We start from the raw sequence: 72,089 nt of genomic DNA, 5'->3' as shown, positions 1-72,089 counted from the left end.
TCGTCGAATGTGATTTATTGAAAACGCAACACGATCTACAGCGTGGATGTGTGCCCATTCATGTGATCTCGATGAAAAATGTGGATTCAGGAGCATTTTGGCAAAGTATTGTAGTAGTTCACTGTAGCAAAGTATTGTAGCAAATCACTGTAGCAGTTATTGTTCACAGCGCGCTGGAAATTCGATTCTCGGAGATTTACACAGATGTGTACAAATTCCACACACCCATGTGGATGCCCAATTCCAGCCCTATTTAAGTCGCGACTTAAGGCATTTTGAGGGATCTTTTTCCAATCTTTTTCCCATCTTCTCCCCAACTTTGGAGACGCTCACGACTAGGATTTGGAGAGGCTTTGGCAAAGTTGTTGGAGTAGTTCTACGGCCTTCAACACCGTGTTCCTTCAGAAGATAGTTATTAGGGAAGCTTTCATCGGCATTGATTAGGCGAGGTGTGCCTTAGGCTTGACGAGAGAACCTTTGGAGAAGACGAGGTTACTCCACAAGACCATCGATACGGACTACAAGGGGGTTTTACTTATGGATTGCATGTTTTTAATTACGATTTTATTATTGATTGTATCTTGCTCCATGGAGAACTAAACCCCTAGTGGGTGCTTGGACTTGTAAACCCTAGGATGATTTTGTTTCATTGACCTTTCATTATGTTTTCTTTAATTGATGTTCTAATTGAGTTCTAATCTTGAATGCATGTTGAAGTGATTTTCCCTTAGAGTGATACTAGGGTTGAGAATCCATCTTGGTAATCCTTGTGGATGAGTGACACGCCATGAGGGTTAGACAAAGCTAGATTGGAGAGGGTTGAGAGGGTGAGTTGAGAGGTAGCGGAACACCCCCTTTCCCATCCGGTGTGATTTATCCTACCTCCGTATTCCGAGAGTTCTTTGCGGTCACAATAGAGTGAAGTGCTAAGAGAGGAACTTTGTTGGGGCTTAGTTGCGCAAGCCAGAGAGTGAAGCGTTGAAGTAATCCTTAGTGCTGGGGCTTAATTGTGACTAGGGGTCTTTCGCTTGGACCAAAGGGTTAGATCTAGATTAGGGAATATGGTTTATCACTTGGAGTCCCTAGAGCTTTTTGCAACCTTGGACAGTGTGAGGCGTTGAGAGCATTCCTTTCTGCCGAGGCATAGTGTAGGGTTAGTCACGGTTAACCGTATGTTTGGGATCGTGTGTTTAAGGATTTTCACGACTCATTAAACATCAATTAGGAGATATAATGATCCGTCTTGTACTTGAAGCAATAGTCCTAGGGTGAGCAATGTCTGGGTGCCCCACTTTCTATCGATTGTCTCTCCTATCATCTTATTGCGTTTCCTTCTTATTTTTTTATTATTTCTATTTGCATTGATATTATTCACACCACTTTGGATCATCTTCACCATAGTTAAATAGCAATTTTTGTGTTTCTAATAAATATTCCTGTGGATACAATTACCCACTCATCAGGGTACTTTATTACTTCGACAACCCGTGCACTTGAGGTACGCACTCGCAAAGGGTGTGTCAAGTTTTTGGCACCGTTGCCGGGGAATAGGCGTTTTGGAAACACTTTGCACTTTGCTATTTTAGGGGTCGTTTGTCATTGTTTTTGTTTTTTTTTTGTTTTTTGTTTTTGTTTCGCTTTTGTTTTGTTTTTGTTTTATTTTCAATTTTTTGAAAACAAAAAAAATGTTTGGATACACTAATTGTTTTGTATTTTAAAAGCTGAAAACAAAAATATGTTTGATTAACACAAAGTTATTATATTATTATGATGTTTTTTTATCATTTTTTCAAATTCATATTTTTAAATTTTTTTATAAAAATTTATTTTTTATAGTAGTTTACTTGATTGTATTATTAAATAAAATTAATAACATATACTGGCATTGTATGGTAAAAATATCTTATAAAAATTGTACCATTTGAAACTAAAAAATATTTTGGGGTTTGTTTTACAAAATTTAATATATATATATATATATATATATATATAAATTTTTATACTATATAAACTAATTTGTAAAATATCAAGCCCAAATAATAATTTTTTATAAATATTTTCTTAAAAATATATTTTTGTAAATCATTTGTATTAATTTGTAAAAAAATTTGATATTTTTAAAAAATAATATATATATATATATATATATATATATAGTATATGTTTTATCCTAGTTTATAAAAATCAAGGGTAAAACAATAATTTTCATAAATACATTATAAAAAATATTTTTTTTATACTATATAAACTAATTTGTAAAATATCAAGCCCAAATAATAAATTTTTATAAATATTTTTCTTAAATATATATTTTTTAAATTATTAGTATTAATTTGTGAAAAAAATTGATATTTTTTAAAAATAAAAAATAAAAAATAAAAGGAATTACAAATTAAAAGAGAGAGAGTGGAGTAGAAGAGGAAAGGTTTCATAGTGGGAGGGAGAGTTTTGAAAATGTTTCCCAAAAAGTTGAAAATATAAAAAGTTTGTTTTCATTTTTTTTGGAAACAAAAACACCCTACCAAACCTATTTTTCTTATTTTGTTTCCAAAATTTGGAATTGGCAACAAAAACAAAGATTTGGCAACAATGCCAAACGAGTTCTTAGCTATTCATCACTTGTTCTATTTCACACTTTCTTATTCTTCCATCGTTTTGATTTGTTTTCCTTTCTTTGGTTGCAGCTCCAGGTTATGACCCGAGGAAACCCTTCGACATTGGTTGAAGGAGATCCTAATATTGGACGAAGAATTTATAGAAAGGGAAAAAAACCTGTGCAAAAACAGTCTAATCAAGCTGAAATAGAAGTTGAAGGGTCTGATAATATGGTAGGACAGAATGAGCATCAGAGGACACTCTCAGATTATGCCAGACCCGCAGTTCTTGGCACGCAGTCTAGTATTGTGCGGCCACCGATTACAGCTCAAAATTTTGAGATCAAGCCAGGCTTCATCTAGATATTACAGCAGTCGGTAATTTTTAATAGTTTGGCCGATGAGGATTTAAACAATCTCATAGAGAATTTCTTGGAAGTGTGCGACATGCTCAAGATTAATGGTGTTACGGATGAAGCTATCAAGTTGAAGGCCTTCCCATTTTCCTTGAAAGGGAGAGCGAAGCAATGGCTACATTCATTACCTAGAGCATCGATCACTACATGGGAGGAGATGGTAGAAGCTTTTCTTCCCTGATATTTTCCTCTCTGAAAATCTGAATGAAATATCCTTTTTTGTGCAAACGGAATTGGAGTCTCTTTTTGAAACATGGGATAGGTTTAAGGAGCTCCTGCAGAAATGTCCTCAACATGGGTTCCCCGAGTGGATGATTATTCAGACTTTCTATAGTAGGTTGAACCCAAGCACGAAGAAGCTACTTGATGCTGTAGCAGGAGGTACCTTAGGGAGCAAGACCCCTGCAAAAACCCGACATCTCATCGAAGAAATAGCTATGAACAGTTATTAGTGGAACATAAGGGACAGAAAGAAGATAGCCGGACTTCATGAGATTGATGCAGTTACCTCATTGGTGGCCCAAGTTGAGTCATTGAGCAAGAAGTTAGATACTCTAACTTCTCTTAGAGTGACGGCCGTGACGATTTGCACTGGGTGTGGGGAGGACATGCTTCATCCGATTGCCCGATTTCTATTGGTGGTACATCCTCGGTAGAACAAATGGATTTTGTAGGGAATGCAATGAGAGGCCAAGGGAATCCATATAGCAATACCTACAATCTGGGTTGGAGGAGCTACCCAAACCTTTCTTGGAGTAATTAAGGGCAATAGAAGACGATGACACCACCCGGTTTCCAACAACAACAACAAGCCCCGAATATGAAAAATAGAGTTTCAGGGTTGGAAAACCAGATAACCGACCTAGAAAAAGCTTTGACCAAGTTCATTTCATCATCAGATATAAGATTTCAATTGGTTGAAGCCACACTTTGCAACCACACTGCATCATTGCACAACTTAGAGAATCAAGTGGGACAAATTGCGAAGTCATTATCAAAGAGACCTCAAGGGAGTTTGCCTAGAAACATAGAGACAAACCCAAGAGAACATGTGAAGGTGATCACTTTGAGAAGTGGTCGTGAAGTCGAGGGTAAGCTCCCGAGTGAGAAGACCAATGTTGAAGCACCCGAGGTCGTGGAGGTTGAGGAGAGAGCCAACAAAGAGAAAGAGGTGGCACCCCCCATCTTACAAACCAAGAATCCCTTACCCTTCAAGGTTGAAGAATGACTAAAATGATGAGCAATACAAGAAGTTATTGGTTCTATTTAAGCAGTTGCACATCAACATTCCATTTGTTAAGGCATTGTCCCAAATGCCTCGTTATGCAAAATTTCTAAAGGACCTCTTGACCAATAAAAAGAAGTTGGAGGAGAGTGCATCTATGATTCTAGATGCTTCATGTTCGGCGGTATTGCAAAATAATATGCCGAACAAGAAGAAGGATCCTAGAAGCTTTACCATTCCATGCAATATTGGTAATTTGGGTGAAGACAAAGCATTGGTAGATTTAGGGGCTAGCATCGACGTCATGCCTTATACTTTCTTTCAGAAACTAGGCTTGGGAGAGCCTAGGCCCACTCGGATGACACTTCAATTGGCGGATCGAACAGTTAGGCATCCCAACGACATCATTGAATGTACTTGTGAAAGTTGACAAGTACATATTTCCTGTAGACTTTGTAGTGTTGGATGTTGATGAGGATGTAGACATTCCGCTGATACTTGGGAGGCCGTTCTTGCACACTTCCAAGGCTCTCATTGACATGGATGATGGGGAGTTGACTTTACGAGTTGGTGTTGACAAGTTGATATACCGCCTAGCCGAAGCCATGCGACATTCTCTTAATTTTGATGATACTCTTTACTTTCTTGCCACTACTTATGAGTTAATTGATGAATATGTACAGGAAATGATGTGTCCGGACCTATATGAAGGGGTGCTAGATGAAGAAGCGGAGAACGAAGAAGTCTTATCACTTGGTCTAGAGGACAAGATGCAACCTACTTCGGGGATCATGAAGAGGATGATCGAAAAGATGAAGCGAGCAAAGAGACATCACAAGAAGCGCCCCAAGGCTAATGGGAATGTGCAAGCACTGAGTAAGGGTGACGAGCCCTTGTGTGGTAACAAGCTCAATAACTCTCCCTCTACCCTGAAAAGATTATGTTCATCATGCTTTCAGGTTATTGATAAGAGGGAAACCTTTATTTATGAGCCCCCGTTAGGTAAGAAGAGGTATGTCAAGCTTAGTGACGTTAAACAAGCACTTCTTAGAGGGCAACCCAAGTTTTTACTGTTTTTGTAGGTTTTAGTTTAGTACTTGCATAAATAAGAGCTTTAGTGTTGATGTCTTAATCTTTTACATGCTTTTGCTGTGTTTTTCTCGTAGATTATTGGTATTTTCGTGTGTTTAAATGTGGTTGGCGAAGTTTGTTGGTCGTTTGAGCATGTTTTCCATGTTTCTCTGGTCAGTTTTTCATAGTATAGGCAGGCTGTGAGTGTAAGTGTGCAAAAAGTTTTTGTAGAGTTTGTGATTTTTTTCAAAGTCATCCAGAGAAGACACACGGTCGTGTAGAATTTCCACATGGGCGTGTGTTTTCATTCAGAGCTCATCCCGAGAGGACACAGGGGCATGTGTTTGCCCTTGTGAACGACGTTATGACGGTCACACGCCCGTGGATAATTTCCACACGGGTGTGTGTTTCTCTATAAAGTTCTTAAACTCTATCTCGAGAAGACATAGGGGCGTGTGAATGCCCCTATGGATAACCCTGTGAACGACACATGGTCGTGGGTAATTTTCACACGCTGTGTGAAACTCTGCAGAAGAGTTCTCCTCCATCCCGTGAAGACACAAGGGTGTGTAAGTGCCCCTGTGAGTATCCACATGCCCTTGTGGAATTTCCACAGGGGCGTGTGGAACACTTAGCCAAATTTTTTGGGTGGACAGAGAAGCCAAAGGGGCGTATGGGTACCCCTGTGGGTAAGGCACACGGACGTGGAGAATTTTCACACGCCCATGTGAATGCGTTTAGAGATAGCCATAGGCTATCCCGAGAGCACACAGGGGCGTGTGTCTACCCCTGTGAGCGGTCCTTTGGGAGTCACACAGGCATGGGTAATTTCCACACGCCCGTGTGAATGTACAGAACTTCAAAGGCAACAACTTCTCTTTATAACCCACTCGTGCCCCTTCATTCTTTAACTCCTAAACACTTAAACGACGCCTCTCCTCGCTTCCCTGACCCCTCACCGTCTATTTATAGAGTTCTAGGGTTGTTTTCCGACCACATTCGAAGTTTTTCATCTTTATTTCATCGGTAAGCCCTCATTCTCTTTTTCTTTCACCAATCTTGATTTAAATTGGTTAAACTAGTGAATGTTGCTTCGCTTCCATATTTTTTGTGATTTTAGTATTGTGGCCATGCAGCATTCACGCCTTGTGAATCCACACGAGCGTGTTTAATTTCCACACGACCATGTGGATTTCTGTAGTATTGAATCTTGAAATTAGTTGATCGATTTTCTTTTCAATTATTACAGATATGGCTCCCAGAACAAAGAAAGTGGTCGGCAAACGTCCTAGAGAGCACTTCCTTGAGCAAGAGCATATGGAGTTTGAGGGACTGTCGAAACTTTAGTTCGGTTAGACACGATTCCCGGACTTGAGTGCGCTCAGGGAGGTTCAGTTAGCTGATGACATGGAAATGAGGTCGAGAAGTTGTTGTCTATCGGTAGCTGGACGCACTTATTGTCGATCAGAGATCCTACTATCTACATGTTGATGCTTGAGGTCTTAGCATCATTTGAGTTCGATCGATCGTACAACAACTTTGACACTATAGATGTTCTCCAGTTCCATGCATTAGGTCAGTACCACAGCATGAGCGTCACGCAATTTTTTTCAATCCGACTGGGTTTATACGACGAGGCCTACATTGACACTAAAAAGTATGAGTAGTTACCGACCGATTATCTGGGAAGTCTGATTCCTCAGCGCGCATACAGAGCTTTATGTAGCCAGGGACAGTATGAACCGGGGGTGTCCAAGGCCATGTGTCTTTATCGACCTGCATATCATTATCTTCACGCTGTTTTGAGCAGGTCGGTGAATGGCTGTGGTGATAACACCGGTGTACTTAGTCAGCAGGAGTTGTTGTACCTTTATTCGATGGTTCAGAGTGTGCCACTCCACTTGGGACATATCCTGGTAGACTATCTGAGACATCAGATACAGTATGAAAGAGTGGGGGGGAGGTGATATTCTCAGGCCCATACATTACTAGTCTCATCACCGGGATGGGTCTACTAGATGCGATCAGGGGAGCCGAGAAGACTATCGTCCCAACACCCCTTGGCTTGGAGACTATGCGACTGATAGGTATGATCAGGAGGTATAGATACGGGGTGTATGTGATGAACATGCCCCCACCAGAGCCAGTAACGGCCGAGGGAGATACAGCCGAGGGTTCACATCCTACGCTCAAGCCCTAGGCTGAGCAGATGGAGAACGAGGCACCACCTGCAACATAGGAGCCATCTCTAGTGCGTATGTTTTCCCCATCTCAAGCCTATGATCGCTTTGAGAGGCTCGAGAGTGCTGTAGGGGTGCTACGGGCCGAGATTGCTGAGGTTCGCGCGACTCAGGCTGCGAACCACATAGAGGTGATGGCGCTTCTCGACAAACTATAGCAGTTACTAGAGCGGGACACGACCTCACCTTTTGTGATGAGACCGAGGACTCCACCGGCATTCCTAGCACCATCACCAGTTATAGCAGCACTAGTTGATCCAGCAGCACCGGTAGTAATAGCAGTAGAGCTAGCATATGACATCGTCGCTTGATGTGTCTTTACTTTATTTGTTTTTATGTCTTTAGTTTTTTATTTCTTTATTTCATTTTTGACTTGTATTACTCAGAAAGGATCTTCCTTCTGAGTTTATCTTTTATTTTCAGTCTTTCAAGTTGTAGTTCATTGCTTTATCTTTATAGACTTGAGTTTATTTTATTTTTGATTGAGCTTCACTGAACCCCCTTGTGTATAGGTGTAGATGGTCTTGCGAGTATGAAAATTGAGGAATAGTTATGGACATGGTCAATGTGATATTCACATGGCCGTGTGTGCTTCACAACCCATTGGAACTCAACTCTCAATGAATATAGCTCCATCAAACGTACCATTAGGAGTTCAGGGGAGTATTGTTTCAATTGCCCACCTCCACATATGTTTCTTTTGATTTCTTTATAGTTCACCTTAGTTGCAATGGTTGTACTCTTAAGTTTAGGAGAATTTTTAACATTGAATGTTTTCATGCTCTAGTTTTTACTTAAATTTTAGGAATTTTTGCCCGATTGACACTTGTTGCACTACTCTCACTCATTAAACCTTGTGGAAACCCAAGTTTGACATTTAAGGGACTAGTTAGTTGTTTCCTGTTTTAATTTCTTTGAAATTTTTTTTTTTTGTTGAATGAAAAGAAAAAGAAAAAGTTATGTTTGTTTTGTTTGTGCATTAGGGGTGGAGAGCTACCACCTATGAAGTATGAAGCTACTCTCATAAGTTGGATATTAGTTATGCCCTAATGACAGAAAGAGCTATCTCATGGGATGAGTGAAAGCTACTACCCTGGTAGAAAGAGCTGCCACCTCAAAAGTGTGAAAGACACATTAACGGCTGCTTCGGAAAGGGCTACCTTAGAGGATGTGTGAAGCTACTACCGTCTCTTTTCTTTCTTTTGTACATAAATAAGTCCCTTTTACTTAGAGCTTTGAGGAGTATATGTTGGGTTGACTTGAGTGAGTTTACACACACTTACACGATATTGGGTTTTTGTCCTTTTTTATTCAAGTTTTTAGCTAGAGCATTGATTTTTCGTATTCGGTGTTGAAATTTTTCCTTACTTCTAGAATGCTTCCTTTGCATCCTTTTGGTGAACCTAAGGCCAAGCACTTTCAATATTTCCTTCTTCTTTGTTTCAATGTTTTATTTTTGCTTGAGGACAAGCAAAAGCTTAAGTGTGGGAGAGTTTGATAAGTGCTTGTGTATTAGTAATATGAAGTATTCTTCTCTTACATTGAGCATTACTTTTCTCAGATTTTATTGCTTATGCATGTGTATTTGTGTTCTTCTGTGCATGTAGGGTTGTGGAGACAATTATAAAAAAAAAAAAAACTAAAAGTACATCGTGGATGCAAATTGTTGATAAAATCTTAAAGTGAACAAACGTGAAGACACAAGTTGTGCTCAAAGACATGTGAGTGTGTGCCAACTTCCACTGTGCTCGAGTGAACATGCAAATTGGAGGGGCACAAAGGCAGTCACGCTCATGTGTTCGAACTTGTGCAACACTAGCAAGATCTTCGTCGAATGTGATTTATTGAAAATGCAACGCGATCTACAGCATGGATGTGTGCCCATTCATGTGGCCTCGATAAAAAGTGTGGATTCTGGAGCATTTTGGTAAAGTACTGTAGCAAATCGACGTAGTAGTTACTGTTCACAACGCGTTTAAAATTTGATTCCTGGAGATTCACACGGGCGTGTGGAAATTTCACACGCTTGTGTGGATGCCTAATTCCAGCCCTATTTAAGTCGCAAATTAAGGCATTTTGAGGGATTTTTTTTCCAATATTTTTCCCATCTTCTCCCCAACTTAGGAGGCGCTCGCAGCTATGGTTTGGAGAGACTTTGACAAGGTTTTTGGAGTAGTTCTATGGCCTTCAACACCGTGTTCCTTCGGAAGATAGTTATTGGGGGAGCTTTCGTCGGCATCGATTATGTGAGGTGTGCCCTATCCTTGACGAGGGAACCTTTGGAGAAGACGAGACTACTCCACAAGACCATTGATACAGACTACAAGGGGGTTTTACTTATGTATTTCATGTTTTTACTTACGATTTCATTATTAATTGTATCTTGCTCCATAGAGAGCTAAACCCCTAGTGGGTGCTTGGATTTGTAAACCCTAGGATGATTTTGTTTCATTGACCTTTCATTATGTTTTCTTTAATTGATGTTCTCATTGAGTTCCAATCTTGAATGCATGTTGAAGTGATTTTCCCTCAGAGTGATTCTAGGGTTAAGACTCCATCTTGGTAATCCTTGTGGATGAGTGACACGCCATGAGGGTTAGACAAAGCTAGATTAGAGAGGGTTGAGAGGGTGAGTCGAGAGGTAGCGGAACACCCCCTTTCCCATCCGATGTGATTTATCCTACCTCTGTATTCCAAGAGTTCTTTGCGGTCACAATAGAGTGAAGTGCTAAGAGAGGAACTTTGCTGGGGCTAAGTTGCGTAAGCCACAGAGTGAAGCGTTGAAGTAATCCTTAGTGTTGGGGCTTAATTGTGGCTAGGGGTCTTTCGCTTGGACTAAAGGGTTAGATCTAGATTAGGGAATATGGTTTATCACTTGGAGTCCCTGGAGCTTTTTGCAACCTTGCACAGTGTGAGGCGTCGAGAGCTTTCCTTTCCGCCGGGGCATAGTGTAGGGTTAGTCACGGTTGACCGTAGGTTTGGGACCGTGTGTTTAAGAATTTTCATGACTTATTAAACATCAATTAGGAGATATAATGATCGGTTTTTCACTTGAAGCAATAGTCCTAGGGTGAGCAATGTCCGGGTGCCCCACTTTCTTCGATTGCCTCTCCTATCATCTTACTGCGTCTCCTTCTTGTTTTTTTTTATTTCTATTTGCATAGATATTATTCACACCACTTTGGATCATCTTCACCATAGTTAAATATCAATTCTTATGTTTCTGATCACTATTCCTTGTAGATACGACTACCCACTCATCAGGGTACTTTATTACTTAGACAACCCGTGTACTTGCGGTACGCACTCACAAGGGATTTGTCAAGGTGACCGAAACCAAGAAGAGGGGATATTTTGATAGGACACTGTGAATCCTACGTTACGAGGAGAACAACTTTAGAAAATAAGCATATGTCAATCTCCTTTTAACATGTATTACCGGTAAAGAATTAAGCCCTTGTTATTCAAGTGTTATAATATGTCAGGTTTGTGATTCAACTGTTTTTATTTGTAACTAAGGGTGTTTCCCTTTATTATTAAATGTTTCCCTTTATTAGAAAGGGTTTTTGTTTATTATCTAGCATTTATGTTTATTATACACATAATTTGTTTAGTTTTTGAAGGTTTCGTTTAACATATGACACTTGTGCTGCTTGAGGTTTTTCAAGCTGGTCCTCATCAATCAAGAAAACGAGACATTGTAAAAGCCCCATGGAGGGAACTCAATCTTTCAAGATTGGAAACCTACCACCACACCCCCTTCCTATGGTGAACAAAGAGGGATCCCGCAAGGAGGTGGGAACAACTCACTCCCCATCCAATAGCCCCTAGTTAACCATTGACCAGAGTTTTTCAATGGATAATCCTCCAAAGAGGATAATAGATGACAACACAACATCATGGCTACTAGAAAGGTTAAAGTTGTTATGGAAAAGGTTGACAATATGTGCTCCTGGTTGGATACACTTAATGCGTGGGTTGGAACAGGCGAAGAAAATGACCTGCCGAGAATCATTTATGAGACTGGACTAATCGTTAATGAGAATTTATCAAACATCATTATGGCAAATGAAGAATTATAGCTTGGGAAGACTTATATCATCCTAAAAAGGAAATGCACAGTCTGTATCATACGGATGAAGAAACTAGAGTAAGCAACTATTAGCTTAGGCATGAACTATACAATAGACAAGTACGATTCCTCCCTATCAATGCATCTTGACTTGAAAACCTATTTATATAGTAAATTAAAATATATTATATCCTCGTTATATTTATTATATAACTATTACCATTTATTATTAGTTGTTTCACTTATTATTGAAGATTTCAACCTATTATTGATTGTTATTGAAAATGGTACTAGGTATTAAAACTTTTATGTTTGTCATTGCCTTTAACAAATTGATGTAGCTTACCTAGAGGTTGAGGCTTTCTACGACAGTTTCCTCAAGTTTTTGTCTATATTAAGATAAAGGTAAATTTTCTATTGACAAGAATGCTCATGACGCTCACATATCATATTCAATAACTTGAACCTTAGTTAAGAGGGAAAGGTACATGCTAGATGGAAAATCAAGATAATAATGAAAAACATCATACAATATATAAAAACACACTATACTAATAAAAAAAGATGAAACACATTATGATAAGCATTAACACAATATAATAAGTATTAAACTACTATAGTAAATATGGCCATTCAACTTCTGAATCATATGGGTATTGACCTATTTTTCATAAGCTTGTTGGGATGGGAATGTGTATTAGTTGAAGGATATGTTCTTTGATAATGAATTCCTTTAGTGGTGTATCATAAATGAGGTGTGAACAAATAAAATAAGCAAGAATAGAAGGTAATAATCGAAAACACTAAATTTTAAATGGAAGCCTATAATTTTATTGAAAACATCATATAACATACAAAAACTTAAGATTTTAAGTGGAAGCATTGTATACTAAGTGGAAACTTATAAATAAAGGGACAATTTTTACACAAGGAGAAATATTAGAATAAAATTAGATAGTGATTGGGAGTTGGTTAATTTTGATTACTCGGGATATAAATCTGGCTGAATAAAATTCCACATAGTATAAGAACGTAGAGACACGTTAATTACAATGGGAGCGAAGAGCCCTAGAGAATGTCCACCATCTCTTTAACTACATCAACAATGAAGTTGACGGGATTGTACCATTTGTTGTACATCTGATATGACAAACTTCATCCTTATGTGGGAAATTGTGAGGGCCATTGTTCATATATCTCTCCTAGTACTGGCTCCTAAGAAGTTAACATGGTAAACCGATTTTCTTGTATCTCGCACAACATCACACAAAAAAAAAACCTCTATTTATAACCTCCCGCAAAAACATCTTATACCGAAAACTACACAAGATATGAGAAACCTTTTAAAAAAAAGAAGACTCACACTGAATATGGATGTTTTTCTTTGGTCTTCCTTCTATGGACAAGGATGGCGAGTCAATATAGAAAAAGAGATGGTCATATATTGGAAGACAAAATGGATAACACCGAAAAAAAATAAAGAAACAAAGAAAAAAAAATGACAAAATTATCACAGAGAAATGAGAACAAAAAGGCTTAAGTGAGGAAGAAGAATTGGAAAAAGTATGTTATTTCGATTAAAAGCTAAATAATGGTAAAAAAAAATAAATTAAAATATGAATAAATTGGTGGAGTGAAGTGATGTGATTGGGAGGACTTTTTCCTTTTATGAGACAATAGTGTAAAATGCTGAAATGTAAAAGCTCAAAAAGTACATATAATACAAAAAGTAAATGTGATTGGGAGATTTTCTCACATAGCACAGGTGTAAAAATGAAAAACTATAAATTTTACTAGCAGTGTGAAGTTGAGGAACTAAAATGTAAATGAACTAAAAAAGCATGGACTGCCTAGGATATTCAAATATTAGAGGGTTTATTTGGGAAGTTTTAAAACTTACAATGATCTATAATTAATTTTATTTTAAAAAAAAAAATTTATTTAGATCTTGTAGTGTCCGTTAATAAGCCATCAACAAATCAAAAAATTTCTTATGGAGTTAAAATAAAAATGGGTAATTGACTACTTAGAATTAATGAGAATATTATTTAAACTTTTATTTGTGAAAATTTATATCATAATAGTGATTTGTTTATTTTTCCCAAGTAAATTTTTAAACCCCACAAAACACAATAGAATTGAAAAATTAAATTATATTTTGGGGAATTTATAGGTATATCCCTGAAAATATCAAAATTATGATTACAATCATGAAAAAAAATCAAATTGTATAAAAGCCCTTCAATTTATGGTTTCTTTGGAATTATATGTTGTGTTTAAGAAGTTTGGATGTTAAATTAAAGCGAGTATTGAAGTAACAACTATTAGAATCTTGTATGTAGATCCTTATAAGTGTTTTAATGAAAATTCTAACTATATATATATATACACTTGTAAAAGTGTTTTCACATGAGGTATGGTTACTTCACATTTGGGTCCTCATTTCTCGAGTGGATTGATGAGAGAGTTACCGATACAAAACAATTGTAAATTGAGAGGTATGCAAAAAATTCATTTTTCTTTTTCAAAGATATAACCAATTTTGGGTTTATTTCATGAATATATATATATGAAAAATATATTTAGTAATATGAAGTAGTTGATATTGTTGTAGTCTATCTTGGTTTTGATAAAGCTACAAGCACTACCCCATTAAGGAGACATGTATTATTGACCACCTAGGAATTTATTAACCTGGTCAGAAGTGACATGGGGCGGTGAAAGTCCTACCATGTGCACGCCTATAAGATTTTCAGAAACCAAACCAAGTTAATAAATCCTTCTGCCATGCAAATTTGGAGGAAGGGATCAATACCTCCCAAAGAGGATCCATCAAGGGCACGAGAATAGTAATAGAGAGTACCACTACAGTACTACAATATCACTATAGAACTTCAACATAGGGTTAATAAATTGGGCCGGTGTAATACTACAACACTACAATAATGTTACATTATGATGGTGTCGTTAAAGTTGATATTGCTGAAAATGATGCTAAAGCAATGCACTAGAAATCACACTTGGAAGCAAAGAAGGTTAAGGAGAATGAATGTAAATCAAATATGCTCAAATTTTAAGATACGGAATTGAGCTTTATTTCAAGTCCATGCAGTAAAACAAATTCTATTTATTATCTCATAACAAATTTTAAGCTAAATACTGACATAACTTACTTTTGCTTGTTTTGAGATAGTTTCATTAGAATTTCTACTTTATTTTTGGCTTCAAACAATCCAAAATAAAACTAATAAATAATGAGTATGGCCAAGAAAAAGTGTCTACATAAAGCAAATTGGAAGATTAATATTGAAATAGGGTTGAGCTGATTTACTTGTGTCAAAACCAAAGAGAAGGCCACCAATTACAGTAGTAAAAGCAAATGCAAAAACATAATGGTTACTCCAAGCAAGAGACAAACCCTTCCTGAAATCAAGTTCAACAACATAAGGATCATCTTTAACAACACTAGCATAAGCTACAACAAATATCTGCTTCAATCTTATCTCTTCTCAATGTCCATTGAACAAATAAACTAAGAGAGGATTGATCAAGGAAGTGGGAGAGGGGGGAGTGATGCTTACATGTACTTAAAGATGGGACCTGGTCTATATATAAATAGTATTAATTTTGTTTTAAATTTTGAACTGTATCATTGATTTGTATAGATTCTAAACACAAGATTTAATTTGAATTAGATTTAATTTGAATTAGATTTAATTTGAATACAAATTTAAATTAATATTATCATAAAATTAATTTGAATAGAATTTTAATTAACAATTGCTTCTTAATTTTTTTATCTTTTTTTTAAAAAAGTGGATAAGCCTTATTTCTTAAGATAAAAGAGATATAAATCTACAACAACATGAAGAGAGAGTAAAGGAAGAAATAGAAAGGAGAGATATGGAAAAACATAACTGAGGAGCGTGATAGAGAGTTACAAGTGAGAGGGAGGAAACAATTAAGAAGATCCACTACCAGTGAAATACATCAACAACAGAAGAAAAGAACCACAACAACTACCCTGGGTGAAAATGAGTCGCGTTATAGGTTACTAACAGATTTCCTTAACATATTTCTTGAATGAATCATTCTTCTAAACATTCTTTTTGAATGAATCATTCTTATGCATGTTTTTTAAATGAAGCATTCGTATGATTAACTATTTTTTTTCTACAAGCATCCATCTCATTCTTATTATTTACCATTCCTACAATAATACTCAATTCCAGAAATAACCCTTCTTTTTTGTCAACACAATCTTCTAGCCTTTTCCACTTATCTTCATCGCCCTTCCCTCACTTTCACTCTCCTATATCATTACTCAACTACAACAATAAACTCTTTTTTAATTAAACATGGTCTTGTTTGTTGGCTATGTTCAGAGTTTGCATGAAAATAAAGTGACAACATGTATGTGACTATAGTGCATTAGTGTTGGAGCCACTCAAAGGGCTCTATTATGAAGTCAAAGCAAGTTACATTTATTATTGATAGCTTAGTCTTTATCTTTTTAGCTGTCAAGTTGGTCTAGCTAGTTTACTTTATCTGCTATCATGTTATAGTTTGCTAGTTGTCATGTTGCGTTTGGTTAAGCATTTAAGCCTTACATTTGAATAGTAGAACAAGATGCATTGTTATGAGTGAAAAGTGAACCTGGTTGTCCAACCATTATAAAACTTCAATGAGTGTTACTTCATCAATATTATTCTCTTCCTGAGTTTTATTATATTTGCATCTTCTCAGAAGAAAACCAACGCCTTGTAAAATTTTAACAGTGGTATCAGAGACAGTGTTAACGATCCACTTCTCTCCTCAAGATGTCCGACAGTAGTGGGAGTTCCTCGTAGACACCACTTCCCTTCTTCAATGGTGAAAGTTATAATATTTGGAGCTTGAAGATGGAAACTATCTTGGTTTTCAAAGACCTTTGGGGTCTTGTTGACAAGGATACGATGAAGACGAGATAAATCAGCATCATCTGAATGAAAGTATTAAGAGAAATGCCAAAGCTTTGGCACTCATACAACAGTCTTTGGATGAGAAGATCCTCATCAGGATTTCTCAAACCAAAAATGCAAAGAAGTCATGGGACGTTTTGAAGAAGGAGTATCAAGGTTGTGTCAAGAGTTCAGAATCCAAGTTGTATGCTTACCAGCAAGAGTTTGAAACCATTCGCATGAAGAATGGTGAATCTGTCTATGATTATGTGAGCAGAATTCTCACAGTTGTGTTTCATATTTGAGCACTTGCTAAAGTGCTCACTGAACAAGTTGTGGTGAGGAAGATATTGAGAAGTCTCTCTCCAAAATTTTTCCATGTATTTTCCTCAATAATAGAAGCCAAGAATGTCTCCAAACTTAGTGTTGAAGAGCTGAGCAGTTCTTTGGCAATGAAGGGAGGCTAGACTTGGGTCTTAATTTAGCTGAAGCTAAAGCCTTTCATGGCAAGGCTGAGAGTGCACCATCACCATCCAACCTACAATTTTCTAGAAGAGGGAGAGGTCACACTAGTTTCATAGGTAGATCAAGAGGAATGAGGAGAGGAAGAAGTCAAGATGCAAGAATTCCAAATGATTCAAGCAATGAGCTTACATTCAACTAAGATTATAAATCAAACAAGTCTCATTTACAATGCTATAATTGTAAAAAATATGGGCATTATAAGTCATAATGTTGGTAAAACAAAGAGAAGAAGAAGAAGGCGACCAATATGGTTGAATCAGGCGAGCAAAGTCACCCATTCAGACAGCAAAGCCATCTCTTCATGGCTATTGGAGAGACACTTGCAAGAGCCAAAGATGTATGGTTGGTCGACAGTGGTTGTTCAAACCACATGATGAGTGTTAGAAGGCTGTTTCAAGATCTTAAAGAATCCTTGCAGCGAACTGTTCATCTTGGTGATAATAGGGAGCTTGAACTGGCCGGTGTTGGGATGATTGTTTTTGCACAAGTTTTAGGAAGGCTGGAACACTAAGAGATGTGCAATATGTTCCACTACTTGCTCACAATTTACTGAGTGTTACACATCTTCCTAGGACCACATTTAATGTTAATTTTGCTGTTGATGAATGTGTAATAAGAGAGAGCAACATCAACACTCTTGTGGCTTGAGTGAAGATGATGACAAATGGACTGTTCCCTTTACCAATCAATGAGGTGGGAGAGGCCCAAGTAGTACATGGGGGAGATGAAAATTCCATGCTCTAGAATAGGAGGTATGGCCATCTAAATTCTCAAAGTTTGCAACTTCTGTCACAATGAAATTATGTTCTAGAATTGTCTTCCATCTCCCTAACAACCTCATGTGAAGCTTGTGCACTTGGGAAGCATATGAAGTTGCCCTTCTCCAACAAAGGAGCAAGACGTGCTTCTTTACCTCTTCAACTACTCCATGCGGATCTTTTGTGGTCCAATGCAGACCCCAACACCAGGTGGAAGTATGTATTTTTTTTCATGTTAATAGATGATTGCACCCGCTATAGTTGGATATATTTTCTCTAATCCAAAGATCAAACCTTGGATCGATTTTGAATCTTCAAACAACTGGTTGAAAACCAGTATAATCTCAAGATCAAAGCATTGCGCACTGACAGAGGGGGAAAGTTCAATGGAGTGGCCGAAAGCAAGAATATGACTATTGTTGAAATGAATAGGTGTTTGATGCATGGAATGAAGGTTCCCACATTCATGTGGGCCGAGGCAGTGTCCAAAGTTGTGTACCTACTCAATAGAGCTCCAACTAGAGCTATTTGAGATATAACTCTAAACAAGGCTCTCACAGGTATGAAGCCTTCTATTTCACACTTGTGCACCTTTGGTTGTGTTGCCTTTGCTTTCACTAATCCATAGCTTCAAAGAAAACTCGATCCTAAGTCAGAAAGACTTCTCTTCATCGGCTACAGTGATGCGTCAAAGGGTTACAAGCTGTACAATCCGCTTACATGCAAGGTAACTATTAGCTGAGATGTTGTTTTTCATGAAAAGATGGAATGGGGTTGGACTAATTTCTTAGGAACTTCATCAAACACTGAAGCTTGTGGTCCAAAAACACTTCCATCAGCTTCTACATTTGAGTTTGAACTAGGCGTATCCATTGAATTTGAAGAACATGCACAACCTCAGGCGCCCAAATACAAGACCCTGAAAAAGCTATACAATACATGTTCCTTAGCATTAACAGCTTCAAATCCTCACTCATATGTTGATGCAACAAAGGAGAGTGAGTGGAAGTTGGCAATGGATCATAAAATGGAATGTATCCAAAAGAATAGTACTTGGACACTCACCCATCTACCAGTTGGGAAACTTCCCATAGGCTTGAAATGGGTTTATAAATCCAAGTATCAAGATGACGGGTCTCTTCTCAAAATATAAGCACGTTTAGTGGCCAAGGGATATTTGAAGAAGCCTAGAATAGATTTTGAGGAGGTGTTCTCAACGGTAGTGAGAATGGAGTCAGTCTGAGTCCTCCTTGTAATTATAGTACAGAACAAGTGGCCTCTTCTTCAACTTGATGTGAAGTCAGCTTTCTCAATGGCTACTTAACTGAAGAGGTATATATTTGTCAACCTATAGGTTATATTATTCCAGGGAAAGAAAAGCTAGTTTACAAGCTCAATAAGGCTCTTTATGGGTTGCGCCAAGCTCTAAGGGCTTGGTATGCAAGAATAGATCATCATTTCTTAAGCCTAGGATTCCAAAAAAGCAATTGTGAACCAATTGTCTATACAAAGAAGTCAGGAGATGATACCTCATTATTGTGTTATTATGTAGATGATATTATTTACACAAGCACAAGTCATGTTTTATTGTCAGAGTTTAAGAAGGATATGATGTTCACTTTTGAGATGACAGACTTGGGAGTTCTCAGGTATTTTCCCTGGCTAGAGGTAAAGTAAGAACAAGGCAAGATTCATGTATGCCAACAACACTATGCTTTGGAGCTATTGAAAAGAGCTGGCATATTGAATTCTAAGAGTCTCTCCATACTAATAAATTATCAATGAAAAGCTTTCAGCTTGAAGATGGCTCAAGGAAATCAGAAGAAATGAGATTCAAAAAAGCTATTGGAGGGTTACTTTACCTCACTCACACAAGGCCAGACTTGGTCTTTGCTATTAGCTTAGTATCCAGGTATCTTCACAACCCATCAAAGCATCATATGGGTGTTATGAAGAGGATTCTCCATTATGCTGCAAGAACAATAGACTTTGGACTTCCATACCATCATGTTGATGAATTCAAACTCGTTGACCATGTGGATAACGACTGTGATGGGTCCTTAGATGATAGAAAGAGTACAAGTGGATGGGTTTTCAGTTTGGGCTTGGGAGCCATTACCTGGAGTTTGAAGAAGCAGGAGATAATGACCTTATTAAGCACCAAAGCTGAATACGTGTCTGTTACCTCAGAGGCAGGCCAAGGAGCTTGGATACGCAGGCTATTGGAAGACTTGGGAGTTCATTAAAGCTCTGAAACTATCTTGTTTTGTGACAACAAATCTACTATCTCCATTATCAAAAACCCAGCCATGCATGGGCGCACCAAACATATTGAACTATGTTACCATTTCATCTGAAATCTAATCACTAATGAAGTGATTCAGCTGGTTCATTGCAATAGTGAAGAGCAAACAACTAATATTTTAACAAAGGGATTGTCAGTTGGCAAGCATGAATTCTTCAGGGCAAAGCTTGGTATTGTGAAGCTTTGAACAAGGGGGAGTGTTAGCTATGTTCAGAGTTTGCATGAAAATAAAGTGACAACGTGTAACTATAGTGCACTAGTGTTGGAGCCACTCAAAGGCTCTGTTATGAAGTCAAAGCAAGTTATTTTTATTGTTGATAGCTTAGCCTTTATCTTTTTAGTTGTCAAATTGGTCTAGCTAGTTTACTTTATTTGCTGTCATGTTATAGTTTGCTAGTTGTCATGTTGTGTTTGGTTAAGCATTTAAGCCTTGCATTTGAATAATAGAAGAAATTGCATTGTTGTGAGTGAAGAGCGAATCTGGTTGTCAACCATTATAAAACTTCAATGAGTGTTACTTCATCAATATTATTCTCTTCCTGAGTTTTATTATATTTGCACCTTCTCAGAAGAAAACCACCACCTTGTCCAATTTTAACATTCTTGCCTCCACTATCTTTTTTCACATTAAAGCTTTCACTCTTGCTATCTTCTCTACCTGGGCGTTGCCAAAGAATATGACAATAAGCAACCTTTCCCTTATGCCTAATTTATTGACACCAACAAAATGATTGTGGTTGTTTAAGAGATGTGGTTATGTTTTATTTCGTGTTTGAAAATAACTTAGCATTTATGCTGAAATTCCTTGTTTATATTGTTTATTCAAAGGCTTTAGCCGCACTTAGTGCTTATATATATGTCATACTTTTTTTGTTGCTTATTACGTCTTTAAAATTGTTTTCAATTTATACCACGTTAAAAAAAAATTGACCATAAGACAACAAACATTTATTTTTACTAATAGGTGGCAAACGCTCCCCATTTAATAGATTGTTAAAGGGACATATATGTACGGATGTGTACTAGTTACGGTGATAACAAACAATTTTACCCATCATACTTTTTTTTTTTTAATTTTTTAATTTGGTTTTCAATATATACATATACCATAATAAAATCTAATTCTCCACAAATATAATTAATTATGTCTCAATTTTATATATGCCTTATAAAAATGTAATCAGATATATATACACACACACACTCGAACTATGATTTAAACCCCTGCAAAGATATAAACAAAATATTATTTTTATGCATGCTGGATATATATATATATAGCTTTATATGCATATAAATGTAATATTTTAGTTTTACATATATTTTTTTGTTTAATGGTCTGTTTTGCATGTATATATATGTATATATATATATATATATGCCTTTACCATCGAGGGATTAGTCTAAGTGGTAAAAATATAACTTATTTAAGCAAGTGGTTTAAAATTTAAATCTTTATATATGAAAAAACTTTTTAAGAGAGTTCTATCCTTTTATAGGGCTTTTGGTACTTTACCCCTCCGACTGTGGATAAAAGACCTTATATATAACAGAAAAGGACTATATAGACCTCCTAATAGTTGTAGTTGGTCATTCATTACCTGTAACTTTGTAGGTGACCTTAAGGTGCCAGCTTTTTAAAATGTTTTTAGAGAGGGGCGGCAGCTAATAAATTCTATAGGAAATGACATTGTTACCCATGTCTTTTTATGTTTTAAAAAAGTTAAATGCATTAAATATTGAGTTATCAATCTATTCATCTTCTTCATCACTACCACCATCGTCTTCTTATTCTTTAATTTCTCTTTTGTATAATTTTTTTTTCTTGTTGTTGTTATTATTCTTTTTTCCTTCTTAATTACATCTTCGTGGTGCTAGAAATGTAGGAGGAGGAGGAGGAGGAGGAAGAAGAAGAAGAAGAAGAAGAAGAAGAAGAAGAAGAAGAAACAAAAGTGATGATGATGATGATGAATAATGAGAGAATTATAGAAGAAAATGAAGCACCTACTAAATTCGGAAGAAGAGCAAGAACAATAACAAGAACAAGATAATGATGATAATGATGATAATGAAAAAATGAGGGTAAATAATAGAATAAAATCAACAACTACTTAGCAAATTAGAGCCACTAGTTAGAGAGCCATTTTAGCAAGTTGGAGAAATTGTCTTATATTTCTTCCTCATATTAAAGCAATTACTTAGTGAATACACACCATTGTCTAGCTATTCAACACACTCTTATGGTTTATTACAATGCAAATTAGCACCACAAACTAGCAAGTTGGTGCACAACCCACCAGTTCAGGGAACTATAGTGGTCTCTTAACCAAAAGAATGTGCGAGTGGTTAGTAGTTTGGCGCCGTGATGCCCGTCCCGCAATACAGGCTCATGATAACTGCCGTGGTAACTTGAGATGGGATGAGTCACACCCTACTCTCAAGTTAAGGTAAGGCATCGTGACATCTGTCAACACCAAAATAAATAAATAGATCCACATAACACAATCTCATAACCATGGATTTATATACATATAACACTCCCCTAGTACCCAGTGTCCCTACAACACAAACATATTCAGTACACACAACCAAAGATAAAACATACAACACGATAAATAGATTGGTCTAAACTTGATAAGTGCTTGTGTATTAGTAATACGAAGTAATCCTTGTGGATGAGTGACACACCATGAGGGTTAGACAAAGCTAGGTTGGAGAGGGTCGAGAGGGTGAGTCGAGAGATAGCAAAATGTCCCCTTTCCCATCCGATGTAATTTATCCTACCTCCACATTCCAAGAGTTTTTTGCAGTCACAATAAAGTGAAGTGCTAAGAGACAAACTCCACTGGGGCTTAGTTGAGCAAGCAATAAAGTGAAGTGTTGAAGTAATCCTTAGTGCTAGGACTTAATTGTGACTAGGGGTGTTTCGCCTGGACAAAAGGGTTAGATCTATATTAGGGAATAGTATTTATCACTTGGAGTCCCCAAATCTTCATGCAACCCAACACAGTGTGAGGCGTTAAGAGTATCCCTTTCTGGCGGGGCATAGTGTGAGGGTTAGTCACGGTTGACCTTAGGTTAGGGACCATGTGTCTTAGAATTTTCACAACTCATTAAACATCAGTTAGGAGACATAATGATTGGTCTTGTACTTGAAACAATAGTCCTGGGATGAGCAATGTCCGGGTGCCCCACTTTTAATCGATTGTCTCTCCTATTATTCTATTGCGTCTCTTTCTTCTTTACTTTGTTTCTATTTGCAGTGATATTGTTCATGCCACACTTAAATCATTTTTACTATAGCTAAATAACAATACTTGTGTTTCTGAGCACTATTCTCTATGGATACGGCTACTCACTCACCAGGGTACTTTATTACTTCGACAACCAGTGCACTTGCGGTACGCACTCACAAAGGGTGTGTCAGAAATATACAAATTGGAGGGGCACAAAGGTAGTCATACTCATGTGTTCCAACTTGTGTGATACTAGCAAAATCTTTGACAATGTGATTTCATTGAAGATGCAACGCGATTTACCCCATGGATGTGTGCCCATTCATGTGGCCTCGATGAAAAGTATGGATTTGACAGTATTTTGGCAAAGCACTATAGCAGTTTACTATAGCAAATCACTATAGTGAAAGTACTGTAGTAGTTACTGTTCACAGCTCGTAGGAAATCAACTTCTGGAAATTCCGTGTGGATGCCCAATTCCAACCTCTATAAAAGCCGCGATTTGGGATTCTTTTCCAATCTTTTTCTCATCTTTTCCCCATCCTTGGAGGCTCTTGCGGCTAGGATTTGGAGAGGCTTTGGCTAGGCCTTTGGAGCGGTTCTACGGCCTTCGACACCACGTTTCTTCAGAAGATAGTTATTGGGGAAGCTTTTGTCGGCATCGATTCGGGAAGGTGTGCCCTCGGATTGACGAGGGAACTCTTGGAGAAGACGAGGCAACTTCACAAGACCATCGATACCGACTACGAGGGGGTTTTACTTATGGATTGCTTGCTTTTACCTTTGATTTTATTATTGATTGTATCTTGCTCCATGGAGAGCTAAACCCTTAGTGGGTGCTTGGGCTTGTAAACCTTAGGATGATTTTGTTTCATTGATCTTTAATTATGTTTCTTTAATTGATGGTTTTAATTGAGTTCCAACCTTGAATGCTTGTTGAATTGATTTTCCCTTAAAGTGACACTAGGGTTGAGAATTTATCTTGGTAATCCTTGTGGATGAGTGACACACCATGAGGGTTAGACAAAGCTAGGTTGGAGAGGGTCGAGAGGTAGCAGAACGTCTTCTTTCCCTTCCGATGTGATTTGTCCTACCTCTACGTTCCAAGAGTTTTTTGCGGTCATAATAGAGTGAAGTGTTAAGAGACAAACTCCACTGGGGCTTAGTTGCATGAGCAACAGAGTGACGTGTTGAAGTAATCCTTAGTGCTGGGGCTTAATTGTGACTAGAGATCTTTCGCCTGGACCAAAGGGTTAAATCTGCATTAGGGAATAAGGTTTATCACTTGGAGTCCCCAAATCTTCATGCAACGCCACACAGTGTGAGGAGTCGAGAGTATTCTTTTCCGCAGGGGCATAGTGTGAGGGTTAGTCACGATTGACCATAGGTTTGTGACTGTGTGTTTTAGGATTTCCATGACTCATTAGACATCAGTTAGGAGACATAATGATTGGTCTTGCACTTGAAACAATAGTCCTAGTGTGAGCAATGTCTGGGTGCCCCATTTTCAATAGATTGCCTCTCCTTATATCCCTATTGCGCTTTCCTTTATTCTCTTTACTTTTATTTGCATTGATATTGTTCACATCACTCTTGAATCATCTTCACTATAGTTAAATAGCAATTCTTGTGTTTCTGAGCACTATTCCCTGTGGATACGACTACCCACTCACTAGGGTACTTTATTACTTTGACAATGCGCGCATTTACGGTACGCACAGAGCAAGGGGTGTGTCAAAACCCCAAAATGCAGATAAACCTAGGCTAAAGGATGCTAAACTCAACACTAGACCCTCACAACATGACGATCGATCACACTATGGCCTGCCAAGATGAAAGAGGGAGAAGGTGAGTAACAAGAATACTTAGTGAGGGGTGACTGCATAAATAAATAGAGTCCTAAAGCATTTCACCACGATAAACAATTTAAATGTAGTTGCTTAGCATCAAGTAAAATATTTTAAAAACATCCATATGTAAATAGATAAATACCAGAAGTACAAAAATAGGTTTTCTGCTGGCCATAAAAACTTTCCCAGTTTAGTTGCAGCCTCAACTAGTCCTAGAACTACCAAAGATTTAAAAACAGGATAAGAAAACCCCTTGGCATTGGCCTTTGATCAACCTGGGCGGTGGCCCCGAGTATCTCAACATCACACCCATCAAGAGCTCTGCAATGCCTCTTGAATAGGAAAACCAAGGGTTAACCCTCGCCACCTCTACATAGACTAGATCGAGGAGACCCTTACACTATAGTGCAAGACCCTGTCCACAAATTTGGGCTAATACCCACGGGCCGCACCCCGCTATCACCATCAAATTCCAATAAAATACATGAGACTATTTTCAGGATGCAGGTTCGCTTTTCATTTCCAAGTCTTAGTCCAAACATACATACTTTGAAAGCATTTTACTCATAAAAAGCAAAAATAAAATTGCCATATAATCACCTATGAAACATGATGCATACCTGAACATAATACGAGTTTCAAATTCTATAATAAAACCATTCAATACTTTTGAGAGAAAGAGCAAGATAATATATATAAACCATACCATGTTATAAAATACTCAAGCACTCATATAAAGCTATGCATTTAACCAAATCACCACTCATAGTACAATACAAAATCTTCTTGGCAGGGTTTACTCTCTCACCACTTCCTTCCCTGCCTCAAAGAATTCACCACCTATCGAACACAACCACACAAGAGTCAAACAACAAAGAAGAATGAGAAAAAAAGCATGTAAAGAGAAAATCCTAAATTTATGTGCAATGCAACCTTAAAAGAGGCCTAGGGTAGACTCACACTTGGGTTCAAGGGCTTCCAAAGAGTTTCTATAGAGGTTGGCTTCATTCCAAACCAAGGAAACCAGAGAAAGAAGCACGGTTCGCCTGTGCTACATTAAAGCTACATTACCATGATTTCTAGCAAAGTGAATGTTCATGGATTCAACAAGATTGAAGGAAAAAGGAAGTGTACATTTTCCACTCATTCTCCTATCATCTATTCCACAAGAATGGCACATGAAAAGCTCATCAATCGTAATAATTGCAACCCTGGATCTATCTTTAATGAGTAAGAAGGCATGGAGAAACAAGGAGAATAAACATGACATACCTTGCCAAGCTCGAAAGGGAAAAATAGGGTAGATGATTGAGCTTCTTCAAAGGATGAAGATGAAGAAATTCAAGATGGAGTTCTTCTCATCCAAGGGAAAAATGAAGAAGAAGATGAAATGATGAAGAGTAAAGGAAAGGGGAAAGAAAAAAAAGGTTTAAGGATTGACAAAAGGCCAAAATACCTTTGTTTCTTGACATGGAAAAGCCTTACACAAGCGTGTATCATATCTACAAGAGCATGTATCACCCGTGTAATTACTATAGTAACATGCTACAGTGTACAGGATCAAATGTTACAGTACGGCTCCTACAGTATAACCATTCATAATTCCGTAGAGTTACATGGCCATGTGGTTCTCTGACTTTTTCTAGAGAGTTACACAGATAGGTACACGCCCATGACACGTTCGTGTACCCTTTTGACCAATTTCTGAGTTTTTCCAGAGTTACACGGGGAGGTTCACGGTAACATGCTTGTGTAATTCTCAATCTATGATCTGAGTATTTATAGAGTTATATGGTTGCTATAGTACACTACCATAGTACTATGGCTACAGTACAATTGCTACGGTATATTTCCATCCTTTTCCTTGTGCTATAATGATACAGAACAATTGCTATAATATGTTTCCCTGAGTTTTTCATAGAGTTACACGGGCAAGTACATGCCCGTGTAATTCTCTGGCCATTCATTCTGCATAAAAAATGTCAAAATGACTATTCTATAACCATGTACTCTTTAGACCGAACAAAACACTACATAACACACGCTTAGAATGGAAGACAAAGCGAAAGAAAAAGGTCCTTAAAATCACAGGCGCACTCTTGCTGTTAATTATATTACAAATTTGCACAGCAAGTTTATAATGGTCATTTAACAAAAAAAATAAAATAAAGTGCAATGTGGGGATTTGAACATGGCCACTTGGTTAAAAAACCAACACATTAACCACCAAGCTATACTATATGATTTACATGTTTTAGAATATATATATATATATATATATTTGGACCTACAGTTTTGCAAATTGAGTGCAAGTGTGGGGATTTGAACCATGGCCATTGGGTTAAAAACCCAATATCTTAACAACCTAGCTATGCTATATAATTTGTACATTTTTAAATTTATATATATGCACCTTTACTTTTGCAGATTAACATCAATGTCAAGCATGTTCGGCTCAGTTTTGCAGTTTATTACATTGCAAATTTACATAGCAGGTTCGAGGGCAACCCATTAGCAACTGTGGGTATTTGAACATGGCCACTTGGTTAAAAACCCAACACATTAACTTCCAAGTTTTGCTATATGAACTAGATATTTTTGAATTTATATAAATTTAGACCAATACTTTTGCAAAATTAACACTATTCTCTAATAGTTCGAGCCACTCTTATGATTTATTACATTGTAATAAAGCACCACAAACTAGCAGGTTGGTGCATAACTTAGAAGTTTAGCAAACTGTAGTAGAAGTGAAAGATATGGAGAAAAAGAAGATTAGATGGGAATATTGGAGAAGATGAAAAGACATTACTTAATAATTCCTATACCACTAAGCTTCCATTTCTCTTCATTTTTTTTCCTTATCTTGTCATGGATCTCTAAACCATAGAAGAAATATAAAACCCAATCTCTCCAACCTCCTTCCATGGTATCACTCTCTTCTAGTATTTTAACTTATACAAGAAAAAAAAACGTTTTAATGAGATTTTACAAAAAAAAATATATAAAAGAAAAAGAAAGCCCATAAACAACAATAATGATGAAATAATTAAATACAAAAAAATAATATCAAAATAGAGAAGAAGAAGAAGAAGAAGAAGAAGAAGAAGAAGAAAGAAGTATTTGCAAAGAAGAAAAAAATGAAGAAGAAGAAGAAGAAAAGGGAGGTGGAGAAAAATAAAAGAGAAAAAGGAAAAAACCAAGTGTAATTTAGTCTTTGTGTTAAAAAAAAAAATAATTAAAATCTTGATTTGATGTCTACAGGGATTACAGAATCAACTATGAAAAAATCATGGTCTTCTAAGTCATTATCTAAACTATAAACGTTTTTGACCAATTTGGAATTAATCAGGGACTGTGCGATAACTTTCCCTATTAAAAAAGTATAGAGAACTATTTATTCAATAGCCTTTTATATATAAAAAAAAAAGGTAGGAGCAGTTCGGCAAGCCATTTGTTGAAAAATCCTCTTGTTAAAAAAAAGGATAATACTTTCTTTATTTTTTGCTTTGTTTCATGGACACTACATCACTAGCATACATGCATAGTGTGTGACATTACCACCATTGCTAATATACATATGCACTCTTTCTATGATAATAGAGGACTATTAATGATTCTAGTAATATGCCAAATAGGGTCTGTCATACTCTATCTTTAGCATTAGCATGACAAATTTACTTATATCAACTACAGTAGCTTTAACTTCAACTGCAACAGTCTTGTGAACCTATAGAATTTCTCAAAAGAAATCTAAAATGAAACTTATCTATACTCTATATATATATATATATATATATATATATATTGAAGATAAAAATTACAGTCTATGTTTATTAGTTGATACCGTTGAAAAAAAGATAAGAGAATTAAGAGTTGTTGAATTAAGTTGCTGATGCGTACCACAAGCGCACATATTTTTTAAGTAGTAAATCAATTTTGTTCCTACAAGGACTTTGGTGTTGATTGTTAGTTTCTTATTATTGGAGTTATCAAGGCGAATTGGTGTGTATGGAAAAACTAAATAAAGTAATATGTAATAAAAACTAAACTAGCAAAAGTGAAGCAGTTGATGGCTTAGGGCGACTAACTCAAATTCAATGGCTTCTAGGATTAGGGTTCACTACAATGTTGGATAAAAAGACTTCATATTAATTTCTCTAAAGATCCTAGTATACTCACTATTTTTTTTTTCATAGTATAGAGAGACATTGAACTTAGATAACTCCTGCTTTCATGGTAATTGAATCTAATTAGATCTATTAAGTTCTATGATATCCAATAACCCTCAAGAAACCTAATCTAAGTTTTAGGTTCAATTCTAGGGTTTCTAATACTTTAGTTCACTTTTCGGTCCTTCCCTTGTATTTAAGATCATGCAACTACAGGATTGAAGACATACACAAGCAATAAGAATTATAGAATCGAATCAAGAGCAAATAAACATTACTACGAGAATAAAAGTTAATACATCGTCTACTATCTCAATATTGGGCTAGTCCCAACCTTAGAATAAAAAAATCTACTCACTCATATTTGATATACAAGTGGCCATAATATTCAATTTAAAGATAAATCTAAACATGAGACAGTCTAAGAAAAGGCAAAGCAATAGTGAAATATTGATTCTTTGATGGATCTCCACTTGATCTTCACTTTCTCTCTCCTTTTGATGGTTCTTGAGCATTGCCAAATCTTGGAGAAGTCCCACTCTAGCCCTTCCAAAAGATCTCTGCTTTTTTATGACATGATGGCCTTTTTATATGAAGAAAGCAAGTTAGGGTTTGCTAAGTAGACCAAGGAGCATGGCCATGTCAAGTTCCATGGTTAGGCCATGGAGCTTTCTGTTAAAACTCTTCTAAAAATTCTACAAATTTGATCCAGTGAGAAAGATGGTCATGTCATAGTGCATGGGCAGGCTATGTTTCTTGCTATCAGAGAGTTTATGTTTTATTCTTGCTCCAAATTTGGCCTTCATGGTTCTCCTTCATGAATCTTTAGATATCCATGAGATTGATGTTGATTTTCACTCATTTGCACAAAAAAACATTGGGGAGCAGTAACCCGAACTTAAAAGAGAAATATTCATATCTAAATGAATGAGAATGCATAAAAAATTAACAAATAAAATCTAATGCATATTGAAATATTATGTCATTTTAACACTTAACAGTTACTGAATTACTGTATTGCTGGCCATTTTCTTCAGCTAAAAGAAGTTCCATTTGTCATTCTAACAACTTTTTTGACGGTTGAGGAGTTAGTTAATCTATTACAATGGTTAGCAGACCTGTTAGTTATTATTTAGACATGTCAGCATATTTGTTACCCTAATCAACAACGCAGTTGAGAGTGTTTACATAAAAAAGCAATTGTATTTCATTCCATTGTACTGATTTTACACAATCAATTGAATTTGTAAAAGATCTCTTGTAAAAAAGCAATTGTATTTCATTCCATTCTACTGATTTTACACAATCAATTGAATGAAGTGGGATTGATATTATCATCTTCTACTTTTCCTCTCTTGTTCCTTTGCATCTTGAATGGTTGTAAAGGATCTCTTGTAGTTGATTTGTGTCATTTAAAGAAGAGTTCCATCTTTCAAGGCTTGATCTCTATTCTGCAAAAAATGGTAGTCACCAACTGTTTAGAGGTTGTCGGTTAAATGAGTTGACACCAAGGTGAAGATATTGGTCTTGAAATAAGTTAGCAAGCTATATGTATACAATATTTTTTGATAATATTCATTAGGTATTAAGGGGGCATTTGGTTCTCGTATTGGGAATAGGGAGGAGTTGAATAAGAATAGAAATAAGGGAGGGTAAAGTAGGAATGTAAATAAAGAATGTGTTTGGTTGATAAAATATGAGAAAGTAATTCATTGGGAATATGAAAGTAAAAGAAGAAAACATAGTAAAACCCTTAATCTAGATTAATAAAAATAATTATCAGGTTAGATAAATATTTTGACTATTGTTATTTATATTTAACTAAATATTTCACTTCAATTATTATTTATTATTAAAATTATCTATTTAATTATTATTTGAACTAGATTATTATCTTTAATTATTAGTTATTATTATTCCACATTTATTATTTTATTCAAATGATCTAATTAATTATTATTTAAATTAAATTATTATTTTATTTTATTAGTTATTATTTCACTTTAATCATTACTTATGATTAAAATTATATATTTAATTATAGTTGAATTAAATTATTATTTTAATTATTAAATAAGAGGGATAAATTTGACATTTCAAGACCAATAAGTGAGCAAGGAATGAGAAATCTTCCTATTCTCCCATTTTTGAGAGGATTGCTCATTTCTCACTCATTACTCACTTCTCTCTCACTCCCATAATTGGTCATCCAGACAAAATATTGGAAGTACAAATTAATGATTTTTAGTCCATGCCTTAATACCAAACGCCCCTAAAGATTTAGATCTCATCCCTCTAAAAGATGGAAAACTACTTGATGATGCGTACTTCTCATCATGAACTTTATCACAACCCATTTGGCAAACAATCTCTACATGGAGATGAGCTCCAATCTGGTTATGAACTCACTAAAATAAAGATATTCATTTCAAGATGTCTGTGCAATTATAGCAGGACAATGACAACTTAAACCAGTTGTCCATATGATACAATGGCATTTCTCACAGCTTTAATTAAGACCAACCCATTGTTAACCATAGCTTAGTGATTCTAACAGAAGACAAAAAGTGTTTTTGCATAATATGTGGGAATGTAATTACAAGTTAAGGAATTTCTCATAAAATTTCGGCAAAGTCAAGACTTAACTTTTAATATAAAATTGAGTGAAAAAATGGTAACTCATTTCTTTCCGAATAAGAGGTTGAGGGTTCAACTCACTCTCAACTCATTGTGGATTGTGCCTAGTCCATATTTATTAAAAAAAAAAAATTAATAAAAATTAATTATTTTACATAATTCGGCTTTAATTAAAATTTTTTGGCTCTTTTAACATGTCTTGGCAAACCACCCTTTTAACAACCATGTTTTCTTTTTTAAATACATTTTTATTTATCTACTTTTTACTACATTCAAAATAATATATATATATATATATATATATATATATATATGAAGAAAGATTTCAATACCAACTTCAGTGACCAGGGAGACTTCTGATGGGCTTCTGGTACAATATCATCTGCTCCGGATGCAGTTTATGAAATTCCTCTCCTGATGCCTCAATACCTGATGAAATGAAGAAAAACAGAAGCATTTTCTTTACACGCAACCAAACACAAAAATTATTAAAAAAAAAAAAAAGGGAAATCTTCTTTTTCTATTATCCCTTCATTTTCTTTCAATCCAAACACGCCGAGAATGAACTAATTCTCTTCATGAGATGCTGAAAGTTGAACTTCAGGACAACATCAAACACCATTGCACCAAATTTAAGGAAAATTTGGTAAATAAGTTTGTATTGACCGCTGTCACATGAACACCACGCATCTCAAATCATAATGAAAGACAGCAGCAACAACATTCACAGGATAGAAAGAAAAGATCAAAAGATAAAGAGAAGCACAGAAGACACAGCACAACATAAACAAATTCAAATAATAAATATTCTCATGATCTAGTTTGAGGGTTAATCTCCAATTCAGACTAATGATTGGTTCCGTGAGTAAATCATTAATTAGTAAAAATAAAACAATAAAAACAGGGCCTATAAACTAGTCAAACAAAAATTAAAAACAAAAACTTGCCCCTAAACTGTCAGTTTCAAAAAAATAGTTCAGGGTTGCGAAGCAACAGCTATGTCAGATGTCCTAGCGAAGTGCTATGTGAAGTGGGAAAAAGACTCAGCAGCAAAGGTAATTTGTGTCCAAGAACTAAAGAATGTTTTTTTCGAGGAAAAAAAAAAAAAAAAATTCCTCCCTCAATTGACGGCAACCTCAGCTGACAAGCTGAAGTGTTGCATATTCTCTTGACCTCCACCTAATTTAGATTTAGAGGCCTCAAGCACGTCAACTGCTTCTTGCACCTTTATTGCCAATGCTTCTGGTGATTCCAATAACAGTAACAATTCAGAGTTGTCCATCTCCAGCAGCATTCCAGTGATTTTAGCTGCCAGGTCAAACTGCAGAATTGCCGGAAAAAGGAAAGAGAATCAGATATTGTAAAGCTAGAAAGGAGGATTTACAGTTTGAATTGAAGAACTACTTCACCTTATGTTTCATAACCAAAGGGTAGAGACGATCACCAAGCATCTGCTTTTGCTGCTCTGGAGAAGCAGCAGCAAGCATACTGCTGAGCATTTCTGTACCTTGAGGGTTAGAAGCAGCAGGCGGAACCGACCCATTCCTCAAGTCACGCTGCCGAACATTAGGCACATACTTCATCTGTCCAGGCCTCTGCTGTTATCGAAGGCACTAAATTATTACTTAGAGACATAAAAAATATAGAGATGTACTGTTTACAAACTAAATACAAAGACTCGCGTATACATTTTCTTTCGGCCAAAAGAAAATGTTACACAGTGCGTTTAGATAATTCCTTTTATAGATGATTAAACACATCAAAGCCCACAGCCTCTTTCAATTTAAAGTGTTTGAAATTCATTAACACAGCAAATGATGTTACATGTACATCAATATGAGCGAAGAAAAAGAAGGCAGATATTTAACAAGCTAGCTGAGTAAATAAATCCAGTAAACAAGTCCTGCAAAATTATACTTTCTTGAGAAAGTAGCATTTCCCTAAGGTTATCATGTAACCCAGATACAATTGAAGTTCACAAGAAATTGTAGAATTAAATGGGATCCAATGTGGTAAGATATGGAACATGTGGGGCATTTATTTGGTTAAAGGTGTAACTTTCTTGTAAGGGGTTTTTTTAAAAAAAATTTTATTATTATTATTATTATTATTATTATTATTTATTTATTTATAATGTTTATACCCTAAAAGTTAATTCATTTGTCCAGATACACAAACCATGGTTGGGATGATAACTAATGTTGAGGTCTACCTCTTTATGGCCATATTGGGCCAAATTGGGGGATGAGTTCAACCTTAAAATTATAGAGGCTATCCGCCACTTAAAGCTAAGCTAGTGCTGAAAAAGCTTACCAAAGTTCCAAAACAAACAAATGTGAAGCATCTAGTTAATAAGTGAAAAAAAGGGCATCACCTAAATTTTATTAGATGATTAAGTAAAATTTTCATTAGATGAAAATAAAAAATTCAGAAAGAATGGATTGTCATACATAAAAATAAGAACTGATGAGCTTTATAATTTGTAGAAAAGAAACAGCAAAACAGAATTCACTTGCTGTTGAGGCAATTTTTCTTTTCAATTTAGTAGCAGTGTTAAATGGAATCAGAGTGACAATAAGAATCCTGAGTTGGATTGCTTATTGTATTGTACACTTCATTTATTTCCATCTATGTTCTAATTTGCTTACTCAATCTTTCGATGATTGTATTTAGAGATTTAACACTTTCCACATGAAGTTAGTACCAAAATATTTAGATAATATTATGCTGTTTGATAGTTTGAAAGACTGCCATTTTTACCATTAAAGTCAAGCAGCATAAATGGCTATGATGAGTATTTCAACCTCAGATATTTGTGTATACATGATGTAGGGAGTGCTATATAATGATGATGCTAAAAGTGAAATCAACAGAAATGAAGCCAAATTTGAGAAGGATCTAAACAAGAGCAATCATTTGTTAGAGTCTTGAAAATGATGATATTATTGAACCAGTGAATTCTGAACAAAATCAATCACACCAACCAAGTGTCCTACTAAGACAAAGATTGAGGTGAACCCTATCATCTAGACTCCACTAAAATTGCAAGGGAGACAACAAAGATAATCTTGAAATTATATACTAAAAACATCAATTACCCCAACTTCAAAAGCTATGTTGTAATTTCCTTCAAAAGAAAAACTTGCAGTAAGATTTTCTAATGCAACAAGAGTTTTAAACAAGGCCAACACAGCTCAAAGATGTATGCCTTTAGATTCAAAATTCACAACAAGGGTGTTATCCTAATTCTGTGATGTAGGGTGCATGGGAATGAAGAGAAAATATAAAATCAATTTCACATTAGGAATGATAATGATTAAAAATGCTACATTGATTTAAAGGAAAAGAGGTGAAAAATATTGATGCATTTGGTTCCCTTTCCTATTATTCATCAAATCCAGATTTATATTGGTCAGGGCCAGCCCGCAATTAGCGAAGTACAAAACTGATTCAGCATCAATGACTCCAACAGCCCAACATAAAGTTTAGCTTGCCATTTAGACCCTTGCAACCACATCAAAAGAAAGGGACATGTTGCCTCTCCCACAAGAGACCATCCTTATTTATAGAAGTAAATTTTAAAAATGTGAATTTTAAACATCAAAAAAATAGTTACATATAGTATTATTCGGTAATTTTATAAATTTTAAGAAATTACACATTTTTCTTCCCTTTAGATGTTTATGACTGTTTGATATTCTAATATAGAATAACTGAAACAGAAATTCTCTGAAAACCAAATTAGTGTTTTTTTATTAATTACTGTGAACATTATCCATAATTTCATTAAAGTCCTATCCATGTTGCATTTAGCATCAAGTAACATGTCTAAACATTGTCAGAAGATTGAAGATTCCCATATAGCAATGGCTTCCCACAAAATATAAGAATGTGATTCCTCCATGGAGACCACTACTCAGACATTGCAACAAAATTTTAAATGAAGAGAAACCCTAACCCTCTAGCTTTCCTTTTCCCTCACTACTTCACATGCTCAGCTTTCTCACTTTAGCAAATCAACTTTTTTCATAACATGGAATTCTTATTTTCTCAATATCTTATGGCTATTTCTCACTTAAGTTTTTTACTCTTTACATCAATAAAGCAACCAATGCTCACTATTATTATACACTACAGCTCTCTAGTCTCGAAGCACATTTTCCAACATCTCATGCCCATTTCTTTCCCTACATCATGTGAGAGGTGCAACTTTACCTTCAATCTGTTAATCTCTCTTAATCTAAACTTTTCTTTCTGCTCAACCCTCTACCTTTCGCTCTACTCCACACATCCATGTCTCTGCATTCACTAGAGTTCTTTCTAAGAACCCCTCTCTCTCTCCCCCCGTCCTTTTTTTCTCTCTTTATTACTTCATTACACAACAAGAACATTCTGGAAAAATGCATTGCTAATTTATAACAGCTTTTCAACAATCTACTTGGTGAACCAACAATGTAAACATCTTTTAGTTTGAAATGAATTGGGTTAACTTTGCCATTTAACCTACTATCAGTTTAACTCAAACTAGCTTTAATATCATCTTGCAAAAATTAATGCTAACCTTCCTATTAAGTTTCAATTTATAAGCATATCCTCGAAAATTTAAGATGTGTACACACATATTAATGTTGACAGAGTATTAGTATTTATCTTTAAATTTGGATAACAAGGTTTTAGGTTCTTTATAAACTACTCTCGAACATTTGGGAGAAGAACAATAAAAAAAGAAAAGAAAAGAAAAAATCAAAGCATTTTCTAAATCTATGGCAATAATTAAATTGAGAAGGGCAGTCGATTTTAATGGAAGGTATACTAACAAGAATTTTTTGTGATTACTTTTTTTTATAAAATTTTCTAAGAATATGTGTGTAGATAAAAACATTCAATGCATAAATATGTAAAATCAAAATTCCATATAAATACACTTAAAAAAAAATGTTTTCATTGGAAAAAGGGTATCTTCTGACATATCTTAAGAAGATGAGGAGATAAAAACTAGTAGTATCAATCACAACAAATGGAAAAGGATATTGACAGTTTGTTTCCTGGGCTTTATTTCATAGAAAAAAATGGGCCATAATTTTAAGAAGTTTAAAAAAAAATTATTTTATGAAAAATCTCATCAGGTAATTGATCAAGTTTAACTCTTGCGGCAACCATAACCAGTTACAACAGCAAACTGAAAGAAAAACAGGCAAGAGTGTAAAGGGAGAGGCTGCTATCAAATTCACAATTTCATCAGACAGAATGACTAGCCTTGTTGGTTTGGGATAGAAGAATTTAGCTAGGGTGTATGAAGCCCATGTGAAAAATGAAAGAGGGGAAAAAGAATAAGAAATATGTGATCCAATGGACCCACCATTTTCTAACTCCAAATTTACCTTATTAGTTTTCATTATGACAAATAAACCGAATAAATCATAGAGTCCAGTTTAAGGAAACTGACATCCATAGGATTAGATTTTTGTGTGTGCCTGTGGAGGCATATTATTGAATCAACAATTGACCACACATTCCTCGCTATACAAGGAAGTACGCTAGGTGGCTTTGAATCTTTTAATTACCAAGCTGTTATTTGCTTAAAATCAAACACAAACAAGCCACCTAGAACACTCTAATGCAATGATTGGCAGAGGTTACTGCCCCAAAAAACTAAATATACCGGTTACCATTCTAAACCAAACAATCAAATCGACACTGACCAGTCTAATTCAAATCCAAGCCCAAACCCATTCTATACACAAAAAGTTATTAACATACAATATGAGAAACCAACTCACCTTAACAAGATCAAATGATTATGCATTCAAAAATTTGAAAATGATGAAAAAAATGAAAAGAGGAAAAAGGTATAGAATTTTCAGATGGATGCTAACAACCAACGAAATCGACAAGTTTTGTTACTTTGACAATTTTGTAAGCTTGGGGTCATGGCTAAAACTTAAGTCAGTAAATTAAGCTATTAATTATTCATGTTTCTAATAGCAATTGATAGTGCAGTTTAGAATGGTTTTTTGTTTAACTAATTCCTGTAAAGTGATATTTTTCAAATAATTATTTATTAGTAAGGTGGGGAAAGAGGCATAGGCTTCCTCAAACCTAAAGTGGCTTCAACATTGAAAGACAAATCATGGCAGATCGGAATGTGGCCACTCTTACATCCTCAAATAGAAGGCAGTCTCATTTTAAGACCAAGCTAGAGCAACTCAAGTCTTCACAGCATTCTTACCAGGGAAGCAAATTAAGCAGTGTCTTAAGTAAATCCAGCCAAGGTATGTAAAAACTCAAACTATTTGATTTATTCATGTTTTCCATTCTTATACGGTCAAACCATAGTGTAAAAGATTGATAGGATTATGGTAACTATGTTGTTAGGGTCTTGATGGTCAAATTATAGTGTAAGAAAAATGATGTTAACATAAAACTCTGCTAATTTGTAAGAGAAAAGGCCAACTATGGTAACTATGTTGTTAGGGTCTTGATGGTGAACAAATTATGTACACTAAAAGGGACCTAACAAGCTAAACTGGTATTTGGACGAAACTCTACGCATGATTCTTTGATGGCAAACAAATTATATACATTGAAAAAGACCTAACTAGATAGACTAATATTTGGACCTATCAAACCTCACCTAGTTCTTTCAAAGAGATGTTTTGATCAGAGGTTAAAATTTTAAGTAGGTCTGAGGTTGAAACTTAAAGATATGTTGAGCAATTATACTTGCACATTGACAACCATAATTTTAAAAATTTAGGTGGAGACCTCTACATTGGTTTCCCTTTTGGATTAGCCAGGAATCTGCCCTAAATGGGGTTGTGATCTTACAAGGTGATGGTGCAAAAGTCCAATATAACTCTTGAGCTTACAAAACAATGAAGATGGCATGATAGTAAAGTCTAGAATCTTTTAAATAAAGTATATTCAAGACAAACAGACAAAAGAAGAGCAAAATATCCATTTATTATTTTAATTATTTATTTATTTTTGTCGCAGAGCATATGCGGTCAAATGGAGAACCCGTCAGATGATTAAGAGTTTTCATCAGGTGGTCCATAAAGGAGGCAAAAAATCATGTATTATGCCACAAATGCTATAGAAGCAATAACATTTTCTTATTCTTCATTTAGTACTTCTATTATCATTCCTTTAATGGTCAAATTGATGATTACATGTCACTTACTCAACATTGAAAACAATAATATTCATTGTCATCCATGGAAATTATCTAGGGAATTCTTAGTCTTATTCCAGTTGAACCTATCATTGTTTCAAACGGGCAAAAACAAGCCCTGACTTGATACATTTCTTTGTTAGAATAAATTAATAAAAAGAACATCAACGGCAGTTGGCATCATAGATCTTACAAAGATAAGAAACCAAGTCAATTTTGAAGTTTTACTGAACACTATGAGCAAAAACGAACCAGTAAGCACAGGAATAACATGAAAAATTCACTTTAAAATGTGGTTATTCTAGTGAAGTTGTAAACAGGTCTTTCTAACAAGCATGGCTAACTCATGTATTAAGATGGGAAAAGAAGAACCAAGCGTGAATTTCAAGAGGATATAGAAAACCAATAAAGAATCATTTAAAATAAGCGTGGCATACCTGCTGACCACCAGAATCATTTGACAAGTTTGGAGAATGGCTTGGCTGCTGGAGTGCATATGAGAGGGACTGGCCAGACTGGGAAACCACATGACCATTTGTCCTGCTTCTATTTTGCCTGTGTTGCCTAGGAGTGTTTGGCATCTACAAAAAGATTTTTCCAGGTATATTTGTGAGTTGATGAAGAGAAGAGATTAACCACATTCAAATAATCCAGATAGCCTTTTTTTTTCCATCGAGAAGTTAACAGGCACTTGTTAAGGAAACAAATGAAGAAAAGACAGGCACTCACACCAGGGAGTGGCATAGATTGGAAAGCTGGCCTTGGAGCAAGAAAACTGTTTGGTCGCCACCCAGATCTAACTCCAAAAGGCTGGTAATAAAGGCTTTGGCGTGGAGACATTGGAGGGTAGTAAACAGGGGGATACGCAGATGGTATTACTGCTGCAGGTGACCCAGTTAATCCTGCAATACGCTGAGCATGCTGAAGTTGCAACTGAGCTTTCCTGTCCTCTTTCCTTTGAGCAATTGAAACATATAAAGGCTTCCCATGAAACATGCATCCTAGAGGGCATTCACAAATGAGTATAGCTAAATTAAATATAACTTAGATAAAAGAGCAGAGTAAGGAGCTTCAGAATACCATGCAGAGTGTTCACAGCTTTGCTAGCTTCATCTGGGGAACTGAAACAAACGAAGCCAAATCCTTTACTTAAACCTTTATCATCACACATAACCTTTGCAGACATTATAGTGCCACACAGACTGAAATGCTCTCCAAGAATAGCATCATCAATATCATCAGCAATGTTCTTAACATATACATTTGAGGCCTGGACAAACAATGTTAAAGTAAAACCATCAATAGAAAACAATTTACCAGAACAAGCACAAACTTCTGGAAGAATGTGAATTACCATATATTTCTTAATTTGCTCATTCCGTCTTTCCTCATATAACCGCTTCAAGAACTCTTGTCGCTCTGCTTTCTTCTGAGCCCGTGCCACATATAGGGTTTTGGTACCTGGTAAACATAAGTTCAAATTAAATAAGATCACAAGTCAATTAGCATATGCTCATTACAGCCCTCATTTAATGAAAACCAAAGAAGTAGCTAAAAAATTACCAAGTTGAACACCATTCATAGATTCCATAGCCTTTTTGGCACTATCAGGGCTTTCAAAGCTGACAAACCCAAACCCCTTTGATTCTCCATTAGCATCTTTGGCAATAGCTACTTTATCAATTTTACCAAACTCAGAGAATTTCAATTCAATAAGTTCTTCTGTTATGTCCTGATCCAGATTCTTCATGTAAAGATTAGTATATTTAGCATCGGGACTTGGAAACACACGTTCACTCTTTTTGATGAAGTTCGCAACATATCTAAAAATTAAAACATAATACAATATCAGTAACAAAAAACTACAAATGTGATGGAAGAATGGCACCAAACATCACAATTGATTTCACTAGAAATATGAACACCACACTAGGCAATAACTATAATGTGATACTTAGCATGGCAGTTCACCAACAAAAAAAATAAAATAAAAACATAGCAAAGGAGTGAAAAGCCAAAAGAATGAATGCATGTATATCTTTCCCCTTGGTAGTGAGCCATTGAGTTCAATGAATATTAAGTTAATCAAAAAGCAGTGAAAATCAATGGATAATCACATACATCTCCTTGCCCTCAACAATGGAACCATTTAGTTTACTGATAGACAAATTTGCTGATTCTTGGGAGTCAAACTGAACAAATCCATAACATTTAGTCTTTCCATCTTGGTGTGCTGCAACTTTGCAAGACAAAACATTTCCAAATGGGGCAAATATCTGATGAAGCTTCACATTATCGATAGTTTCAGCGAGGTTCTGCAAATGATCTCCAACATCACAATTAAAACCTTATACAATAGCCTACAATAGGAAAAGATTGACAAAATCCAATCATTAAATATACTTTAACAAATAAATTTCCTATCCCACTGTTCCTGGCATCAGGATCTCGACGGGACCACATGATTCTTAAGGGTTTTCCATTCAAAAGAGTGTGATTCAGGTCCACAATCGCCCGTGAAGCTGTGCAAGGAGCAATAAACAAAATAAGAAGGAGAAAATGGCAGAGGATATTTTCCAAAATGATTCTCATGCTTATCCTGATAGAATCTAAGTCCATTATAGATCTAAACATAGTAGCATATAACATGACAAGTCAGAACATCTAAATACCAATAGAAGAGAATTCTGCAACACTTCCTAATGAAATTGGAGGCTGGACAAAAAGAAGTAGGGAAGATTAAGATTAACTCAAATAACATATATTAAGAGTATCTAGAGTTTAAAATATTTTGTAAAATCAATCTGGTATGCAGGTTGAAAATAATATCAAAAATGAGAAGAGAAAGGAGATCGATGATATAAAATGCAGGACAGGAGGTATTAATTTAACCAAATTAAAAAAAAAAAAAGTTTTGAATAATTCCACAATAGGAAAATAGATGAATAATATATAATAGATTAAACTGATGATAATAAACCAAACAATTGAAAGCAAGTTCGTGTACATGCACATTTAAACCATTTAAGAGAAAATGACAAAAGCACAAGAAAACAATGAACCAAGTAAAAATAAATATCATAGAAAAAAGGTGCTACATCAGTACACACATCAATACTTATAGAGAAACAATGATTTAATATTTATGAAGCCTATCAAACATATACAGAATTAAAATTTTAAAAAAAAATTAAAATGAACAGTAAAGAATTTGACGTACAGAGGATCACCGTATTTTAGAAGACTAGAAAATAATTAAATTACAATAAATGTGTGCAAGGAAACCAATTATTCCACCCCTACTCCCAAAAGATCAAATAAACAGGATATCAATCAGAGTAATCCAAAAATAATTTAATTTAATAAGAAAGAAAGAGTAACAAATTAGAAAAGTTCACGAGGATACAAACATGAACTACATTACAAGACAAGCCAGAGAATAAGAGTTCAAGGTTGAAACAGAAGGAACTAACACAAAAGCCATTGTAACAAAATCTTTGCCAGATTTCAAAACAAAAATCGAAATCTTAAAAAACGGGCTGAAATGCAATAAAAGATGCCTCAAAAACTAAAATCAAGTGAATTTTTTTTTTAAAAAAAAAAAAGCCTAAAATTCAACATCTACTGAGAACATCGAAGAAATTAAAAAAAAAAACGCAATAAAAATTCATAATTTTTTTTGGGAAAAAGTACCAAAAACGAAAACTTGGCAAGAAATCAAGGAAACCCAAAATGAAAATCCAGGGAAAACAACAACAAAAAAGACTCCTCATCAGAGTCACAAACAGAAATCCATCCAAAGAGACAACAGAACCCAAATCCAGAAACCACGGAATCTCAAAATCAAATAGATCAAAAGGCAAATAAGCATCAAAAGAACAAATCCAACCAAAAAGAAACAGATGAATAACCAACCAAACCAGATCCGAAAGCAGAAACATATATATATATATAAATACCATGTTCGGGGGAAATGTAGTTGACGTAGCCATAGCCGAGGGAGCGACCGGAGACGGAGTCACGGCAGACGCGGACAGAGGCGACAGGGCCAAGAGAAGAGAAGAAGTCGAAAAGGGAGGAGTCAGAGACATCGGGGTGGAGGTCACCGACGTAGACGGCGGGGACAGGGGCGATGGGAAGCGCCGCCATTGGCGCGGGGGGTAGAGGGAGAGGAAGAGGGTTTGAGGGAGGAGGAGGGGGGAGAGAGGGAGTTGGGGAGGAGAGGAGCGGATGGGGTTGAGGCGGAAGGGATTGCATGGGATGTTGTGTTGTGAGGGCGCGGGAATTTGGGGACGATTTTATATGGTAATTATTTTAATGGTGGCCATTGATAAAAGGAAACAAGGTGGGGCCCTCTCTTCACCTGACCTGGTCTCTCTCTCCTTCTCTCTCTCTCTCTCTCTCTCTCTCTCTCTCTCTCTTTCTTTATCTCTTTATCTATAAATATACATATATCTGATCTTCACCATTCTCAGTATTTATTTATTTATTTATTTATTTATATGTTTATTTTTAGGGTCTATTTCAGGAGAAGAACTTTCGAAAACACAAGATTTTAGCTTTAAAAAAACGAATGAAAATGATTTTTTTTTTTAATAAGAGATAATTGGATGTTTTATAGAAATACTTGATTTATGATGAGTGATGGTATATTTATATAATAAGTTTTACCGAATAGGTTTTTTTTTTACATCTATTTCATCGTTCATGTCATGCTTTTTTTTCATAAATTTTAAATTCAAATTGTATAAATAAATCTATAAATTTTAAAAATTATTAAATATTATACAACTATATCTAAAACCCTAAAATCTTAAATCCAAATACTAGATAATCATGTGCTTAAAATTTTAAAAACTCAAATCTTAAATATTAAAAAACCCTAAACGCTAAATTGTAAACCGTTTAGGGTTTATGAAGGGTTTTTCAGTTTACCGTTTAACATTTATGATAAAGAAAAATTAAAAAAAAAACAAAAAGAAAAAAATTATGTCGATGATAACGTGGATGCTGATTTGGCATCCACGTTATTTGAAAAACCAATCCAATTAATCTATTTTATAAATATATCATTTACTCATTCATGATTTAAGCACCATTTATTGAGAAAAAAAATTCTAAATGAGCAAATTATTTAATTAATAATTTATTTTTATTAATTTAATTATTTATTTTTTAGGGTTATATATGCATAAATTTCTTTTAATTTTTAATTTTTGGTTTAGATGTATATTTTATTTCTAGTTACTCACGTATTCAAAATATTAATTCAATAATAATAATAATTTACATTAATTTTGTATTAAATTTTCATAAACAAAAAATAAAATTTTAATAATAAATAATAATTACGAAGAATAATTTTTGTAATAAACCATTTTTATTTATTTATTTACTGATTTTTGACAGGGTTGCATATATATATATATATATATGAAATTATGAATAATACTAAAATTAAATGAATAATTGTTGTAATGCTTTTTTTTTATTAGGTGGTGAGTGGAACGTCTCAATTTTTATAATTAAATAACGAATACAAAATTAATGATATACCAAGTATTTATTAATTAATTTATAGAAATATGAACATTAAATTATGCTTATATATATATTTTTTTTAAAAAAAAAATTTATCCAAGTTTTTACTTTTAATTGTTGCCGAGTTTATTCATGAGCTGTTGGTATTGAATAATGAGTGTTAATATATGTGATGTCACTCATGACCTTCGCATAAACATTCCCAATGTTTTTTAAAATTTGATACTCTTTAATAGATTACATAATTTTTAAGGACCATTTATTTATTAATTTTACGTAATGCTGGGTCTCAAATTTTTTTATTTTTTTCATTTTTATTTTATTTATTTATTTATTTACTTTTTGCTTTAGAAAAACAGTTAAGAAGAAAACCAGCTAAGGAGAAAATAGATAATATTTTTTAAATTTTGATACATTTTATTAAATTATATAGCTTTTTAAGGATCATTTATTTATTTATTTTTTTACATAGTGATGGGTCTCAATTATTTTATTTTTATTTATTGATTTTGCTTTTATTACGAGGAAAACCAGTAAAAAAAAGAATCCCAAATAAGGAGAAAATAGATAATTATTTTACAGATTTTGTTTGAATGTTTATGTTTTGTTAAAAATTTAATAGAGTACGATGTCTATATAGATAATTTTACAGAAAGAACATGAAAAAAAATGATACATATCACCTATAGCAATTTGCATAGCAGCTCATTTAACATCTATTCTTGAGGATGGTAGGATATTAATCCATATATAAATTCTTTTTTAATTTTAACATAGATTTATATTTAAAATATGATTAACACATGATTTTAATGAAAAAATATAAATCACAAAAAACCTAATGTTATAAATTGACAAAAAAAAAAAACCTTATTAAATGTATGCACAAAAATCATTAGGTCACTTCATTTCACTTATTATTTATCTACTTTAATTTTTTATGATCAAATGTTTTTTTTTTTTTTACAAATTGGTGACAAGCATTTTTTTATTTATTTAATTTTTTTATTTTTATTTTTTGCATTGTGCTTGAGAGGTTTTGAACTCGAAACCTCCCAAATACAAATAAGGTATAGGCAACCACTAGACTATGATCAAAATGTCTATATATGCAAAATGACGAAAAACAAAACCTAGAATAAAAATGAAACAAACTACAGTGATATACATGTTATATGAATTTATTATCATAGATATACATGCCAGTTAAAAGTAAATATAATTTTTAAAATTTAAGTTTTGAAAATTATTAAATATAAACATATTCAATTGTTAGAGGATAATAAAAAAATTAATGGTGTTAGACTTATCCATCATTGTCTATTCAAAGAAAACTGCTTTCCATATTGAATTAGAGTACTTTATTTATTTCAATGGACAATGCTAAAAAGTTAAATCACAGGCATCACATTTTCATTATGGAAAAGCCAATTCGCACCTCATATTCAACTCATGCATACAATGGCATTCTGTTTTTACTTTTTACACAGTCCTCCACTTCACTGTTCACACAAATCCGAATAATTTAAAGAATCACATCAATTTATAATCCTCACCGTAAAAAAAATAATTTGAAGGAAAAATAAAGAAATAGTACTCGTGTGGGATGACTAGCACTCAACAAGCAATGTTTTAACAATCGAAGCGAATCAGCCTTATATTTAAGCCACAAGTAAGGTAGTTGAATTGGATGACCTCATATATATATATATATGATATTATAAAATTAGAAACATATTATGTAATAATCAAATAATATATATAAAATTAATAATGTAAATAAAAAAACATTCAGTAGGATTAAAATAGTTTTTTCTAATCCAATTACTACAATCAAAATGTACAACCATAACCAAGTTATTTTGACATTGAGCAAGAAAGCACATATGATCCTATATAATTTCATATTTTCAACAAGAATATCCAAAATAGCAATAAGAAAATTTAACAAGTTAACCATACATAAATATAGAAATCTATCTAATCAACAACATAACAAAAGCATTTTCATTTTATTTTTTTAAAGGAGTTGTAATCTAATCTTCTTAATAGTAATACAAAGCATTTCTTGTCTTTCCTTGGACACCAATCATTACATTATCATCATCCTCAATGCCAACACCTAAAAAAACATACAAATATTAAGCAACAACAACATTAATTATTGTAAAATTTAAAGTTCATATAAAATAAAATAAAATAACCTTTAGACAAGTTGGTTAGTTTTCACTAATTCTTGGGTTCTCCTCTTAAATAGTTTTCAATTTAAAATTGAAAATAGCAAACTGAAATTTACACATTGTCTGAAAAAAGCAATATTAATACATCAATAATTTGAGCATAACAATATACTTGGAATTGTGCCCAGCCAAAATTAAAGCTGGGAAAAAGCATGAAAATCTCTTTAAAACTTTTTATTTTTTAATCTTCCAAACATTTAAGAATTTAATTTTCTTTTCTATAAAAATCTTTTTTTTAATGTTTCCCAAAAATATCAATCATAATTTCAGCCAATGACCATTTGGTCTATTGGCATCGGGTCCCTTGCGTAGGGTGTTCGTCTCGAGTGTCGAGCGTGGCTCCCCGAGTTCGATTCCTATCTCGCGCGTAAGGTAAGGGCACGGTTTGGTGATGAACGTTGCTTCCTACGTGTTCGTCCCTGGGTTCTGGCGCTTGTCGTCTTTCTAAAAAAAATCATAATTTCATTTAAAAAAAATACATACCTAAAGCTTAAGGCTGCTAAGAATAAGAAAAAATTTATTTATAATCATAAATTAAACAACCATGGAGGGATGCCATAGATGAATTGGAGAGTCAAAAGCTGCCGTCGGGATTATGATGATGAATTCGGAATTTATTTTTATTTTTATTTTATTTATTTTATTTTATTTTTTTAATGTGTAGTGGGTGAAAGTGAAGTAGAGCCTACAAAAGAGAAGACCACGGTTGCGCAATGAAAAAATTGTTAAGGAAATCAATACCTAATAGGCAAATTACCATTCATGCCTTAATTGCTTTTAGATTACAAAAAGGGCTTGCCCGGTTGGTTCGTCAAGTTTTAGTGGCTTTGACCGGTTTGGCTCTCAGTCAACAATCGATATGAAACTGGATCGGACTACTATTTGTTCTGATAAAGGAAAGTGACAGCATGTTTGTGTTACTTTACTATATACATTACTTAAGATGTCAAAATTTTCAATTTTTTCCTTTTTTTTATTTTTTATTTTTCAACAAGTTCAACCAGCTAATTAATTTGTTTTTAAAATCACTATCCTCCCACATAAGAAATCTTGCTCAATCAAACACAGTATCGGATACTGATGTAAGCTCACAACCCCCACTTACAGATAGAATAAGCACCACATTAAAGGTGTGGAGGGATGAGCTTGCCCCTGTAGCAATGCCTAGCTTGCCTTCGAGCATATGGCAAGTTGCCCCCATGCATGAGGGTAAATTGGCCTTCATTCTTAGGTGAAAGCATGCTTGGCGCAAGTGAGGGACGTGTTTGTGTGGCTCAACCTAGCGGGAATGAGAATTGCTTAATGTTTGATTGAGTAGGGAAAAAAAGTATGAAAAAAAGGTTTGAAAAATATAATGAAATGTCAAAAGGAATGATTAGTAAATTTGAAAAATATCAGAGACTAAAGGATAATTCTAGCTATTTAGGTCGTGTTTGGTTCGGAAGTGAGGTACTAAAGTGATGGAAGTCTGAAAATACCACTTCAGTAGAAGTGTGGAGTTTAGTTGGAGGTGTCTACTTCCATGTGTTTGGTTAAAAGAGAAATTGTCACATCAGTGACCACTTCAGGTGTTTGAATGGTAGAAGTGAAAATGTTGAAAAAGTGACTTCAACATTTCCTTGTGTTTGGTAACACCGAAGTGGGGCTATGATCACCACTTCGGTGGGGTGGTGAGGTTACCCATATTTGTTAGAAAGATTATAAATTCTTTTAAAATGTAATGTTACTTGTTAACATATATTTATGTTAATTAATGATTTATGAAACATAACATTGTTATAATGATAAATAAAAATTCATAATTACCCTTGAAATATTTAACTTGAGTTTTACATGGTTTTTTTTTTTAATATAAACAAACATTTTATAAATTGGGTTAATTTTAACTTTGCAATATTTAAGTTAATTTTGTTTTCTTTTCCTTAAACCCAAAATTAAGTTTGAAATGGGCTATCAATATAACAAACATTACATAAATGGTTATTGTTGTATTTTGATAAATCTTACTAAGTGATTCTTTGTTTTCGGTTTTGTTTACTCTTATTTTTTTTTAAGTTTTCTTATTAATATAATTGATAACCCATGAATTTAAAAGTAAAAAACAGAGTTGTTTATCACTAGTTGTGTAATATGACCGCATACAAGCAAACTTCCACAAACCTTTTATTATTATAAACAATGTCCAGAACGAATATGGTTTAACTTAGGAGATACAGTGATCTGCAAATTAACACAAACATATCATGCCCAAGCTGAACTAGAAAACTGGCTGAAGTCTCCTTCCTGCATAATTTTTCAATGCTTGCCTTGCCATCTCCATCCTCACAGAATTTCACACCCTCAATTGCATCAAAACATTTCCCTTGCTCAAAATGCAACTCCATCAGTAGGAAATTTCTGATAATTTGAAATAAAATATCAAAGTTTCACTTTCGTGAAATACACATCAGAAAATTATGAACATATAAGCTATAACAGAAATTATGAACATACAACAAAGTTGATGAATTCACAGAAAATACAACAATTTTTAAAGAAACTCCCATTGTTGCTTAAACAACATCCAGCATCCCCAAAACAAACCCAGACATCGTACAACCTCTTACACAAATTTTTTTGCACAAAACATCATAAATAAGTAACATTTTAAACAAAAAAAAAACCTGGGTAGGCCAGCATGACAATACCTTCCTGCAAGCCTGAACTTCATGCAGTCCTATAATTCTTCTCAGCAGTGATGAAAGAAAAGCTTGGCATGGCTTAGGCAGTAGTAAGAACGACAATAAGCACATTCATGGGCACATGTTCTATCTTGTAAAAACAACCGAATGGGCCAAAAGCTATACAAGATGGTTGCAATGGTGGCACTTTGTGGCTTCTGATTACCTCGCCACACTTGTATAAATCGGTTAAACACAAATAATGTCATGAAAAAATCATGTAAGTTGATGAATTCATAGAAACTGCAACAGTTTTTAAAGAAACTCCCATTGTTACTTAAACAGCATCCAGCATCCCCAACACAAACCAAGACATCGCACAGCAAGCACCCTTACACAAAATTTTTGCACAAACTATCATAAATAGGTAACATCTTAAGTAAAAAAAAAAAAATACCTGGCTAGGCCAGCATGTTCATATTAGCAGTGATAATACCTTCCTGTAAGCCTGAACATCATGCAGTCCTACAATTCTTCTAAGAAGTGATAAAAGAAAAGCTTGGCATGACTCAAGTAGTAGTAATAGCGACAATAAGCACATTTATCGGCACATGTTTCTATCTTGTAAAAACAACTGAAGGGGCCAAAAGTTATACAAGATGGCTGCAATGGTGGCACTCTGTGCCTCCTGATTGCCTCGCCACACTTGTATAAATCGGTTAAACACAAATAATCTCATGAAAAATCATTTAAGGCTGAAAATAAAATAATACAAAACCTATACAAAAACCTCGACATTCAGACAATTGAAACAATAACGACAATTTAATGCTACCTTGACATTGAAGCAAATCAGATGTGTAATGGCTACAAAAAGATTGGCATCGAAGTGCCCCTTATTTTGCCCCGCCAGTGCTCCAATTTGTACTTTTGTGTCATATTATAGAACTGCGCCTCAGTGCAATGTCGCAAATTGCATTTCATTGTTGCCATCCTATCTTCACCTGAAATACAAACAACAAAAGAAAAAACAAACAAAGGCATGTTAGTGACAAGCACACATATGTCCAAACTATGCAAAGCAACATAAAGATACATAGGTTTAGATAGACATACATATGGCCATAAGTTCATGAAGACACATGCACTAACAACATGAGATACAGAAAGCCAAAACATAAGATATGCATGAATGGATGCAAGCAGAGGAAGGTGTCCCATGCTACGATCATCCATCTCAAAACAGGAGTCAGTCATGATGCATGAAATGCACAAACATGCACTAAAAACATTAGGTACTAGAAGCAAGGATCAGTTAAGTGAGGCCGATGCAGTAGGTGCTGAATCAATCCATCCTGGATAGAAAATTTTCAATCCAATCCTTCCTCAGATCCATGTCCTTCACTATAAATCCTCTTGCCTCAATCTCACAAAACTGCTGAAAATCAAACAACTGAACAAGTTCCTTCTTTTGAAAACCATCAACCTCCATAACCTTTGCATACAAGCTCTCTGTCCAATGTGTGAATTCTTAATAGCAGATGCCATTTCTCCCACCACAAAAATGAGATCACCCATCATTGAAGGATTTTTTGAACCCCTACTTGAACGTTATGACCTTGGGATAGATGAGGTGACAAAGCTGCTCACAATAGGTGGGGGTAGAGTTCGCATCAGCATCATCATCGCTTACTACTGGTTCTTCATCAAAGTTGTTGATAATGTTGCCTTCATGTTCCAAGTTATCCCCCAAATCAACGAACACAGAAGTTGCATAAATGCCCGTTGCATTGTCCTCACCACATATAACCCGCAATGCCTCATAATGTTCAATTGGCTTGTTTATAAAAGGCTTCGCTACCGGGTGGGCCTATATTACAATGGCATACACAACAGAGTATAGATATAAACATGCTTTTATCATACTAATATCACCAATAAAGTTGGACCATGTTACCTCGATGTAGGTTAAAGCAACCATGGGATCAAGGGTGATAATCTTCGTGGCATCATCCCAACCTGCACCACTGAGATCTCTCACTTTCTTTATCTTAGCGTATCGTGATTTCAAAGTTCGATAATGATTTTCAACGTTCTCGCCACTGAACTCAGTATTGAACCTAGAGTTGACAGCAACAGCAGGAAAGACAAATGCTGCTCGTTTGAATGATTTGTCACATTTCAGCCCTTTTCTTACTTGTTCCTATAGAAGTGGGATCAAGAAACTATCGTATTCACTCTTCCATCACTTATTAGGTGTACTGCGTTTGCTGCCAAAAGCCTTTGATGATGACTTCTCCGTTGCACACTCAATGCCCTCCATGGTAGATGGAATTCTATTGGAAAATTATAATTATGTAAGATTCTTATATCTATCTGGTGTAAACTGCTGCATGTGCAAAACCATACACATCCATATTCATATCATGAAATCAAATGAAGTATGTGGACAAGAAGACAAGCATCCATGGAAAAAGAAAATTATGAAACAAGTGATTCATGGAAAAAGAAAAAAAACTGCTACTTGATTATAACTATTTGTTGTAAACTGCCATTTGATTATATCATGACACCAACGTAACACTTGCAACATTGAATAAAAATGGGATCAATAGCAGACAATTGTATGTAGTAACCAAGATTATATCATGACACTAGCTTTACATGAAAATAGGAATTTAGAAAACATGTGAATCATGAAAATAGACAAAGAAACTATTACACTATCAAGCATGAAAACAACAGAAGACAGAATGATACAGTCTCCAGATGGGAGTAATACAGAAGACTCAAAAAAATTGGTAGTAATAGCAGAAGACAAAAGAATATGTAAAATTAGATTATGTCATGATACGAACATAACATGGAATTAGGATTTCAGAAAACAAGTGAATCAATGAAAAAGAAAAGAAACTATGAAATTGTAAAAGCATGGAAAAAACTTGAAATAACAAGGGAAGCATGGAAATAATCGGCAGGTGAAAAAAAACACTTCAAGAACTGAAGCATTTAATGATAACATGTAGTCTAGACATGCTAGTATAATGAAACAAACCCATGCAGGAAAAAATACAGCCAAAGCAAACAGGCAACGATAAAGATGTTCGCAGTACTACAGTTAACAAAGTAAGCTTTTGATAATCACACAAAACCACTATAAATCATCCACATGTCGTTCGCTATCTTGTCTCTAAGTTCAATCCATTTCCGATTCTCTTCCCGTTGTTCTCGCTGTGATCGGGGCTGTGATGACATGATTTGCTCATCATGTTGTGTGCTTCCTTTATGCATCAACATATCGTTTGGGTCGACACCTACTATATAGTTATGAACTACGCAACATGCAAGAACTAATTAAACCTGTGTCCTGAAAGGGAAGAAAGGGTGTGATGTAAGAATCTTGAAACAATTTTTCAAGATTGCGAAAGCACGCTCTACACGAGACCGTAGCATCGAGTGTCGAAGGTTGAACAATTCCTTCGGATTTGTTGGCGCCCTTTCACTATGTTCTTTCAAGTGATATGTAACACCTCGATACGGTGCTATGAACCCTTGCATAATGGTATAACCAGCATCTACAAGATAATATTTCTTACAATAATGACACCTGTCAATTGTTCATTCGTGTAATATTTTAATTCACTAGTATTCGGATTCCTACCTTCCATCAATTTTGATCCTTCGGATTGTGGTCTTGCTAATACATTTTTTAGGACAATGAAGTCATTCGCTGATCCCTCCCAACCCGCCAAAATGTAAGTGAACTACATGTCAGGGTTCACGACATCCAACACATTTTGGGTTGGGTCTTTACGACCACGAAACCGAGGCATTTCTTCAAGGGGGACGGACGCATCAATATGCGTCCCATCTAACAAACCTATACAGTCCTACACAAGAAAAGTATATGAAGGAACATGGAACGAATGATTAAGGGGAAATTATTAAATTCATGTTATATGTCAAATTTACTTACTTTGAAGAATGGATACCAATTGGGGTTAGATTCAATTTCTGGGTGACAATTGGAGCTAGGGGAATGAACAAAATCATCTCGAATGGCACAAACAGCTCTGAACACAATTAAATATCGACTAATCATTTCCCCAGATCGAACAAACTCAATTCTCATGGTCCTATTTTTTGTATTGTGACCAACAATATGGAAGAACATGGCTAACTGTTCCTCGGCATATATATGCCGCGTGTCGTTAAGGAGGTGCTTGTCACGTATGATCGGTGCTAGATGCATAAAAGGCCCTACATCCATCCTAAGATGGCTCACGCAATAGTCATGACCACTCCTTAAAATACGCTCCATATGTTTTTTCCTAGTCAAGTCTCGAAACATGGATGGCTCCTTACTTCTCCCTTGCCTAGAGACATGCATATCCTCAATTAGGCAGGCAACAACCACAACAACGGTAGTAAACGTGGCAACCAACGGCCTTACACGGTCATTAATAATCCAGCTATACATCTACATAATTAAGGATAACATTATTGATATGAACATGCATCTACTAATTGAACTCCGTACACACCAGTCAAGAAATTGCAAATTATGCCAGGAAATAAATCAGAAATAAATGAAACGTTATATAAACAAATCCCTAAAAAACAAATAAAAATCATTTATGAATATTGCAGAGGTAAAGTAGCAGAATATAACTAGACTGAAAGATATTCGTTGAAATATCATAAAGATCTCTGGGGACAACAACATTTAAACAGTCCAGATCATGCTATCAGTACATAAGGAAATAAATGAATAAAAACAACATTGACAGAACATGCTATGAAGATGGTTATAAACAACCCAACAATAGCATGCTATGATAAGAAATAAAAAATTGCATGTTATGCCAAGAAATAAATCAGAAATAAACGAAACAAAGTGGAGAACACAACAGAATAATAAAACACAACAATTTATGGAACATGCTATGAATAACACAACAGACGAATACAATAAATTCTCAATTTCTTATTCTTGAACAAAAACAGAAACCTCGTATAAAAGAAAAATCAGAAACCCTGCATCCAAGGGGTTTTGACATAGGAACTTTGGTTCGTGTTCTCCAAGTCAAAGTGCAATGTTCTCTGTACCAAAAGTATGAAGTTACTGGACCAGGCTAGGCCTCAAAACCAATGGTAAGTTAAACCAGTGACTTTATGTGAACTATAAACCCTCGTTCAAATTATGAATCTGGCAAGGAATCCAAACAACAGAACAATAGCAGGCTATGATAAGAAATAAGAAATTGCATGTTATGCTGAGTAATAAATCAGAAATAAACAAAACGTGTTATAAACAAATTGATGGACACAACGGAAAAATAAAACAAAACAATTTGTGGAACATGCTATGAATAACACAATAGAATAAACCAGTATAATAACGAATAAGAAATAAACCAGTATGAAATGGAAATGGAAATAAACCAACATGAAATAAACCATTATGCTATGAGTAACACAACCAAATAAGTAAACGATAACATGAATTGATAAGGAATAAGACTTAAGTAATAACACAATAGAAATAAACCAATATGAACAAGAAATGGAAATAAACCAATATGAAATAAACAAGTATGCCATGAATAACACAGTAGAATATCTAAACAATAACATGCTATGATTAGGAATAAGAAATAAGAAATAACACAACAGAAATAAACCAGTACTAACAAGAACAAGAAATAAAACAATATGAAATAAACTAGTATGAACAAGAATAAGAAATAAATTAATATGAAATAAACCAGTATGAAAAAGAATAACAAATAAACCAATATGAAATAAACCAGTATGCTATGTATAACACAACAAAATAACTAAACAATAACATGCTGTGATAAAGAATAAGAAATAAGAAATAAGAAATAACACAGCAGAAATAAACCAGTATGAACAAGAAATGGAAATAAAACAATATGAAATAAACAAGTATGCTATGAATAACGCAGCATAATATCTAAACAATAACATGCTATGATAAGGAATAAGAAATAAGAAATAACACAACAAAAATAAACCAGTATAAAAAAGAATAAGAAATAAACCAATATGAAATTAACCAATATGCTATAAATAACACAACATAATAAGTTAACAATAACATGCTATGATAAGCAATAAAAAATAAGAAATAGCACAACAGAAATAAACCAGTATGAACAAGAATAAGAAATAAACAAATATGAAATAAACCAGTGTGCTATGAATAACACAACAGAAATAAGAAATAAACCAGTTGAACAAATATAGCTAACAAATAATATGCAAATCTGGAAATAAAAAATAAGACATGCTATGATAAGGAATAAGAAATAAGAAATAGCTAGTATGAACAAGAAATAAACCAGATGAATAAATATAGCTAACAAATAAATCAGTATGGAAAAAAATAAAACAAAAGGTATTCTTGCAGTTCTGGAAAGAAAACATGATCATGAGAGGAAAACCACTGAAAAACAGTAGGCATGATCATATCATCCGAAAAGCTTAAGGGAACAACAAAATGAAAAAATGGATACAAACGGACAAGCTACAAGCAACAAAAAAAAAAGGGAAAAAGGGAAAAATATATCAAAAATAGCATCGCCCGGAGGAGAGAAACCCTAGACGGGGATGCAAGAGGCACAGAGAAAGCCTAGAAGGAAAAGCCAAAATGGCCTGCTAAAATGGGGGAAAACATACATGGCTTGAAGAACTGCAACAAAATAGCAAAGAAATATATGGAAAATATTTACGACATATGAAGATCCACAGCAAAATAAATCAAAATTATTTTTAATAAAAAATTAATTAAAAGAAGCTGATATATAAACCAGAATCAACAACAACTAAAAAAAACAAAAACAAAATCTTGCAGATATGCAAGAAACTCAAGATCGAGAGAGGAAAACCCTGGAAAATGAGATACGATCATAATATCATCTGAAAAACTTGAGGAAACAACACAATAAAAAACGGAACACATGAAAAAGATAGTACGTCGAGAACAAAAGGGAAAAAACAAAAAAAAACCAAATAGCATCGTTCGCATCCATTTCTTGGAGGAAATATGTCTACCGAGTTAGATCTGAAGGACTAGCAAACAAGGAAAACAGAATCACTGTTGAGAGAGGGAGGGATGGTGGTAACATAGAGACGGTGATGCTCTGGCGAAGACGAGAGGGAGAGATCGGGAGTGGAGGAGGTGGAGAACCCTAGAAGAGACTCAAAGACGAGAGGGAGAGAGATCGAGAGTGGAGGCGAAGAACCCTAGAATTGGAGAAAGTTGGGGGTGAAGTCCAACGTATCACGTGACATCAGTTCAAAGTTCAAGGTTTATTATCCCAAAGTAGCTGGGGTGAAGTGGGGTGTTTCTGAACTTGTCAAATCACCAATTCAAAGTTCACTTCGGCGAACCAAACATAAGGAAGTGCTACGGAAGTCACAATTTCAGCCACTTCAGGTTTTAATTCGGTGAACCAAATAGGCCCTTAGCACGCTTGGCGCAAGTGAGGGACGTGTTTGTGTGGCTCAACCTAGCGGGAATGAGGATTGCTTAATGTTTGATTGAGTAGGGGGAAAAATTATGAAAATAAAAAAAAATAAAGGATTGAAAAATATAATGAAATGTCAAAAGGAAAGATTAGTCAATTTGAAAAATATCAGAGATTAAAGGATAATTCTAGCTATTTAATATCATAGAAGTATTTATCATAATATAAAATATAAAAAAATTTCTAAAGATTAAGTGCATGTATTTTGAAACAAGGTCATTAGGCCTAATATCGTGAGCAAGCCTTATGAGCTTTAAAAACAACTATTTCTCATTATTATAATGAGAACCGTCTCTGGATCATGTATCATTCTATTCTATAAACAACATTGTTAGTGTGAGTTGGAGGATAATAATCTTAGTTGACTACCGTACTATCTTTGAGTTTCATTTTGAGCATCAAACTTCAATTTATATATTTTTGGATACTCGACATTAATTTGTTATAACCAATCGGATACATAAGGGATTCCGGCCATAAATTGTAGACGTGCATGTCGAGCTTGACATGTCTTAATTTGTTGATTTGGCATTGCCGTATCTTAGTTGGACAAGACATGTTACTTTGGAAGCCATGTCAGCACTAACGCATCATCCATGTCACCATGTTTGAAACCCCCTTCTCCCCCCTTCAACTAGAGAGAAATTGAGGGATGCACCCCTTTCTTCACTTGAGACCAGGGCCTCCAAGTGGAGAGGCTAGAAGCACACGTAGTGCCAAGCGAGAGCGAGAGGGTTTGGAGTGAGGACTTGGCAAGATCATCGAGGTTGGGTTTGTATGATGTTGACTTTGCTTTGGGGAAGCCAAAGAAGGTGGAGATTGTGTGAACAGAGAGGATGGACATGTATCCCACTGGGATGAAGTAATCATAGAGATATATATATATCTTCACAAATTTCCTTATAAAAAAATATATATTTGTAGTGTAAATATATATTTGGTCATACACAATTGTGTATTTCTTTAAATAGTTGCTTACCTATATAAATGGGACACTCTAAAATAAGAAGGAAAACTTTTTTCCATTGTTGACATGATATCATAACTACGCTGGGCCCATTTGGTACAAGTGAAAGTAACAACTTTCCCTGCAAAGTAACGGGAGTGAATCATTTTCACTTGTTTGGTTTCTTAAAAATAGTTGGTCTCTTTGCAATCACTTTCTCTTTGACCATGAAAAGTGATTCACATGGGGATGGTGTGAAAGTGATTACAACGTTGGGTGGGAAAGTTTGATAATTGTTAAATTACTATACTACCCTCTTAGCAAATAAAAATTCGTCCTTGTTTCTTTTTTTTTTTAAAAAAAAAAACTCTAGCGCATTGTTGGATAATATCAATCATGACAATATTAAAATTAGCAAAATTGTATAATAGACAAAAGTTGAAGAACGCATGGTCGTTTAAAGACATATATTCTTTTTAGTGTATTGAAAAGTATAAAAACTCATATTTAAAAAAAATCTAAAAATACTATATGAAGAAATGGTTAATTAATATATGGATTAAGTTAGTATGTCATTAGAGTTTATTAACAATTTACTTTTTATAACAAAAATAACTAAGGGTAATATTGAGAATAAACATAACTTTATATAGCAAATGCATTCATACCAAATGGAGGAATTAAGTTTGCATGCAATTCAATTACAATTTTCATTGCATACACCAAACATTGTAATGCTATTTTGCAGGAAAAGTAATTGCATGCAAAATGTTTCCCTGTAAAAGCTTTGCATGTATTAACTTTCCTTTCAAACTACCAAACAGGTCTTTGTGGGACCTCTCCTTTGACTTTCTTTTCCTTCTTCTAGAGACCAACAATTGAAACTTTGCTAACATGCAGCCTCTCTCTTCCATAAATGATTTTACACCAAAAACAACTTAGGCTTTAAAGAAATTTTCGATTCCTTAATTTATCTTTTAGAATCTCTAGTAGCCCATATTTATATCAAATTAGATGGAACCAAATATGTTCTATAGACCCAAATTATTGAGATGTTCATCTTAGGCAAAGACAAATCAGGACACATTAATAATGAATTACCTTAACTATCTCGATCAAGGTTTTGAGACTACATCAGACCGGTAGAACCAGGAACTAGCTAGTAGTCCGGTCTAATTTTATTCTATTTGTTGACTAAAATTTGATCCAGCCAAACCCGATAAACAGGGCGGTTGGACCAAAATTGGGTAAACCATGGTTTCCAAATTAGTTTTTTTTTAACCTGAAAAAATTAAAAAAAATAAGAAACTTAGGGTAAGGGCACGAATCATGTTCTTGTATTTTTAATGCTCTTTTGACTCTCTTTCATTTGATTGTTGTTTTGATTCTTGAAACACCACACTATAAGAGGAGGTTTTGCTCACATGGTTGGAGACTCCAATTGCTGGATCTACCGACAATGCTCACAGTGCAACCTCACAAGGTATTATTTTCACTTAATACCAAGCTTAAATCTTTGTTTTTCAAATGAAGAATGACTTGGGTTTCAATTGGTTTGATAAAATTTCAGTAGATGACCACAATCGGGAAGGTGTTGTTTGAAGGTCAGGTTACTGAGAAGTGAGGAGATTGCTAGCTTGCTTAGGATGTATAGATCTGGGAATCATTTTTGGTCTATACTTCTATTTTGATGCCGAGAAGGAGGCTTGTTTCTCTGCTAGCTTCTTTTTGTTCATGTCTTTTCTCTTTATCTCTCTCATGGGATCCCAAACAAATATTGAAGTAGTTTATCCTCATCCATTTATTAAACCATATATGTATATTCAATATATATCAGGCTTAAAAGGACAAGGACTTTAGTTTATATATGTATATATATGTGCATCTTATATGTAGCATTAAAAGGATAGCTTATTCATATATAGAATGTGTCCAATAATAAATTTCATCCAAGACACTTGGAACATACTTTATATCTTCGTTCAATAAGCTCATGTCATTTTTTTCTAGTTGTAATGATTGATATCTTTTATTGCTCCATTGAAGAGAACACCTTCATCATAAGTTTTTTTTCTTAGTGCATTATTGTACATTATGACTGGTCTAGATGTATAGTGATGTGATATGCAGTCAAACTATATATAAAATGTTTAATATATAAATTAATTAATTAAGACATGACAAACATTCAGTGGTTACATATTTGAAGTTGAACCATTTTTTTAGTTGTTTAAGAGGTTGGCTAAAGATGTATGCATGACAAGCATTCATTGGTCAAACTCATCGGAAACATCTCCTCTAAGCTCATATTAATTGTTTTTATTACAAAATTTCTAAATTCCTTTTAATTAGTGCAAGCAAATAAATATGCATCAATTATGATCTCTCACCCCTTGGAAAACCAAAGTTCAAACAAAACTATTGTTCATGTATGCTATTTTTCATATCTATACATATATATATATATATATATATATATATATATATATATATATATGAAATCATCTAGTTTAACTAAAATGGATCATTTGGTCGGACTGACTAACCCATGACCTAAATATGAGACTAGTTCACTACTCAGTCCAGTTTTAAAAACTTTAATCTCAATCTGACCCTTCTTTTTAACAATAGAGGATTGATGATGGCATTGTCAATGGTTGGCTCATTAATTCTTTTATCCACACTTATTAGTAACTTTATCTAATTTCTATTGCCAAAGACTTATGGAACTCAATTGCCACTTTTTTTTTTATGGAAGTGATAAGGTCTATCAACTTTGCCGTCATGTGCCCCCATTTGAAACAAGATGGCGGTTCACTCAAATAATATTAAATGACACTTCAAGGTCCCTAGCATGAAATTGACTTTCATGGCCCTAATCCTCTTATTTTCATAGCAAATATTCACCATTATAATAAATTAATTAAGGAAGAATGAATATATAACTTCCTTGATGGACTAGATGACTGGCTTTCACACATTTGAAGAGATGTTTTTCTTACTCCAGCTATGACACTAAGAACTTTTTGTTGGTTTTGTCCCTTACTTTGAGTGTGCTCAATAGAGCCTTTTGGTTTGGAGAGTCTGCAGTTGTAGAATAGTCTTTGTATTCAGGTTCCGGCATAGTCTGCGTGATTCGGCATCGCTTATGCCATCATCAGCCCCAGAATTGCTTAGCAGGCTAAAGTCCGTACAACCTTTGTGAATTGACACAACTTGTGCTAGTTTAAGCTCACAAATCATTTGTTGGGCTGAAGTACATCCACATAACTCGTAAGAATCAGCATAGCTTGTGCCAATTCCAGCTCATAAATCATTTGTTGGCCTGAGATTCGCATAGTCTACGTGAAATGGTACACCCTGTGCGAAATTTTCCTGCATCTCCTTTCTTGATATCACAAGGGTATTCTTGTAATTTTTGTACCCTAAACCCTTTTTAACCTTATTTTCTCCCTCTTTTCTCTTATTCTCTTGACATCTTCCTAGGATGAGAAGAACTCCTTGGATGATCTCCTTCTTTCCTCTAGATTGAAACTCCATTCTCCATCCCTCTTTCTCTAAGGCTAGCAAGGTATGATGTTCCATCACTTTAATTCTCTCTTTGTTTTACTCCATGTTTTTCATCCTAGGTAGAATGAAACTAGGGTTTGATCTTTGTCTCCATTCTTATATGTTGAGTGTGAGGAACATGAGGGGGGTGTATGCATTCCTTTTCCTCCAAGATTGTTGAAACCATGGACCTTCTTTGTACTAGAAATAATGGCTACTATAGCTCGACTGTAGCACCGGAGAATTTTGCTTCTTTCTCTTATTTCCTTGGCTTGGAAGGAAGCCAATATCCATAGAAACTATTTGGAAGCCCTTGAACCCAAGTGTGAGTCCACCATAGGCCTTTTATAGGATTGCCTTGTATATAGATTTAGGGTTTCTTTTGTGCATCTTATTGCTCATTCTTTTGTTGGTTACTCATTCTCTTCTTGTTGGTTGGGTTTTGTTGTGTGTGTGTGTGTGTGTGTGTGTTTTGGTTAGGTGGTGAAAGCTCAGCTTGAGGCAAGGAGCAGGTGGAGGAGTACCACCCTTGGGGAAAACCTAATCTCCTAAGTTTGTGAGCAGGTTTAATTGAATTTCATGATTCTAATAGGGTCTCTAAATATTTTTTAGTTGTTTTATGAAACTATTTATGGCTTTATCTTATTTAAATCAATATTTTGGTTGGTTTGAAATGGATTATTATCTTATTGACTTTTTTTATGAAATTCTTTGACGTGCAAGTGGAAATGTTTATTTTAACGCATGGTTCTTCTAGATTTAAAATGCTTCATGCATTTGCTTATGTTTTTATAAATCCGGATGGCAAACTTTATAATTCTTTCATGTTTGAATGACTTAGTTTGATGGGTTTTCTTTATAAGAATTATATGTTCATAATTGTATCGGGTATTAGGAAGTATTGATGACGTGCAACTATATACTCTTGTGTATGCTTATAAACTTATATATTGTGCATGTGAGTAAATTGAATGATTTGTCGAATATGGTTGATTTTACAAAAACATGGTTAATGTAGGGCATTATATTATAGATTTTATTTGTTAGGCTTTTCAAGGTGAAAACCCTTGCTTGAGGTATTCCGGCCTGTAGCTACATATATTAGATTTGGTTTTGATGATGACTGGGGGGCCTTAGCCCTAGCGTATTCATGCTTTTGATATTTATGGTTATGAAAATGACTTTTATTCATGAAATGTGAATGCTTGTCCTAAAGGTGGACATTTTGATATGTTTGGACTTGAAATATATTATTCGAACACCCGCCAGTCTTGAACATATACACAAAAGTGTTGGGCTATGGTCTTGATGTTCTAACAGGGTGTGGTTTTCGTGGTGATGAGGTTGTTTACCCACTACTATATGGTCCTGCCTACTCTACAACAAATTGTATTTTTAGTGATAACAATAGTTATCACTAAAAGCACTAATTTTAGTTACAATTAGTAATAGTAGCAAATTTTAGAAGTTGTCACATTCCGTCACAAATACCTCCGATGCTAATACAAGAGTGATCATTTTAGACAAATGGTCACAATTACTCCATATTTTTGTGATAAATTTCATGACACTAACAAATTTAATATTTGTGATAAAGCGACAAAGCGATGTGGCTACAATAACCTTATTTATTTATGTCAATTTTGTTGACACAAAATTTTTTAACTGTAACGAATAAAGTGCTCACAATAATTTATTATGTTGTGTCTATTTTATTGTAACAATATTGTTGATAGAGGGAAAAATTCAACAGTGACAAAAAGTTTTTGTTAATAGTAATATTTTTATTGGTTACCAATACTTCATCAATAATATTACTTGAGATATTATTATGTGTTTATTATTCTCACAAATAAAATTATTAATTTAAAATTATTGTTGTCAGTAAAATAAAAATTATGTTAGGCTAATTTTATCACTAATATAATAATTTATTTGTGATAAATTTAAAGTTATATTTTAGATATTTTTGTCAAGGCAAATTTTTAGTATCAAAAATATTGGCACGCAAGAAAATAAAGTATTTAATATTATATGAAAATAAATATCATCAAAATATACAATATTCAAAATACAATTATAAAATTATCCTTTAAAAAAAAAGAAAAAAATATTATAAAATTATCCTAAATTTGGAGATGAAGTACTCCTTTGTCCGTTTGAATATTCTTTTTTACTTTTCAGCCTTAACTTTTATTAGAATTTGGCTCCTTTGTTAGGATTTTAATGTTATTCTCTTTCCTTAATGCTTATTATGCACATTTAGAACAAAAATAAGAATCTAATGAAATAATTTTAAAAATTAAAAAATTCTAATTTAATTGCAACTTTCATACCATTATTTCTTCTAAATTGAAACAAGTTCCATGTTGCATTTGGCTTTTGTGACTTTCAATAGATAAAAAAATCATCAACAAAATCTAAATAACATATTCATATGATGAACCTGAATCTAAGATTCAAAGTATCAAAAAAGAAAACACTAACAAACAATTATCATTGAAAAAAATTCAATAAACCTATCTTTGAAGACTAAAAAACATAAAGCAAAAAGATAATTATCTCTTATCCATTGCATAAACTAAGCAAAAGAATTTAATAAAAGAAAAATAAACAAATCTTGTGACTATCAATAACATGTACTTTCGCATCATGAGCTAGTTTCATAAACTAAGCAAATGAAGCCGAACGATTGCAATCGGTCTCCGTAGACACATAATTACTCGAGGCTTCACCATCTTCATTTCTTCTTTTTATATGTTAACTTCACTGAGGATATATATCGTTTTAAATGTTAATTTTTTTTATCTAGATTTTTTTTATGTGATTTGGTAAATCTCTATTTAATTTTAATTTTCAAAATTTTTTTCTAATACTATAAATCCTAGTTATAATCTAAATTAAAAGCTTGTTTTTTATCCCTTAAAATATCAATTTTGAGGATAAGATAAACAATAAAATTCGCAAAACAATGAATTTGGAGAATATTTTTTTACATCGATTTTTATATCATATTTTTATAAATATTTTTAAAATTTGAATAGTTATATAGAGAAGCACACATCAAATTTGATCGTAAAATATGTTAAACATATTTTAGGGTTTTTTTGTGACAACATTTCGTAGACATTAAATAGTTGAATTTTTTGTGACACAAAACGTGATCACAAAAATATAAAATGACCATTGCCGAAGAACACTTTGTCACAATAAATGGAAATATTATTTACGACACTATAGGTACATTAATAATAACAATGTAATTGTGAGAGATCCTAAATCGTCACAATAATAATAGTTTTAGTGATAAAAAAATCATCACAATTAACTTAAATGATAGTGTTAATTAATTTTTTTATCACAAAAAACTTCATATTTGTGACAAAATGATTGATAGTTACAGGGAAAAAAATTATAATGTTGTAACTCATGTAGTACAAGCATAATCTATTTGGTATATTAAAACTAGATTGGAGAAAGCTATGCCTACATTTTTACTATTTTTAATATTTTTTTGTTACTTTTGGTATTTTAATGTGAAAAATAGTTGTTTATTTAATAAATGATTGATGAATATATATATATATATATATGTATATATATATATATATGGAATATTCTTCTTCGCGATGTAGATACTTTTAAATGTTTGGGCATAGTTACTTTTAAATGTTTTAATAGGTTAATATCTAATAGGTTATTTTGAAGTATTTATAAATAATAATTTAGTACAACCTTCTAATAGGTTACTTTTAAATGTTTTAATAGGGTAATATCTAATAGGTTACTTTTACACCAATGCGATGATGATAATTTAGTATTTGGGCATAGTTACTTTTAAATGTTTTAATAGGTTAATATCTAATAGGTTATTTTGAAGTATTTATAAATAATAATTTTGTTTGATAAATCCATGTTCAATTTTAATTTTAAAAACCTTTTAAATTTTATCTATAATTACTTAAAAAATATATACATAACCTTTGAGATTGGGTTAGGAAAAAAAGACTATTTGAATTTTTTATATCCAAAATTATCGACACAAAAGATAAGATGTATAATTGTGATGGATACGAAATTATCACAATTGAAATTGTAATAGTGACAAAATAATTTGATGTCACAACGAATCCAAAAAATTGTGTCAACTAACTTTTTTTAGCATAAAAACCCAATACCATGGTTAAGAAATTTAATTTTTGTGGTAATATTTAGTGGGCACTAAATGGTTGAAATTTTTGTGACAAAATTGTTGTAACAAAAAATTATTGTGACATAAAATCTTGTATGCTTTTAGTAATGAACTTTGGAAACAAAAGAAATTTTGACACTATTAATATATTAATAGCAACAATTTAATTGTTACATATACTGAATTGTCACAATTATCACTATAATAGTGAAAAAAATATAAGTTATAGTATTTGTTATCTTTTTTGACATAAAAACCTAATATTTGTGTCAAAATAACTAGGTGACACAAAAAAGTTGTCACTAAAAATCTTAACTCTTGTGGTGCTTTAGAGGCGGCGTTATGGACCCTAATCATGTTTGGTACCCATTTCGAGTGGTGCATAGAAGTTCTGACGGGGGAATACACTGAAAACCCGGGGTCACCACACGAGGTCTCAGTAGGCCAACGTCAGTGGTATGAAGACATTGATAGCTCTTAACTTAGTCGCAATGGAGGCTAAGCTAGAGAAGTTTTCAGACTATTGTGTTTAAGAATGGTGTTAAATTTTAGTTATTGCAAAACCATGATTTCTTGATCAGATCTTTGACTTGTAGACCTTATTTATGTCTTCAAATATCTTTTTTTTGAAAGATAGCTTTATTGACAAGTTTGAAATTGTAGATTTTAGCTTCATTTGGATAAAAGTATTATGCCAAAAGTTTCCTAGTGAACCTTGAAGGTTTTATTCAGTTTTGAAATGCCAAAATCCATCCTGTTAATTGGTTTGTGATGAGTTTCATTATAATTCCTTTTAAAGTTTGTTTTAATCCAAAATTGTTATTGATAAATGTTAGAGGCTTCATTTGATTAAATCGATCCTTATGCTCATTTTGGAACCTATATAGATATGTTGATATATATATGCTGAAATGTTTTGAAGTTATATATAAACTTATAAAAGCTTGTTTATTTGGATGTAATTGGTGTGGTTTCATCTTTTTAAAATTATGCTAATCCATTCACTAAGTCACCTTAGTTACTCACCCCTTTCCCCTCTTTCTAGACTATAGTGTTTAACCGCATTGCGACGAGGCAAAGTGATTGATGGCTACTTGTCTTTTCATTCTTCGCCTAAAGTATTAGTGTATGTTTGTTTTTGAACATGGTTACATTATATAAGGAATAGGGATCCACTAGTGGCTTTGACTCTATGAGCATGTATTACTTGCATACTTGTTTTTTTGTTTAAACCTTAGTTGTATTTTGTGACTTGTATATCTTCTTGAACTCTATTGGCAGGCTTTATGAAATTCTTGCTTCCCTTTGCTATTATTGTGTTCATTTCTCTTTACAATTTTCATTTGTGATTTGTGTATAGTGTTTTTTAAATCTAGGAGTTTGTAAGTCTTGCGGTGATTCGAAAGTTGGATGGTGTATCTTTCAATGGGTTTACCGCGATGGTTGTCACTTGCCGGTCCTCCAGGATAGGGCGTGATACCAGCAATTTCCCATTATTGAGCAATCTTATGCATATATCTAACAGGAGGCAACTCCACGGGTTATTATAATAAATGAAAGTAGCACTGAAATTTTAAGTGTGGTTATGACCACTAAGAGCCTTAACTCTAGTGCGACATCTTCATCAAATGACTCACCGACTCTGAGCAATCGCAATCCAACTTAAATTATAGATCTAAAGACGTTATATTTCTAGGTCAAAACATATATAGTGTGGAGGATCTAAACACAAAGAAATTTTCTTTAAACTACATAAGTGTCTCAAATGTTATGCTAAATTTCGACTAGAAGAAAAGGGATAGCACTTGCGGTGTAAAGGCAAACTTTAACGATAGCATTGGTAGACTATATGACAATATATAAGCAAATCATGGCAAGGAAGCTATAGTGGCCAGCTCATCATTGTTCCTTGTTGTGGCTTATTAATATGCTAAAGTTCAAAGTGGAAACCAAGAGTAGGAAAATGATAAAAGCACAAGTAAAGGCTCTTTAATTAAAAGCACAAGTACAGTTGGAAAATTTCTTATCCTTAGTCCTTAGTAGGCATTCACGAACCATGGCTCCTAGACTCTAGAGGCATAAACCATATGACCTTCTTATTAACAGTCTTTTCCAACCATACGTTACCTGGGGAAAAAATTAATTACTAATACTAATGGGGTTCTTTCTATGGTCATAGGGCATGGTATTATCACTCTCTTTTATGCTCTAAAATTGTTCGATACTTTGCTTGTGCTATTACTTTTCCATAATTTATTATTTATTATTTATTAATCAGATGACTAAAGAACTAAATTGTATTGCTCTCATGTATTTTTAATTTTTCCTTTTTTCCTTTTTTAGAATATTCTTACTAAAGACATCCTTGGGTGTTATATAGAAAATGGGGGCTCTATTGTTTTGACAGTTTCAGTGTTGTTTGTGCATATCTTACACCTAGGTCTACTAAACAACAGATTTGACTAGCAACATTTGTTAGACCATCCATTCAATTATATGAAACATTTATGTCTTGCTTTATTTAATATTGTGTCACATGATATATTTATTTGACTATGTTATCATCAGGTCTTTACTTATTTTTTACTTATATGCCCATATTTCCATATTGAGGATGTATTTGTGGGTAAGGTTTATTCTAGGAAAAGAAAGGTCACAACTATTGCTGCTAATTTAGAGGAGGGGCTATTAATAGTGTGGCTAAGATCTTGGCTTGATTTTATTATATTTGATTCAGAATTTTCAAAATGTTATGTTTGCTATTTATGTTATGATTCTATTCACATTATGATTTTGTTTGAATTTCCCCTAATTAGGAACCTTAATTAGAATTAATATTTGTTATTTTCGAGCTTATTTAAGGGATTGATGTCAATAAGAGAATCAAATACTAAAAATTTATCACAAAATTCATGTTGGGATTGAGACTCTGTCAAGGATGAGTCTCAATCTTGGCTACCAGTATAGGTTTTCTAGGAACAAGGAAAAGCATGGCTAAGCGACAAGAAGAAGGTATCTTGCATCTTAAGTATGAGAGCTTAAAAACTTGGTTCATAACAACTTGGTATCAAAGCTTCCGATCATGGGTGATTCAAAAAGCTAGACAAATAAGCTTAAGGCTTTTTTATATGACATAACCATGAGGCAATAGGCGTTGGAGGAGCATATGGAGTTTCTTATATGCCATGCTTGAGAATCAAGGAAGGATGGTTCTAGCAGTGAAAATTAAATGGTGGAAACTGCTTAGAGAAGTGAACAGAAAGACAAAAAATGGGTTAGATGGTGCCATGGTAGTCCAAGCTTAAATTTCTATCCTTTAATGGGTTTAAGCACCCATTGACTTGGATAAGAAAATGCAAGCAGTTCTTTGAGAACTAGAAAGCCCCTATAGATGATAAGGTGGGGTTGACATCTTTCCACTTGATGGGAAACGTCTAGCCGAGGTTTCATAAGGTAGAGTTGGAAGAATGGGAGTTAGACTAAGAAAAATTTAAAGAGCTTTGTAGTTGTGATGTTTAAGCCACCCGTGAGGAACAATCCTCTTCAAGAATTTTCTAATTTGAAGTAGATGATAACGATTGAGGGGTATAAACATCAGGTTTAAACCCTGTTAATAAAGACCTACAAATTTAAAACCTTGCCAACAAGTTAATTTATTCGTAGTTGAGCTAGTAGATAGTCTTATGATTAAGGTGAAGATACAACATTTAAGAAATTTAAGAATTGCCATGAATCTCGCGAGGGTTTTGGATAGAAAACAAAATTTTTTAGTTATCATTAACATTTCAGTAGGGTGGGAAACCTGGAAATTAGCAGCAAGTAGTGTTGTTTATGTTAGAAATCAAAAATTTAAAGCTAATTTAAAGGGCTATTATTTTTAAGAAAATAAAGTAGAATTTTATCACAAAATTAGTGTTGGACCGAGACTCTATCAACGAAGAATATCTCCCATGGCTGTTAGCATAGGTTCTCCAAGACCAGGGAAGAACATTGCTACAGGAGAGGAATTAGGCTTCCCCGTGTCTATACTAGTGACTAGATCCTATGTTAGGGTTCTTAACAGTCTTTCCACCATTGGCAGATGTTATTGTCACATCAATAAAATGCCTTCTCGGACCTTATGTTTCTGGACTCCTCTATAAGTTCTATCCACTTATGTTTCTCTACATTATGTCTTGATGCTTCCTAAGACATTTTTTAACTGTGTGTCATTTATAAACCTCCATAAGAATGAATGCACCAAGCTAGATCCATGGGATATTCCTTGTTTCTTTTGGGTTACACATCACATCAAAAGGATACCAATATTATGATCTAAATCCAACTAGAGCTTTATTATTATGGATGTAAACATTCCTAAAACACAAATGTTCTACTCACATCCATTTTTTCTCTTCAGGAAGAGATAAATAATGAAGAGATGAAGTGGTTACGTTTTTATTGGTGAGGTCAAATAATAGCAACATATCAAACCATAAAGAATCTGATAAAGGGCTAGTTATAACTCAAATAAAAGTAATAAAGACAAGGACAAATATAGCTCCAAGCTTACCTATTATACTATTTTTCTATGCAAAGATGAAGTGCAACTCCTCACTCCTCAATACCCAAAGATCCATCTCTTGAGAATGTTCTGGAGGCATGCTTTGCTATCACACACATTGATGTCACTAACCCTATGACTATACTTTACCTTTTAGGCACAAATGTGAGAAACCTCCCATTAATCACTCTTTTAAGAATGTGCTTTAAGCATTCTATTGCTTACTATGTATTGACAAAAAAAAAGGTTCTTTACACCTCTCAAGATTTTTGCTGAAACCTTTTTCTTGTACAATATACCAAATAATTTATATGAAGTCTTAACTGACCCATGGTAGACTCAAGCTATATAAGAGGAGATAGCAGTGTTACCAACAGACAACATATGGACTCTATGACCACTACCTATAGGAAAAAAATGATGGGATGCAAATGGGTGTTCCCTATCAGACACAAGTTTGATAGTGCAATTGAAATATAATGCAAGATTGGTAGTTAAAAGGCACACACAAACATATGATGTGGATTAACAAGAAACATATTCTCTAGTAACCATGCTGATATGGTTAGAGTATTTCTTTCAATGGCAACAAACCTTCATTAGTTTCTGTATCAATTCAATGTGAAAAATGCTTTTCTCATAGAAATAATGATTGAAAGAAGAAGTGTACATAGATATCCCTTCAAGATATACAATAAGCTTTGAATAAACGATGGTATATAAGCTAAGACAAGCTTTGTATGGGTACAAACAATCTTCTTCAACATAGTTTGAGTAGTCTAGCAAAAGAGGTGTATAGGTTCTTATATAGCAATCTAGACCATACCTTACTCCTAAAACATCAAATAGGAAAGATAATTGTGCTAATAATCTATGTAGATGATATGATTATAACAAGTAATGATCTAGAGAAAATAGCAAGGATACAAAATGAGCTAGCCATTGATTTTAAAATGAAGAATCTAAGCAAGATAAAATATTTTTTTGGGGATTGAGGTTTCTAGAACAAAAGATGACATCTTCATATTTGAACAAAAATATGTCCTAGATCTACTGTTGGAGGTAGAACTGTTGGAGTGCAAGCATATTGACACACCAATTATTTAAAATCATAGCTTTGGAAAGCATCCATATCTAGTACCTATAGTTAAAAATAGGTACCAAATGTTGGTTGAAAAACTCATCAATTTATCACATACTTACCTTCATATTGCATATGCTGCTAACTAAGTTGACTAGTTTATGCATTGTCCAAGTGAAAATCATATGCATGATAATCTTAATTTTTTTAATGTTTAAAGCCATATCTTCGGAAAGGTTTGATGTTCTCTAAGAACAATCATCTAAGGATTGAAGGATGTATGGGTAGGAAACATTATAGACAAGAGATACACATTAGCATACTTTACATTTGTTGGAATGAACCTTATATTATCTAGAGAAGCAAGAAACAAAAAAGTGGTAGCTTTACCAGGTGTAGAGGCTGAATTTTGAGTAATAGGATCTCTATGAACTCTTTTGGCTTAAAAAATTATTAATTGAAATTGTTTTGCTCTGATTTTTTAGATGGATTTATCCTATAATAATAAGGTTGTGATTGTGATTTCTCATAATCCAATCAATATGATTGGACCAAAAATGTGGAAA

At 34.1% G+C, this 72,089-nt stretch overlaps 3 protein-coding genes and 1 non-coding gene across 5 annotated transcripts; 1 reads left to right on the top strand and 3 right to left on the bottom strand.

The window, feature by feature from the left end:
- Nucleotides 1-3,207: 3,207 nt before the first annotated feature.
- On the bottom strand, nucleotides 3,208-3,311 carry LOC120278297. The gene has a single exon (XR_005541634.1). It is a non-coding gene; the product is annotated as a small nucleolar RNA R71 (small nucleolar RNA).
- Nucleotides 3,312-19,622: 16,311 nt separating this feature from the next.
- On the top strand, nucleotides 19,623-20,087 carry LOC120277671 (secreted RxLR effector protein 161-like). Its single transcript, XM_039284527.1, has one exon. The coding sequence runs from the start codon at nucleotides 19,623-19,625 to the stop codon at nucleotides 20,085-20,087; it is 465 nt and encodes a 154-aa protein (XP_039140461.1).
- Nucleotides 20,088-32,833: 12,746 nt separating this feature from the next.
- Nucleotides 32,834-43,439, bottom strand: LOC120277016 (polyadenylate-binding protein 4-like). Of its 2 annotated transcripts, none has more exons than XM_039283758.1 (10): nucleotides 43,175-43,439; nucleotides 41,619-41,737; nucleotides 41,337-41,530; nucleotides 40,779-41,038; nucleotides 40,570-40,676; nucleotides 40,296-40,485; nucleotides 39,945-40,216; nucleotides 39,653-39,796; nucleotides 33,451-33,639; nucleotides 32,834-33,362 (listed from the first exon to the last, which is right to left on the bottom strand). In XM_039283758.1, exons 1-10 carry the CDS (start codon nucleotides 43,362-43,364, stop codon nucleotides 33,162-33,164), a joined length of 1,866 nt encoding a protein of 621 aa, XP_039139692.1. In that variant the 5' UTR covers nucleotides 43,365-43,439; the 3' UTR covers nucleotides 32,834-33,161. The 2 variants fall into 2 exon arrangements, with proteins under 2 accessions (XP_039139692.1, XP_039139693.1); XM_039283759.1 differs by having other exon boundaries at nucleotides 33,451-33,636.
- A 7,562-nt stretch (nucleotides 43,440-51,001) lies between these two features.
- LOC120277670 lies at nucleotides 51,002-51,979 on the bottom strand. The gene is made up of 4 exons (XM_039284526.1): nucleotides 51,919-51,979; nucleotides 51,614-51,810; nucleotides 51,275-51,526; nucleotides 51,002-51,151 (listed from the first exon to the last, which is right to left on the bottom strand). Exons 1-4 carry the CDS (start codon nucleotides 51,977-51,979, stop codon nucleotides 51,002-51,004), a joined length of 660 nt encoding a protein of 219 aa, XP_039140460.1.
- Nucleotides 51,980-72,089: the final 20,110 nt, after the last annotated feature.

The sequence above is a fragment of the Dioscorea cayenensis genome, chromosome 15 (assembly GCF_009730915.1).
Source record: "Dioscorea cayenensis subsp. rotundata cultivar TDr96_F1 chromosome 15, TDr96_F1_v2_PseudoChromosome.rev07_lg8_w22 25.fasta, whole genome shotgun sequence".
Classification (NCBI taxonomy): domain Eukaryota; kingdom Viridiplantae; phylum Streptophyta; class Magnoliopsida; order Dioscoreales; family Dioscoreaceae; genus Dioscorea; species Dioscorea cayenensis.
Note: the sequence above shows the minus strand (reverse complement) of the source record. Positions and strands in the feature narration are given on the sequence as shown.

Coding starts and splice junctions, on each gene's coding strand:
- LOC120277670 (XM_039284526.1), bottom strand. CDS start 51,979: ATGGAGGGCATTGAGTGTGCAACGGAGAAGTCATCATCAAAGGCTTTT. Junction 51,811..51,918: donor GGCTTTTGGCAGCAAACGCA/GTACACCTAATA, acceptor TCAAACGAGCAG/CATTTGTCTTTCCTGCTGTT. Junction 51,527..51,613: donor TTGCTTTAACCTACATCGAG/GTAACATGGTCC, acceptor ATTGTAATATAG/GCCCACCCGGTAGCGAAGCC.
- LOC120277016 (XM_039283758.1), bottom strand. CDS start 43,364: ATGGCGGCGCTTCCCATCGCCCCTGTCCCCGCCGTCTACGTCGGTGAC. Junction 40,486..40,569: donor AGCAAATTAAGAAATATATG/GTAATTCACATT, acceptor TTGTTTGTCCAG/GCCTCAAATGTATATGTTAA. Junction 33,363..33,450: donor CTTTGGTTATGAAACATAAG/GTGAAGTAGTTC, acceptor GCAATTCTGCAG/TTTGACCTGGCAGCTAAAAT.
- LOC120277671 (XM_039284527.1), top strand. CDS start 19,623: ATGAAAAGCTTTCAGCTTGAAGATGGCTCAAGGAAATCAGAAGAAATG.